At 42.1% G+C, this 55,918-nt stretch overlaps 5 protein-coding genes across 6 annotated transcripts; 1 reads left to right on the top strand and 4 right to left on the bottom strand.

The window, feature by feature from the left end:
- Positions 1 to 1,088: 1,088 nt before the first annotated feature.
- LOC127779796 (alpha-galactosidase 3-like) lies at positions 1,089 to 5,946 on the top strand. The gene is made up of 15 exons (XM_052306697.1): positions 1,089 to 1,394; positions 1,548 to 1,606; positions 1,976 to 2,032; positions 2,123 to 2,157; positions 2,388 to 2,491; positions 2,591 to 2,663; positions 2,761 to 2,819; positions 2,922 to 2,987; positions 3,081 to 3,164; positions 3,261 to 3,325; positions 3,418 to 3,500; positions 3,791 to 3,881; positions 4,346 to 4,404; positions 5,002 to 5,142; positions 5,484 to 5,946. The coding sequence occupies exons 1-15, from the start codon at positions 1,195 to 1,197 to the stop codon at positions 5,589 to 5,591; spliced, it is 1,284 nt and encodes a 427-aa protein (XP_052162657.1). The 5' UTR covers positions 1,089 to 1,194; the 3' UTR covers positions 5,592 to 5,946.
- Positions 5,947 to 6,689: 743 nt separating this feature from the next.
- On the bottom strand, positions 6,690 to 13,041 carry LOC127779795 (uncharacterized). The gene is made up of 11 exons (XM_052306696.1): positions 12,882 to 13,041; positions 12,498 to 12,794; positions 11,247 to 11,432; positions 10,913 to 11,005; positions 10,605 to 10,787; positions 10,331 to 10,433; positions 10,070 to 10,243; positions 8,817 to 9,850; positions 8,529 to 8,711; positions 7,469 to 8,163; positions 6,690 to 7,357 (listed from the first exon to the last, which is right to left on the bottom strand). The coding sequence occupies exons 2-11, from the start codon at positions 12,756 to 12,758 to the stop codon at positions 7,264 to 7,266; spliced, it is 3,006 nt and encodes a 1,001-aa protein (XP_052162656.1). The 5' UTR covers positions 12,759 to 12,794; positions 12,882 to 13,041; the 3' UTR covers positions 6,690 to 7,263.
- Positions 13,042 to 16,187: 3,146 nt separating this feature from the next.
- LOC127778422 (transcription factor RF2b-like) lies at positions 16,188 to 20,688 on the bottom strand. Its single transcript, XM_052305021.1, has 4 exons — positions 20,021 to 20,688; positions 18,465 to 18,597; positions 17,693 to 17,777; positions 16,188 to 17,163 (listed from the first exon to the last, which is right to left on the bottom strand). The coding sequence occupies exons 1-4, from the start codon at positions 20,554 to 20,556 to the stop codon at positions 16,775 to 16,777; spliced, it is 1,143 nt and encodes a 380-aa protein (XP_052160981.1). The 5' UTR covers positions 20,557 to 20,688; the 3' UTR covers positions 16,188 to 16,774.
- Positions 20,689 to 23,128: 2,440 nt separating this feature from the next.
- LOC127779424 (B3 domain-containing protein Os07g0679700) lies at positions 23,129 to 29,632 on the bottom strand. Of its 2 annotated transcripts, XM_052306196.1 has the most exons (13): positions 29,231 to 29,632; positions 28,320 to 28,401; positions 28,127 to 28,228; positions 27,342 to 28,060; positions 27,070 to 27,166; positions 26,310 to 26,484; positions 25,757 to 25,833; positions 25,565 to 25,645; positions 25,235 to 25,450; positions 25,058 to 25,107; positions 24,704 to 24,817; positions 24,529 to 24,596; positions 23,129 to 24,204 (listed from the first exon to the last, which is right to left on the bottom strand). In XM_052306196.1, the coding sequence occupies exons 1-13, from the start codon at positions 29,386 to 29,388 to the stop codon at positions 23,408 to 23,410; spliced, it is 2,736 nt and encodes a 911-aa protein (XP_052162156.1). In that variant the 5' UTR covers positions 29,389 to 29,632; the 3' UTR covers positions 23,129 to 23,407. The 2 variants fall into 2 exon arrangements, with proteins under 2 accessions (XP_052162156.1, XP_052162155.1); XM_052306195.1 differs by having other exon boundaries at positions 25,235 to 25,645.
- Positions 29,633 to 38,496: 8,864 nt separating this feature from the next.
- Positions 38,497 to 48,779, bottom strand: LOC127779630 (vacuolar-sorting receptor 1-like). The gene is made up of 12 exons (XM_052306457.1): positions 48,268 to 48,779; positions 46,368 to 47,054; positions 46,192 to 46,280; positions 46,010 to 46,079; positions 45,845 to 45,928; positions 45,668 to 45,744; positions 40,383 to 40,464; positions 40,112 to 40,194; positions 39,971 to 40,037; positions 39,660 to 39,791; positions 39,103 to 39,209; positions 38,497 to 38,980 (listed from the first exon to the last, which is right to left on the bottom strand). Exons 1-12 carry the CDS (start codon positions 48,563 to 48,565, stop codon positions 38,876 to 38,878), a joined length of 1,881 nt encoding a protein of 626 aa, XP_052162417.1. The 5' UTR covers positions 48,566 to 48,779; the 3' UTR covers positions 38,497 to 38,875.
- Positions 48,780 to 55,918: the final 7,139 nt, after the last annotated feature.

The following is a 55,918-nucleotide window of genomic DNA, read 5'->3' on the forward strand; positions in this document are numbered from 1 at the left end:
TCGTAATTTACACGCAATCTGTGAAATTAGTTATTTTTTAGACTATATTAATACTTCATGCAAGTGTTCAAACGTTCGATGTGACAGGGTGAAAAATTTTGAGGTGGGATCTAAACAGGGCGTTAAGTGCAATGCAAACCTCAAGGTCTTTTATCTACTAAGCAAAAAAATGAAAATCCAAACCAAATGCAGCCCAACTGGGGACTTTTATCTAAACTACACCCACGTAGGTGCATTAGGCCCATTAGCAAAGTTCAGTCCCAACCTTAGTACCCGAAAACAAAGAAGAGTTTTTAACGTACAGGGCATAAACTTAAGAATATTCCCCGAAATATGGTCGATGCACAAAGGTAGACTACTGTGCACCCACGAGTGTAGTTGGTTGGTTCATGGTTGGGCTGCCTGGCACGTCACGCCCCAATGCGTCCCCGGATGCTGCGACTGCGATGCCCGTCGCTTTCAGTTCGCGTGCCCGCTTCACGTATCCTTCCGTAATCGTAATCCGCCCACCTGATCGCTGATAGCGCGATTAGCAATAGATTTTACGATTGCAACTGCGACTGATCTCTGACCTGAAACGCTACGGTCGCGCAAGTCACGCGACGTGTGTGTTGCTTACACATCGACCAAACAAATAAAATCACTGCTTAGATTGCATTCGACAGCGGTAGATTTCTCTTATTTTTTTCTCTCGTACGTAAGTTTCTCGAAATGCTATGCGCTTTCTAAAAGTTTTTGTTACAGAACAATTACTTAAAAAGTAAATATTAAACTATTTTAAAGTTTAATTAATCAATGCGCTAATAACTTATCTTGTTATAGCTGACGACGACATTCTGATGTGTCGTGTTGGCAACATCCATGTCGACACCAATAGGAGGGTTCTCTGGACTCTGCTGCCACGTGTACTTATAAAATTGTCCCCTCGAGAAACTATTATTTTTCCTCGTCAAAACACATAATCTTGTGACTGGATAAAGCAGCATTATGGTACGGTCAATGGCAGGTGGGTCCCAGAAGAGTGCAGAGGACACTGACATGTGGGCCCCACAATTTCGCCGCATATAAACGGCAGCCGTAACGAGCTCGGAAATCGCCTGCACAGCTGTTTCAACGACGGCTGCTCGGAATTCGGAGGGAGGGAGGAAGGAATCGGAGTGTTCGGTAAGCTTCGCGAAGCGGCCGCTGCCATTGATGGAGGCGCCGCGCCTCCGCCTCCGCCTCCCGTTCCTCCTACTGGTGGCCCTCGTCGTCTCGCCGCCGGCGGTCGCCGCGGCGGCGAGCCGAATGCGGATCGAGCCCCTCCCCACCGCCGCGCTGCGCCGCCTCTACGACACCTCCAACTACGGCAAGCTGCAGCTCAACAACGGCCTCGCCCTCACCCCGCAGATGGGGTAAGTTCAATCAATCGGCCCAATGCTTTGCCTCTTCGCTTCGTTCCCCTTCCGCTGCTGCTTTGTCCAGCGCCTGTTGCGTGCGCGTGTAATTCATCGTCGTTCACTGCGTTGAGTGCGTGATTTATTAGTGCCTGTGGTTCTGTGGCGCAGATGGAACAGCTGGAATTTCTTCGCCTGCAACATCAACGAGACGGTCATCCGCGACACAGGTTCAGCCGCGGGATCCCCTTAATTTTCATGGTTAAATCTGCAATTCTGCACCGCAGTTTTTTTTTTCCTCCCCTGATATGGTGGAAGTCCTTGTCTGAACTGGAAACTGGAGGATACATATTTCCTTAATTAGTGTTGTATCTTCCACACTTCCACTGCTCAGAGTGCAATGATAGAATAGAACACTGTTGAGGTTGGATATTGGAATGGAATTGTTACTACCCACTGTTCAAGTGACATGTTCTCATGTCGTGTTTGGTTATAACAATTGACAAGTTCCTAATGCGTTTTCGGTTGTTCAGACTTAAGAGTAGAGTTTGGTTAGCGATATACTTCTAATGAAAGTTTTCTTCTATCTGATGAAACAGCTGACGCACTAGTCTCGACGGGGCTGGCTGATTTGGGCTACAACTATGTAAATATCGGTACATTACTTGGCTCAAGAGTTATATATTACTGGCTGAAGCAAGTATGTTGTTATCCTCTAATTTACTTGCTGTTCATTGCCTTTTCAGATGATTGTTGGTCCAATGTAAAAAGAGGAAAAAAGGTAACGCATTTCATTTGCTAATTTAGGCTGTGATTTCTCCAATTACTTTGTTCCTAAATATGTCAATGCTTTGGTCTTTTGATAATTTTAACGAGCTTGGACAGGACGTCACTCAGAACAGTCTTCTTTGGTTGTACTGATACAAATACAAATGCATTACTGACCATATAAATACATGCATTACAAGTTTACCTCTTTAGTTTTTAATACATTGTTTCCTGTGCATGTAGGATCAATTGCTACCTGACCCAAAAACTTTCCCTTCTGGCATCAAAGATCTTGCGGACTATGTGCATGGGAAAGGTCTAAAGCTTGGTATCTACTCTGATGCTGGGTGAGTAAGCAGCCCCTCTATAGATGGTTTTTGTTGTTAATACACCATGAAGAATAATATTCCAAATAACTAAAAATTATAACAAGCTAAAGCTTTCAGGATTTTTACATGTCAAGTTCGACCTGGATCGCTCCATCATGAAAAGGCCGATGCTGCAATATTTGCTTCATGGGTATGAGCTAGAAGCAATAAATTATTGATTTGAAATACTACACAGTATGAACATGTTAAGATTTAAGAGCATATTCTATGGAAATTGATTTCTCCAGGGTGTTGATTACCTGAAGTATGACAACTGCTACAATTTGGGAATAAAGCCCAAGGACAGGTAAACTAAATGTCTTCTCATTGTGTAAGCCTCTTTCATGAGTACAGTTATGTGAACTGAATATAACGCATTAAAATTCGTTTCATGGTGTCATATTCTTAGGTATCCTCCAATGCGTGATGCTTTAAATTCAACTGGACGCCAAATATTCTACTCTCTATGTGAATGGTATGCACCTTTATCATACGAGAGAAGCTAGGGGTTGTATATCATGTTGGTTTAGATGTATATGATGTGCTATTATACTATTTTTTCTCTTAGGGGCCAGGATGATCCAGCCTTATGGGCTGGCAAAGTTGGTAACAGTTGGCGCACAACAGATGACATACAGGATACATGGAAAAGGTGATTCATGTATTTCGGGTTAAGTGTTTGGGGTTGGGTGAAACCTATCTATGCATTGATGTGAAGCTGACTTGTGATCTTCTGTTTGAAAACAAGCATGACTGATATTGCTGATAAGAATAACAAGTGGGCATCATATGCTGGACCCGGTGGATGGAATGGTAACTGTGTAGCAAAGAGCACAAGTTTTCCACCAGTTTTCATACTGCAAGAGAACACTCGTACTATCATTCAACTGACTTTTTTTTATCAGACCCGGATATGCTGGAAGTCGGGAATGGTGGCATGACCTTTGCAGAGTATCGTGCACATTTTAGCATCTGGGCACTTATGAAGGCAAGTACTCATTGGGTGCATTCTGTAATCACTAGGATGGCACCTATATTCCAGTATGTTGCATTTGGTCTTCATGACTCCAACTTATTTGTGCTGTTACTGGATCAAGTAGTGAAAAGGGTTTCTGAAAAGAAAAAAAGGAGTTAGTTTCTTTTCAAGTGTTTTTCCTTGTCCTTATATTTTATGCTACTTGACGTTAGGGGAATTTCAGTACCGTTCTGTGGATAGAAGTGTAGCGCAAATGATGTGATTTAAAATTATTTGGCTCCTTCTGCATTATTATATTTCAGGCCCCTCTCTTAATTGGTTGCGATGTCAGAAACATGACTAAAGAAACAATGGAAATATTGAGCAACAAAGAAGTAATTCAAGTAAATCAAGGTATTACACTGAATCTTTTTTGTTTGCGCTCTCTATTATGTTGACATGTGTAAACTTCAAGATAGTTTTCTATTAAACCATTCTATTATTTCTACAATGTCATTGTTCTCAAAGATCATGAATGGCATTAAAACTTTGAAAGCGAATTTGATTTCAGCAGCAAAACTTTCATCATGCACTAAGACAATTAGCATCATAGTTGCTCTTTGGAATTCAGTTTTCTGCATATCATGTATATTTTTTGAACAAGATGCTTGAACCAATGGACCTGAGAGCTCGCAAGTTTCCCTTGCTTTGTTCCACCTGAGGACAGGAAAAAACTGTACAGAACTAATTACGCTACATATTGTAAATATCTGTTTTAGAGTAGATTATTTTATTCGAACAAAATTTTTTTTTCTCCTTGTATATGCTGTTGTAATAATTAATTAACACGTTAAACTGCACTCATTCGTTTTCTGCAGATCCTCTTGGAGTTCAAGGAAGAAGAATTTTAGGTCAAGGGAAAAATGGATGCCAAGAGGTGATATACATGTCCATTAGTAATTATAGTATGCAAATATAATTATTACTGTGTGGTCTGTCCTGATGGTTTACTTCCACAGTCCTTTTTTTCTTTTCCAAAATTGCAAGACACTAACTATAACAGTTTTGTGCATGAGCAATTTACACACACAATAGTATAGCAACTGTTTTAATTTGATATTGAACAGAGCATGTTTCTGTAACATATTTGATATTTCCCCAACTTGCCTAACTCTAGAGTCCATCGAAATTTCATAGGGACGGTAGCAGCCACCCCACTAGCTGGTGATGGGTTTTCCTATGACATCCCTTTGAGAATCCTGTTCAGACAGGGCCTTGTATGCTAGTTAGAAGCTACTTGGGGTAGATAATAGACTTGTAGTGTTCGGGCATTGTTCAGTTGGAACTGCAGTTCTGCCATCTTAATCATATACTCATTTGGGCCGTCGGAGCATGAATAACGCATGCAACCACACTAACAGCTTGAGCTTTTAGAATAGATTAGCTGCTGTGTGGAATTAAACTATTACAAATGCATGTTTGTGAAGTTCTTCACATCAGGGCATTCCTTTTCACTGATATATCATGTTTGCAGGTGTGGGCTGGCCCCCTCTCTGGTAACCGTCTGGCTGTTGTTTTATGGAACCGCTGTGAGGAGTCTGCCAATATTATAGTAAAATTGCCATCTGTAGGCCTTGATGGTTCATCTCCCTATTCTGTTAGAGATCTGTGGAAGGTAAGTTAAATAATTTCCAGTTTAAGTGGTTCAATTTACCTCTGTTTCCCGTTGAAACAAGAGAGGAGTGGAGAAAACAAAGGGGTTAAAATGGTGTTGCTTATCATATTAAACTATTTGGGGGAGAGAGAGGAGAAAAATGGTCACCACATATATCCTTTTCATCCAACCACCAAAACGTGTAGCAAATTAACATCATAGAATAAGCATGAGCATAGTGTAGTATCTACTGACGCAACAAAGACAGATCAAAGTTTATCAATATTCCATTGTCAAAACCTTATCTTGTCAGCATTTTGTTTATTATATGTTAACTGCATTCTGAATCTGCATTTTTGCAGCATGAAACTCTATCAGAGAACGTTGTTGGAACTTTTGGGGCGCAAGTTGACGTGCATGACTGCAAAATGTATATTTTCACTCCCGCCGTCACCGTTGCATCAAGTTGATCATGAAGAGCATCATGCCTGATGCTTTCCTGGAAGCACCCAGTATCTACTCAAATTAGACCTGATGAATCGTCCACCATTTTGGTCGAGGCAACAGGTCTACTGAAATTTGCTTTGTGGAGAATGCAGTTTTCCCGTTTCTATGGGGAAGTTCGTGCAAGCAAACCACGTAAGGTTTTTCTTGCAAGCTTGTGGTGTAAATTTATTGGTGGCTTGACGCCGTTTGCTGTACAGGATGCAAATAAATAATTTATTCTGTCCATCCAGCGGCTGTGAAAATGAGATGGTACATAAACTAAAAAAAATGTTTTTTAAACTTAGTTTCAATAAATAAACAAATAACATATCTTGTTCACCTCACTCGTAGTGGCTATGAAAATGAGAGTGTGTAGAAAATGTACGGAAGCTAAGGCCCTGTTTAGTTTCCATGCAAAAAAAACTTTTCACCTTGTCATATCAAATGTTTAAACACATGCATGAAGTATTAAATATAGAAAAAAAAACACTAATTACACAGATTGTGTGTAAATTGCGAGACAAATATTTTAAGCCTAATTACGTCATGATTGGATAATGTAGTGCTACAGTAAACATTTGCTAATGACGAATTAATTAGGCTTAATAAATTCGTCTCGCAGTTTACAAACGAAATCTATAATTTGTTTTTGTCATTAGACTACGTTTAATACTTTAAATATGTGTCCGTATATCTGATGTGACATATCAAAACTTTTCATCCCTGAAAAAGAGGACCTAAATGTGTCCGGCTGATTTTGTTTTATCTTAAGGGAATTGTATTCTGCTGGCTTTTTTTTTTTAATAATGCATTAAACCGGCCTCTGCAGAACTTCGCCATTCTGTGCACTGCTTCTTTTTCTCTGTTTTTCTTCTCTGATTTGGGAAATGAAGAAGCAGGCTTTTGTTGTGTTCAAAGCTGGACTGTTAGGTGACAAACTTCAGCATCTGAGAGACTCCACTGGAAAGAAATCTCAAGACGCATTGAAGAATTCACTGCAGGATGTAATGCAAGATGGATAATTTACTTCCACCACATTCTGCCTCTTGTCTAGGGATCAGCCTCATGCGGATGGAGTAGAAGTGAGGCACTTATAATCGCTGTGCCATATTGACTTGTATACAACTATCGGTTCACTAGTCAGTACACTGTACAAAGTAAAAGGTATCAGAGAAAATTATACTCCCTCCTCTTTTCTTTTTTCTTTTTATTTTTTTTTACTTTGGTAAGTTCAAACATCAAACATTTGGGGAAGGAGGTAGTACTTCAACAAATACCATGCAAAGGGTAAATATATCACGATGAAGCACAAAGAAACAATAGGTGCACCTAAACACTGTACTCCATCATTTTTCTTCTCTTAATCTTAAAAAGTTAAAACGACGGATCTACAAAGGTGGTAGTTCTTTTTTTGTGAGCATTTTCGTATTATTTTATTTTTTTAACATTTTTTTTGGGTTATAAAAGCTAAAAAGATGAGCTAGTTATTTTACAATTAAGGCTCCTATCAGGAGTTAACACTCAACAGACCTAATGATTGTATCACTAAGGATTATTGGAGTTTCAGACAGCTGAAAGCATGCTATTACGATTGGAATAGCATCCAAGCTTTGTACGATATCAGACTTCTCCTGAAGCAAGCTAGTAAAGCATCCTTCATCTTCCAACTCTATGATTAAATCCATTGCGAGCACCAGCCTTGAGAGGAGGGAAGTCAGCTTCATCTCTCAGTTGGTAGAGCCCTTCTGGCCTACAGATTTATTCACGACATGATGCAATTTAATTAGAAAAAAAATGCAACAGCACGACTGTATCATGAAATGCAAAAAGAACACGAGATCGCAATGTAAGAATCACGTACTTGCTTCCTGTTTCAGCAGGCGAAGAGCTCACAGTCACAGGCGTTGAAACAGCGGCTACTGCAGGCCACTTTCTAGCAGGCAGAGGTGGGAATTCTTCGCAAAACTTTTCGCAGAGAAAACTAGTACCTAAGATAGGTTCGAAAGATCCAAACTCAAGACCTTCGACTAGTGTTGTTTTGATTGGAGAAGAAGCCTCAGTTGCAGGTGAGGATGGCTGAGATGAATTGGATTCTTGGAGACCATTGCCAACACAATGAGGAAGCTCCACACTAGATGATGATGATGCCGTCATTTCCCTGTTTTGCACTTCTGATGGATGGAGTGTCCGTAGTTCCCTTGATTCATTGTTTGGTCTGACAAGGTCTTCATCATTACCAGGTTTTTGGCTGTCAACCATGTTCATGTTTGTGCAAATATTCCATTCCTGGCTTGCTGGTGCTCTCTCCTGAGCAAAACTTCCTTCAGCTGTAACTGTACTTTTGCTTGAGTGATCCTGTTTCTTTGATGGTGTATGACTTGTATTTTCAAATGTAATACCGCCATTGCTTGAACTTGAACATCCCATTTCAGGCGAACTGCGCCGGCGAATGTAGCCAATTGGGTTAGTTTTAATCTTGAACGGCCGATCTGGTAACATTTCTCTCTGGCTTCTTCCATTATAATAGAATATGCGTTCCTTGTAAGTATGATAATTCTGTAACAAGTGAATAGCTAATTACATGGATTTATTAAGAATGCACCAATACATGATTTATAATTTATACTACTATGGAGGTTCCGTGTGTAGCCTAAACAAAAGCTCATTTCCAGCTTTCCATGCCAATATTGAAGCATAAGGAACAATAAAATAATTAGTTGATCTACACAACACAAAAACTTTTCAAAGTTTAAAAACATGGAGCATGCACAAGAAATAATACCTCCATTCCAAAATATAAGCATTTCTGCACGTTTTCCAAAATGTATCTAGACATCCCTCCATCCAGAACTCCAGATAAAATGCATAGAAACGCTTATATTTGGAACAGAGGGAGTAGATTATGTCCCAAGAGTCCTCACCATTCTGGGAATGTATGTGCCAGTTCCACCCTTCCCACGGTTTGTTTTTTGACTTGATGTCGCACGATTATTTGTTGTGGTATAAGACCAACAATATTTATAGTCAACTGAATTAACTGCAGGAAATGAAAGCTGTGCGAATGCATTGGATAATACATCTGTTCCAGAAAGCAATGATACATTCTGTGCATATGGACAAACAAGAATCGAGTCAATTTATTGAAAGCGAAACTAATTCGAAACAGTGGACAACAAAAAGTTAATGAACAAAGCTGCAAAGGTTCTTACATTGAGAGTATGCATGCCAGCTCCATGCGTCCCAACAATATCCACTGTGTTATGGAGCGGAGAAACTGGAGATTTCTCAGAATCAGCGACAGGAGATGGAGGCAACGCCAATCTGTTATTTGTTCCAGAGGGCAATGCCACATTCTGCTGACAAACCGCATTCACTTGGACCTCAGTGCGTGATACTGATTTCTGAGAAATTTCTCTTGTGCTATGCGAACAGTAAACTCGAGATAGGTTCCCTCTCTGGGTATAAGCAGATGAAACTAACAATGGCCTTAGAGCCCTTCCATCAGTATTTGAGAAGCTGCTCTGGGTTGGAATATTGAAGGAGTCATTGTTTACTGCGCCAGAAAAACTTGCTTCCTGAATCAACCAATCAAACATGGACTCCAGGTGGTACTGAACTTTTCGAAGGCATTCTAAGTGCAAATCCAGATCTCCTGATAGATCCAACAAATTTGATGGTGAAAAATGAGAAAGTGGCAGTTTTTCTTCATGGAGATCGCTCCTATTTGTCTCAGCTGGGCAAGAATTGGAAACATCCAAAGTATTTATACGAGTAGAGGGAGTCAATATTTGTGACTGGTTGTTCGCATAAATATGTTGCTCCATAGATGATCTACCGAGGGGTAAATATTCCTCTCTTGCACAGTCGTAGTGTCGTTTCATGTTGTTGCCCTTCTCTTGGGAAAATGGTGAGTGGCTACTGAAACTGTCTCCTGAGACCTTGTTGTAAAAACAACTATCTGAAGTCCTCTGCAGATCAGGACTTCTATTTTCATCTTCACTCATATCAGATTCTTTTACGTCTGATGAATCTTCCCAAAGTGCATATTCACTTTCAGGATCAAGTGACGGTTCGAATGAACCATTATTGCCAACGTCTGATCTTTTTCCTCTTCCATGGCTCTTCAAGGTGTTCACAAAAAATCCAAAGATTTCAGTAGGAATAAGGTCAGTAGGTAACATGAGAATTTGACTCAGGTTTTGTGCACCAAATGAGAAAGCACCTCGTATGCGGTAAAAGCTTCCTGCAGAAAATAAACATAGATGTACAAAACCTATGAGAACCATCCTTCAAAGAGATCTCATGTATGTATGTAGTTAGCAACATATGCCTATTTCACAAGCACAGTACCTGTTCTACATGAGTAAGCACACATACAGGAACGTGGTGGTGGAATATAGAAAGGAAAACAACGCACAGAATAAAGAAAGATAAAATGATGTAGCCTCCAGGTTATTCTGACCTTTGCTGACGCTTCTGCCAAGATTATTACTGGACTTTATTGGGTCAATTATGTTTAGATACTTCGGGCGAAAATTCATGTTAGATCCATCAGAATCCTTTTTAAGTACAATAAGTCTATCACACGAGCCATTAGGGCCAAACAGTAATTCATCATGTATCCCTGAAGGTTCAACTGTCACAGGGATTATAATAATTAGACCAGTAAGTACATGCTTGGCGATCACTTGACAAAGCAAAAGAATACCTGAGTATGACTCACCAGTTAGGTTGGGCAAGGATGACAAAGGAACAGGACCATTTAAACTTATGCAATACTTATCCCAGTCAAACTTGCTAAAATATTCCAAAAACTTATACAAGACCTGTTTGAACAAAGAAGGTACCATGCAAAAATTTTAGTCCCTATGTAAATTCCCTTACTAAACTGCTGAAAAGCCATTGGGTGTTTCATCCAAAAAAAAAAAAGTTTAGTCCACCCATCTCAGAAAGAGGCTGATAAGAATTGTGAAAAATGTTATGCTACCAAGAAGTACCTCTAAGGGACTATGCAGCGATTTGTGAAATATATTGAATATGTAAAGAACAAGAACTTCCAAGGCATAAGTAGATATTAGTCCACGATGAGCTCCCAGTATGTGGCTTTCATGGTAACACCAAGCCTTGATTAGCATAATGCTCCTCTTGAACAGATGGTCGTTCCCAACTTCATGGTCAACCTGAAGAAGGAATATATACTCAACTTTGTTATCAATTTTGCACGCTATATTTGTTGAAATTACTGGGCAGTATTCAAGATGAATACTTCCAAATGGAGCAGATAGTTCAGATTTCCATGTATTACCAGCTCAAGAAGACAGAGTGTGGTCACCCCACCAATTTGGTTGAACGAGATGTCAACAACAATATTGTCAATAACACATTTGATGAGCTTTACCTGGATGCAAAAGCAACAGCAGTATTTTAAAACGGTGTATAAAAATATATCAGTAGCGTATGTAGAGGTAAGAACTACATAGTTAAATCTCTGCCTTCTTAAGAGATCATGCATGATACTAATGTAAAGACATGGAAAAATGTAAAAAACATTGTTACTGCTCCATATGACCATATCATACTATACCCAAACTATCTCTGGAATAAATAACTCAACAGAAGTATGTCATACAAAAATGCACCTCAGCATCGATGAATTGCAAACCCGTGATTGCAACATCAGCACCATCTTCCTGCTCCTCTAACTCAAGTATACCACGAACCTCACTAATGAAAGTGCTGTCCGGAGCTGTGTTCCCAAGTATAGTTATGTCAATATCCCCATCAGGGAGGTAGGTCTTCAAAGGAACAGATCCAAATGCAAAGACCTGAAATCATCAAACAGAAACACCATCTTAGAGAATGCTGAATGCAACATAGTGTAAAGTGCAAGATCACTATGACTGCACCGGCTCAAGAATCAAAATCCTGCTGTATCTACAAGTACAACATGCAGAGAGGATTTCACTACGGCGGCATAAACAAGTATCCATTGCTTGCTTAGCCCAAGCATGTGATGACTGATGAGTCACCAAGAAATGTAACGAGCTCACAGTTGACCAAACCACGCCGCACCCGATTGCATGCATGCAAGCACATTTACGAGCAAGCTAGATAGCCAACCTTTTCCCCTTCAATAGAGCTAGAAATGATACATTTGCTGTCATTAAAATAAATAAATAAAAAGGAAGGGTTTAACCGTTCATGTTTGCTGAAAAGAAGCCTGTATTTACGCTAAGGTGAAAGGTAAAAAGTTATTAGATCATCTAAGCTAGTAAAAAAAGCCACCACCAAAAAGGCCAAAGCATAATATCTTCTCTTATTTTATAAAACAAAAACTGACATGACGACATGATGTCACTCGCTCAGCACAGCAATTTGGAGCCACTCGAGTAATAGAATAGGACTGGTTAGTCAAACAAATGTCATTAGAAAAAGACCTCTCGATGCATGAGCTGATGGGTACGAGAATAAGAACCGATTAACTACCAGTTAGTCCTAATCGCAATCACCGAAACGGAGCAAAGACGAAAGCGACATATGAGCTCATCAGCAAAACTGGACGCGAAGCGATTAATTAAGCGCACACGCGCTCATCAACTCATCTAACACCAAACCCCAAAGACGCCGCCCGCGATTGGGATCGAGAAGAAGAAAAAACGATCCCATCCGAAACGGAAGCGCCCATCAACTCATCATCCCACAAGCGAGTGCTTATTCTTCTTTCTTTTTTTTTTTGTTTGCGGCACGGCACTTGTTTGCGAAAAGGAAAAGGAAAAAAAAAAGTGAATCAGCGGCGGATCATGCGGCGCGGCGGCGGCGGTCGGAGTAGCTCCGCCGCCGCCGACACCGGCCGGAGAAAACGCTCGCGATGAGATTGGGGGGGAACGAACCTCGCAGCCGAGCGCGGTGCCGAAGAGCAGCTTGAGGTAGCCGATGATGCCCTGCCGCGTCCGCTCCGCCTCCTCCGTGGGTTGCACCCGTAACACCACCTCGTCCGCGGCCGCCTCCGCCGCCCGGATCGCCTCCCGCCGGATAAACGCCGGCCGCGGCGCCCTCGTCGCCATCACCGCCGCCAGCGTCATCCTCCCCGAGCCGCCCGACGCCGACCACCACCCGCCACCGTAGTCCCGCCGGCCGCGGTACGCCGCCATCGATCGCTAGCTTACTACTACTACTACTGGTTCAAGCTGCCATGTTTGGGGAATCATCAGATCATCAAACAAGAGCGAAATCAAAGGGGGTTTTGCAAGAGCGAGAGATCAAAATCTTATTACCTATTTGCTTCTTACGATTTCATTTTCGATCGATCCCTTCCGTTTCTCGGTGGAGTTTTGAGTTTTCTCTTGTGGTTTTGTGTCTCAAAACTCAAAAGAGATCTGGATTTGGGGCCCAATGCTCTCTCCTCTTGTCTCGCCTTTATATAGATCAGTAGGGGCTACAGTGTACTTTGATATCTGCCTTTTCTTTTTCTTTTTTTTTTGTCTATGAGTTATATATATATATATATATATATTCTTTATGGCTACTGCCTTTATTGAAGTGGATATGGATGCCAAAACTGGGGGTCATTCGAGGATGTATGGTTGGTATGGATAGATAGGCATTCAGTTTCAAATATAAGAAAATGAATCCTTTAATTCCTGAAGAGTTTTGGTGTGATCACATAAAAAATATTTCAAAACTGTTGTTTGCGGTGTAGATATGTTTCTTGGAATTATTTATTCCAAAACTCCTTTTAATAATATTTGAGAAAACAAACACCTTATCATGTTATTTTTAAAACACTAGCTTTGACTACTCTGACAAAGTTGGTATTGCCGAATAATACCGTTAAATCACATGTGATAGCGGCAAAAAAAAAGGGATAATTAGAGTCAAAGCATGTCTAGCCACATCATCCCTACTTACACTACCAAAACGGATTACTATTCCACGTGCGACAACGCTAAAAAGTATGTGTAAGGTTACAATATGCATGCAACATCAGCCCAAATTGCGCGCCAACAACATGGCACCACCATGTGTATGCAATGGCTCCAATAAGTTTGGATGAGTTTGTCGCATACTCAATCTGCCACATCAGCCCTACTAGTATGCCAACAACATGGAAACACTATGTATGTGGTTGTATCCAAAAAGTTTAAGTAAGGTTATGACATACCCTGCTACATCAGCTCTACTGGTGTACTACGTCAAAAGGTTTGGATAAGATTACGCATGCGCGCCACATTAGCCCTATTGGCGCGTCGGTGCGCAATCAATACAATTTAGGCTTCCTCCTTCTTCCCTTCTCTATCTTCTCTTTCCTTCACCATTCCGCCCAAAGCCGTGCCTTACTAGGGTTAAGAATCACCTAACAAAGCATGGTGTTTGTTAATTAATTCGTACTAGCATTACTAGGGGTTTCCGCCTTGCGAGAGTGACGATGACAAATGGCAAACTATCATTGAAACAAGTTAGTTTTTACGAGTTGAAACTCGATGTATGTTGCACATGCTAGTAATAATGATGTTAAAGATATTAAAATTTTAACACTATAAATGTTGGTTATATCTCGGATTATGTCATTCTAAACTAAAAGAAGAGTCCATGTCAATTATAACGAGCTAATTATTAATTTTGAAATTTAGAGTTGGATTAATGAAATAACGTATACTAAATTGAGAGTCCAAGATTAGTATAGATTTATATTTAATTCTAAATATATTAATTATTTAATTTTTAAAGCAACTAAAGCTAACTAAAGAGTCCAAAGTATTTCTAATTATATGTTTTTTATTTAACATGGATTATTCATATGATTTCATGCCATGATAATATGGACCACGCTACTAATGATAGGTGTTGCTACCTATGTGATTATGATGGAAAAAGAGTGAAGTCATGAAACAATTTTCTAAATCATATTGGTGTAACAAAGGTTGTGAAAGTAGAGTGGGTGAAAGCAATGCCAAAGAAAGGGTATACTCCTAGTTATCTAGATTCAATGTTAGCAATAGTGGAGACCATAGGCCCCTAGGTCAATCTCAGAGTCTCACACATTGTCGAGAAGCTATAGTTGTTAAGCATGACACTGGGAAAAAAACTGAGTCCTAGGGGAGGACCTCCTAGGAGGTATTTGCAGTAGAGGAAACTTCTCGCTGCAGAATCGAGAAAAAAACTCGAAGGCTCCCTCTACACTGCTTCGGATGCGCCTGCAGGTGTGTAACACTGAAAGCAACATGGTGGTAAGGGGTCTTTCTTTTAATCTAGCCCCGAAAATATCTATCCCACAAGAAGTAGTCAAACTCTTAACATTGGAATGCTAGTAAGGCATTGTGATCACTAGGCTAAACATTGTATAGGACTGCTAATAACTCTACTAGGGTTCTAAAAGTGGAATGTAAACATTTGCACAAGAATTATATATTGTGTGGATATTTTTAACAAGGCACAATAAAATAGGTACTCTGTCCGATCACAAAAGCATGCTGTTTTGGGTATGGCTACAGTTCTCAAAATACAACATTGACAAAAAATATATATATGGAAGAACAAAAAACTTGTGGAAGACAAATATATGAGAAATGTTAAAATGCTGAAAAATATGTGATCTTGCAAGCCAAAATGAGTTCAACACATTTGTGCCAACTTAAGTGTAATTTCAGTAAGTTTTTTTTTCGGGGAAAAGAAGCCTTTTTCAGACTATTTATCTTTAATAGAAGCTTGAAGAAAAGTATAAGACGTATAGGTCAAGACATTTATGTTGCACACCAAACGTTTGGAAATCTCAACTCTAAATTTAGAAGTCAGAAATCCATTCAGTATATTCCACTAGATAATGTGACCAAATCTGGTGAGTGTTAACTCCACAAAGATTTTGCGACTACCTTATCTTCTCCCCTAATTGATTGTGTGTAAAGTGTATATTTTTTTAGACTATGAAAGAGGCAGCAGTACTGATATTTATATATTTTTTATTTGCGGATCCAAACATAAAACTGCACTCACTACAAGAAAATCTACTTTAGTTTTTTTTTGAATGGACAAAAAATCTACTCTATCGGTTAAAAAAAACATAGGAATGTATATGTGACATATCCTAGTACAAGAATCTAAACAAGAGTCTATTCAAATTCGTTGTAGTAAGATATATTTTATTGTACTAAGATATGTTATATCCAGTGCTAGATTTGTTTTTTATGGGACGGGCACGAGTATCGTCCCATGAAAAAACAAATCCTAGCTCCGATCTAATTACTTGGTTACTAGAAGTCTCATGACATCTTAGTAAAAATTTACATATATCGTTACCGCGTCAGCGATCAACCTGGTCAAAAAGAGGTTCGAACATACTATGGTTCATTCAAAAAGATCATACACCACTGCCAAGTTTAAAGATCGGTCATATATTTCTCTTTGCAAAATATGAAACTGGACAGCAAAAGACTAATACAGGGTAGAAAAGACTATAGGATAATCTGAACTTCGAAGATACTAAAAGATAAGTAATGATGTGGTTTCTTATTGTAGCTTCTCTATAGCAAATAACTATACTACAATAAAGAACCAGAGAGAGAGAGAGTACTTTGCATGCATAGCTCGCATTGCCAGTACGTTCTAATCACATTCAGCTATAATGTATTTAAGTTTAAACCATGTTGGTTTTTAAAAAGTGTATAAGCCACTATTAAGCCATAATGTACTTCCAATTTAGACCATGTTTGGTTTTCAGAAAGTGTATAAGCCACTTTTAAAGATAAAAATAGTTGAAACAACACGCCATTTTCTCAACAGCTGATACTGTTCCACACTTTCATAGTACGGGCCCATTAAGAATTAGCATAGTAACACAAAAATGTACATATTTTCAAAGACAACAAGTCTACAACATAACTAAAAGAATACATAAAAGTCACTGGAAACCCACTCAGTGCCCCTCACCCCCTAAATCAAACAACACACAACACACAAGAAATAAACCCGATGTCTCCAAACGAGCATATCTAAGTCTCTACATGATCAGCCACACGATGATCAACAAACAAACAATGTAACTAAAATTGAAAGAATTGAATTGAAAAAAAAAAACTAGTGGGAGAGAGGGAAGCAGTTCAGGAAGGCATGTCAGACTATGAACAAAGAAAACTAAACGGACGGAGCAATTTGTTGACATGTAGGTCTATAATTAGAATGTGCTGTTGCTTTCACCTGCAGATATTGAACTACCCTCAGACTTCACCACTACCTCTGCCTCATTTTTCACAGCCACTGGTCCTTTGCCAATGTCCAGCCCTTCGAGCCGCCCAAGCGAGTCTTGCTGCATCATATCAGAGAGGGAATTTGGGTGGGATAGCATCTGGTGGCTAGGGACACTTGGATGAGGTTGTTGGAATTGATGTGGCAGCTGCTGAACGCCTGCATGGTGCTGAACTGCGTGTTGGTCAGATAGCTGGAAGAAGGAAGGGCTGTACGGGACCTGCTGCATTCCTGTATTATACGCATCATTTGACTTTGCCATCTCACCCGTAGCAATCTTAAGCCTCTCCACTTCCTGCTTCAGTGCATCGTTGAGAGCTGCGAAACAATATGGTATTTCTATTAGCAGGAAAAACAACACGTATCCTAATCTATGCTGTGTTTCAGATGTTCACAAGTTGTTCAAAATGTCAATACTAATAGCTTGAGAAATCTCAATATTCCTTACATGACAGAGCTTTATCCTCTAAAATGATGAATCAGTTTTCAGTATAAGTTTATGTTCAGCAATAGAGCATGGCACTTACCAGCAGTGCAAAATTTTAGCTAGTTCCATTGTGAAGTAATGCAGAAAGATTTCTATTGAAGCTAAAAGGTAACTAAGTGTTGGAGCTCTCACAAATGATTAGATTTACCAAAGTAAACAATGGAAAGGATTGAGATCGCATGATAAAACTTGCATTAAAAAACGACGATAACACAATGTCTTACATACAAGAAATAGCAAATGTTGATAAGATATCTTCTAAAAGTATGCAGCCAGCCTACAGCAACGAGCTACCTTTCAACACAAGTTTATTGGAAATAACGAAAATCAAGAGTTGAGATGTACGGGTAGAGTGCTCACCATCACGCAGCTGAGCCTGTTGCTCCATGGCTTGCAATCTAATCTTGAGCTCAGCATTTTCTGCAGAAAGTCCGGTTGTGTCTCTCTGCCCAGAAAAACAAAACGTCTTAAAAGGATATTCACAGCTTTTAATACAAAAATATGGGCATGATCACAAACTTTGAATACTGGTCAACAGTGAACAGAGTAAAAAAAAAATACAGTGTTACTAGAACCTAATAGTCCTGGTCAATAGAGAGCATACATTTTCATTGTTAGGTACCACCATTCAGCTCAACAAATTATTGGCTAACCATATAGAATATATTTGGATGAGAATTCGACCTTTCCACAACATGTGCTATAGCCAATATGAGCATAAAGCTAGTCACATAATCCTATCATGTGTTATACTCCCTCCGTTTCACAATGTAAGTCATTCTAGCATTTCCCACATTCATATTGATGGTAATGAATCTAGATGGATATATGTCTAGATCCATTAACATCAATATGAATATGGGAAATGCTAGAATGACTTACATTGTGAAACGGAGGAAGTAGTTATCATGGCATATGCATCAGTTCAAATAAATTGTTCTACTAATGGATGATCCACTTAATTGTAAAGAAGTTGCAGTTTGGTTAGCACATGTACTAGTAAGTGGCACAACTGCCTGTTCAATACAGTTCAAAAGGCACATTTACTATGCACATTATTGTTTTTGCACTGATGAACTAAACATAGTAGTAGTACTGCAACCCATGAGACAAACAAATGGATAAAAGGTACCTGAAATAGTGTCAGTTGTGCTGACAGTGTGGTAGCCTCAGTTTGAAGAGTTTGAACTTTCCGCTCTAACTCTGTTATATATCGAGCCTTCCTTTCCTTTGATCGGGCTGCAGACTGTCTGTTTGCTAGAATTCTGCACCAAAGCAAGCTCAGAAATTTTACATTTACTCATGAGCTGCAGAAAGCTGATACAATGCACTTGCTAAAAATGATTTAGTTAACATTATAAAGTTCAAATGGTTAATTAAATCGAGGAGAGCTGTCTTTGAATATAATGATTATTACTACATAAGTTGTAGAGCTATGCACAGAAGTTTGCTCTTATAGTACCAGTTGCATATATGACCGTACACCATGAACCTGTGCGTTAACAGTCTTGATTGTAGTACAGCATTTTGATTAAAAGACCACTACATGGTGATTCTCTAATGGAAAAAAATATCTCTGTTATTTTCAAATAGAAAAACATATTTAAGAAAGTGGACCATGCTAAGTTCACTGCATATATGGCCCTTAGGTATGAAATAAAGAAGGCCTTGAGAAAAGGGGGAAAGAGTATCAGAAGAGTGCATGCTTAAGAAACACAAAAGCAAAGTGCTTCCCACTACTGCCCCGTTCGCCTTGCGCTCACAGCTTATTTAAAGACTAAACAAAGTGATGCAGTTTTTTGTTCTAAGACAAACCACAAAATAGAACAGTGTTGACATTGCAACCATGTTGTCATTGAATAAGTAAAATTATTATATGCAGTTTCATCACATATAGAAGCATATTTTGTTATAAAATACTGTTGAAGAGAGAAGAGAATGTGGGGCCAAATGAGGAAAGGTTTTACTAAGTGACATGAATTAAACCCTATATAATGAATATACGCAGTTAAATACTGTATAACTTCCCCGCAAAAAAAAATATTGTATAACTTGGTTGCAGCACAATAGTTTGATAAAAGAAACAGTTTTGGGTAGAGAATTTATAGCTAATAAGTGTTGCATAGTAAATATAAAATTATTGCACATAACGAACATATGTCGTTCGCTCCAAGGCCTTCTTATTTTGGAACAAAACAACATGGATTGGCTTTTTGGTCCAAGAAAGCAACTTGCCAAACAAGAAATTGGCATTTCAACCACCTGTATGAGTGCTTACGTTCCAAAAAGAAGCCCGCGTAAGCGAGGAAGGCGAGACCTTCAGGACATCCAATTCAGTTGGTCAGGTTGCTGCAGTCCTATCGTACAAGCTGCCTTTCACTATCCATAGAGATTCCAGACCACTAGCACCATATATTGGGCCTCAATAGACTATGAAATGATTTGTTTCTGTTAACATTTATTTTTCTACCACCTTTCTTTGCTTGCAAAATCTAATGCTATATCTAGACAATAAAGTCTCACTAATTCAAGAGTAAACACAATAAATGTATATATATATATATATATATATATATATATATATATATATATTTCGTTGGTTGGTCATCAAAAGCAAGAGGTACCAATAATCCTACCAACCAGCAAATCAAGTCTAAGATAGCATGAGAATCCGAAGGGTGTCGTCACCTTTTGGCGCGCTTGGGGTCGATGGCGGCGAGCTCGGCCAGCTGCTCGGAGGACATGGCCTTCTTAGCCTCCATAACCTCGGAGAACACGCCTCCTGCTCCGTCTTGCTGCTTCCCAAGGCCAGGGCCGGGGCCACCCGCACCGGCCCCGAAGGCGAAGCCGTCGAAGGAGGCGCTGTGGCGGTGCTTGGTGGGGCGGGGAGGGGAGGAGGTCTCGGCGGCGCGGTCGCGGTCGGCGCCGGCGATCTTCTCCATGTCCATGAAGGTGGAGAAGAGGTCGTCCTCGGAGCCGATCTCGTCGAAGCCCCCGCCGTCCGCGCCGCCCCCGAGGCCCAGGTCGTCCGGGAAGCGGAAGGCCACCTCAGATCTGGCGCGCCGGTGGTGCGGCGGAGGCGGCGGCGGCGGCGGCGTGGGCCCGGCGCCGCCGCCGCCGCCGCCGCAGCTAGGGATGGGCGGGAGCGGGCAGGGGAGGTTGAGGTTGGGGTTGGGGCTCCGCCCCGGGGAGGGCTGATCGCCGGGCTTGGGCGGCATCGCCATTGCTTCCTTCTACCTGTGAGAAGAGAACCACACACACCACACCACAGTGGTTGAAGAGAAGAGGAGGAGAGTGAGGGGGGTGGCGTGGCGTGTGTGCGAGTGTGCGCGTGTGGGGCTTGCTTGCTCGCCTCGGTCGCCTTGGTTTTGAGACGCCACGCCAGTGCGGGATCTGGTATTCCTTCCTTGGTTGCTTGCTTCCGGCTATGGTGGTGAAGCATGTGATGTGGAATGTGACTGCCATGCAACATGCATTGGGCTGGCTGGTTGGCTTCTCGGTGCAGGCTTGTTTTTTTGACGGAATAAGTTCATCTGAGGTCCCTTAACTTGTCAACGAATCTGATTTTCGTCCCTCAATCGAAAAACCAGACACAATGGGTCCCTCAACTACTAAAACCGGTGTAGATAGGATCCCTCGGCTGTTTTGAGAGCGGTTTTAGCTGACGTGACGTTTACGTGGCTATTTTGACTCGGTCTTCATCTGACGTGGCATTGACGTGGCGTCTACGTGGCTATTTTGACTCGGTCTTCATCTGACATGGCATTGACGTGGCGCTCACGTGGCAATTCGATCCGGAAAAACAATTAAAACTATGGGACCCACATGTCAGTTTCTCATACAAATTAATAAAAAATTGTGGGGCCAACGTGGGCCCCACATGTCATCATCACCCATCCTCTTCTTCCTCCTCTCTGCGCCATCTCCTGCCGTCTTCATCTCTCTCCCCCATCTCTCTCTATCGCCGGCGGAGATAAGGCGCGGCCTCTTCCATGGGCGGCGGCGGGCGAGCTCCCGTTTCCCCACCTGCTTCCCCGCCGCCGCCGCCGAATACGACGACGCCGATGGCGACGGGTTTGAGGATGCCACCGGTGCAGCGATTGGGTGTCAGCTGCGCGGGAGCAGGGCGGCGGCGGCGCGCGGGGCCCCAGGGCGCAAGCGGCCGTGACTGGCGGCGGAGGCACGCGGGAGCAGGGCGTCGGCAGCGCGCGGGGCCACAGGGCGCAAGCGGCGGCGGCGTCGAGGAGGGCGTCGGCGCGCGGGGCCATAGGGTGGAAGCGGCGCCGTGGAGGAGGGCATCGTCGGCGTTGGGCCTTCTCCGTGGCGGCGAGGATCTCCTCCGTCTTCGCCGCGCGCCTTGTCTTGAGCCCAGGGGCAAATGGCTCGGTATGGCGAGGTGTGGCCCTCTGCCCCTACCCCCTACCCCCTTCTCGTACTCCTCCGGACAGAGCATGGCGGCAGGCAGAAGTAGCAAGTCAGCAGGTTGGAGCAGCCAAGGGGCGCCGGTCGCCGGTCGCCGGGGTCCTGGGAGCAGCTGCGGGGTGCGGTCTGTAGCACAGTAGCAGCCGCCAAGCGGCAACCGTCAAGGCGGCAAGGGCAGGTGGAGGCGCAGAGGGGCGCCGCCGCCGGGATCCAGTCCCGGGTGCAGAGCTGCGGCATCCGTGCCACAACGTACAAGGAGGAGCGCGGCGCGGTCACTGCATTCCAGAGCAGGATGATGCCGCCGCCGTGGCCGACGAGGGAGAGGCGGAGTTCGGGGATGTCGACGACGTGTGCGGCGTATCCGCCGACCAGCCGCTCGTGGATGACATGTGGGGCCCACGTGGGGCCCACTATTTTTTATTATTTTGTGTGGAACTGACATGTGGGTCCCATAGGGTTTTATTATTTTCTGGATCGAATTGCCACGTAAGCGCCATGTCAGATGAAGACCGAGTCAAAATAGCCACGTAAGCGCCACGTCAGCCAAAACCACCGAGGGACCTCATGAGGGAACCATCATTGTGTCTGGTTTTTTTGGTTGAGGGACGAAAATCGGATTCGTTGACAAGTTAAGGGACCTAAGATGAACTTATTCCTTTTGTGACCGATTTTGGGCTGATGTTGTGTGGGCTTTTTGGTAGCCTCTAAGCCGTTTCATGACTTCATTCACCTCATCTCCAAGATCATCTTCGGCCCGGCATTCACCTTTCTCAACTTATCATTTCTCGTTTTTAGTAAACTAGTTTCCCAAGTTTTCCCAAATTGCTAAACGGTGGTATGTTTTTTAAAAAAATTATAGAAAAATTATTTTGAAATGTCATATTTATGTATTTTTAAGTTTATTTAAGCTAATGCTTAATTAATCGTGCACGAATAGACCGTTCCGTTTTACATATAGGAGACAGAGTTCTCAACCTTCACCTCTGAACATAGCTTTTTTCAAAACCTTTAGATTTTCCAAACCATCTAAATTCTTGTCTATATTTTAGGAATATGTAGTTATGCAATTCTAGAAAAATAAACGATAAGTTAGAAGTTGGGACTTGGGAAGCCTAGTTTATCTAAATTCTTATCAGTCGTTTGTCAGAGTGAGCAGCTGATTCTACGAATATGAAGTTATACATTTTTTTTAAAAAAAATGAACGGTAAGTCAGAAAGCGGAAACCCAGCTTTTCTAAATTTACATCAGACGTTTCTCAGAGTTAAGCAGAAGCTCCAATAAACAGGACCTAAGTTTCGAGAACTGTAGAGCCATTTGGGTTTTAGAGCTGCAAATCAGGTGAGTTATTACTGGATGTCTTGGCTTTGGATACATACAACAACTAGCTGCCCACCGAGGTATGAGCAAATAAGGTGAGCCTCGTGGTTAAAAATTACAAGGTACAGTCAGTATCATACAGCCTTCTACACGTGTGTTTACACAAGAAAGCAAGTGAAGGACTACAAGAACACAATGAAACCCTATGAGATTCTCAACATCAAAACTCACCAGCTGCTGTTCCTGTAAAAAAACGGGGAAGCCGATAAGATGCACACACAACAAATTCAATACCCATCCTGCCATCCACACACTCAACACGGTCAGCCTCAAGCTCAAGCTAAAGCAGCAGCAGAGTCACCGGCAGCCTTGTCCGGCTGGTTATCTCCAGCCTCGTCGACGGCCATGCTCTCCGGCTGCTCTGCCGTCGCCACACGCCCGCCGTCGTTGTTGGACGTCCGCTCTTCCCTCTCCACCAGAGCCGGCTGCGGAACCGTGGCTGCACCTGTACATGTGCTGGAGCTCCCTTGCTCCCCAGCCAAGCTCGTCAGGCCGTTCTGCTTCATGTAGTTCTCCAGTGGCCTGTTGGCCACCTCCAGGAGGCTGACCATGCTCACCCGAGGCTGCCCGCCATGCCGCTCCTCGTCTCGGACGGCAGTAGGGTGGAAGTTCAGGTCTATGTGGCCCTTGTTGATGTCAACCTTGTCGAACATGGTCACATCTCCGTCTCGGGTAGTGTCAACCGTCTGTGGGGATCTTGACAGGCTGCTTCCCTCAGGCTCATCTCTGTTCATCCAAGCGATCTTCTTGCTCGCCTCGGCCTCCTCTCGCTCCGACTGCCGTTGCTTCTTCCTCATCATCAGTGTCTTGAAGCGACGCCTAACGGTCATGCAGACATTGCAGGTGCAAGCTGGGTTGTGCTTCGGGCCCTTCCCGCTAGGTGGCTGGATACACACTATGCAGGTGCAGCCAGGGCGATGCCGGGGGTGCTTTGTGGTTGTCGCAACAGAAGGGGAACCTTGGTTCCCGACATCACCATAGACTGCGGCAGTGGCAAAGGCATCAAGGCTGACCGCATCCATTTCGGGGATGTTCTGCTTAAAACCAAAGCTGTTCCTTCGCCTCCTCATATCTGTGGTAATATTCAAGTTATTGATTTTTCTTTTTTTTTTTACAAGTTTGTCACCAGAAATGATGCAGTATGTGCTACCCAGTCCCTATATACTTGTTATCAATTTCAATTGTGATAAGAGATGCCTATTATACCAGACTATCCATGTTTTATTTGCCCACTATCATGCTATATGCTATATGCAGGTTCTTTTTTCCTAGAATGATGTAACATGTCCTGAAATGCACGAAATTCCTTTTAAATAAAGTCAGAGCCTCCAAATGTCCATTATGGCATGCCCAGAGCATCTTGCTATCAAGGCGTGCATATGAAAAGCATGGATACCTTCGTATTGCTGAAGAACAATGTGCAATTCTTTGGGGGTTAATTCTTCAGGTGCAGAGCAGGAACAGCTGCAAATATGTTGGAAATAATTTTAGTTAGCTAATCATGATGTACAATGAACAGTTCTATCAAATGACAAAAGTGTGGCTAGAATGTTTTTCCACAAACAGCATACCTTTTTGAGTCGATTGTGTTGTCAGCACATGTCCACTTGGATGCAACAATAACATTAAGTGGTAACCGGCGCCATTTTGAGCAATCATCACATTGAATCCATTGATCTTGTTCCCTAAAAAATACACAGTAAGGTATTGGCAAAAATTAGTCACTGGCACAGAGAATATTTGTATGGTGTCTATGCAGAGGGCAAACCCTTTAAAATGATATCAATACCATACAGCTCCAAGGCAATATCTATTGAAATCTAAACAATCGCTTAATATTTTTGTTGTTTTATTTCCACCACTTATGGTTTTCCTCATGATGAAAACTAGAGTACTAAACGGTATCTTCTGAATAAGGTTCTTACCCAGTAGAACGGATGGTAAAAATTGATCTCTTTGCAAACACAGGGGGTTCCTGCATATGTATAATATAGTTAGATTAAATTCAATCATTCCAAGGCCTCTCCTGAGGGCTGAGAAAAAAGAAGTCAGAATTTCATGTTTCCCACAAACGTGAATAATGAAATGGCCAGCAAACTTACATCATACTCTTCAATTTCGTAGTCCTCAATCATCACGACAGTAGGTTTTGCAGTTGGAGCAGGACGCAACAGCTCCTGAACCTCATCCCAGTAAAGCTTTAGTTCCCAGGCTTCTTCAGCATCCATTGAAAGCCTCCTGCTTTTGGAACCAATATTGCGGCCTCTCTTTAAAAACTGCAAAGACCCCTCATCTGGCCTGCTGCCGAATTTATCTGTCTTAAGCCAACTAACATCCCCGTCAGCTGAGTTCACATGATGATCGTATATAGAGCTTGTATGGAGATCTGCAGCCCCCTTTATTGACTGAAGAAATCCTGAATAACCACTTACTATTGCTAAATTCTCATTTGTACTAGAAAATAATGTATCCCCAAGAATGGAACCGTTGGCAATAGCTGAAATCTGTGAGTCCTGTACAGAAGTAACATAAAAACATTGATAAAGGAAGGGAAAAAGGAAAGTGAAACAAGCATTTGCAGGAAAATAAATTAGTAGGAAGAATGTTAGGAAAATCTAACTTACTGGCAAACTGACAGTGTTTGTGGCCTTCCGGAAGCCCATAACAAGTTTCCCTCCAGGTTCTATCCGACTAAAAGTCACTGAAAAGAAAACAAGAATCACCATTAAGTATGAAAACCTTCCCAGTGAGATCACATTTAATATGGAACAATTCTACTTAGCATGTTTAAATATATTACCACACAAAATTCCTATAACAAGTAAGATATGACCATGAAATATTAATCAGGCATTGAATTTTGACCTAGACGTGACAATTAAATGACTATGGGAGGACCCTATTTGTCCCTGTCAATTCCATGTGTAGGTCAATTTGTTCTTTCAAATTCTGTACACTCAATTTAGACATTTGTGAATACTTAAGGAGATTCCCCTATCAACTGGCAACTTTACTGCCATGAGTGCTTTCCCAAATAGTTTTGAAGTACTTTTGAACTATGTTAGATCCTTTGAAGGTATGCAATAGGAAAATCATTGCTTATATGTAATCAGGCATCAGTAATAAAATTGTAAAAAAAGAACAGGTGATATCATGTCCAAGGATTTGAGATTTAACCTGTATCACCAGCCTGTAATTGTAATGATTGTATGCATGGTGTAACCCCCTCCAAGACGTACATTCTGCTGTTGTTATTTGGCCAGAATCTGAACTGAAAATGCCATTCTTTGCCTTTTGCGTCTTGAATTGTCAAAGGACGACCTTCTGGCTGAGAAATTGGAGGGAAATATGCCTACAAAATGTATCTCGGCAACTCAGGATGACAGCAAACATGAAAAGAAATATGTTAAAATAGTTATGCTGAGAAGCAATTGTCCCCACTCCCAGTAGCTAGCAACCATTTTGCAAAGAATGTAAAGTAGCAGTGCTCTATTGCAAAATACTGTAACCATGAAAATATTTAAATAAATTATTTATATAAGATTATTGAGCATGTTGGGAACCAAAGAATGTCAAGTAGCATAACAATACTAACAAGTGTAACAATGGCCTAGGTCTCTGTTGATCAGGTATTCTATGTCAGTGTTTACGTGAAGTAGTAAAATTAGGTTCCACATCGGCTGTATTTCTTTCTAGTCCTAACTCTTGTGCATATACTACTATATAATATAGTCACATAGATCTTGTCAAAGCATAATAAAGGTTATTGTTTTTTGTAACATGTGGATGGGAGGGTGTTCCTGATCCTCATTTGTATCAAAGGATCTTTAAATAATAGGGAATATGATACAAAAACGATAAATCAGTAATGAGGTAACAACACTAAAATTTTATTAACAGGAGGCAGAACCACAAAAGGTTGTGAACAAAAAAATACCTCCGCACAGGCTTTTGGTAGAACAAGGCGCCCTATGCGGCCTGCATCACTGGCGCTTAGAACCTTCTCAAACAGGGGGACAATGGTGGAATTTGAACTTGAAGAGAAATATAGTTAAGGAAAACCAAAATAGCATCCAGATCAGAAATAGGTATGCACAATATGAAATAATTCGCCCTGATTGATCAGTTACAGAGATTGTATTATACGCAAAGTATGTTAGCTACTTATGCATAATATCACCAAGAAGTTGATAAATATAATAAGGATACTCTCCAGAAATTTGCTGTAGCTCTTGGTCTGTTATTCTAGGCCAATATCGAGGAAGTAATTGATTGCGGCCCCTACCTTCTGCAGGTGGCCTTGCAACACGAAGATGCGGAAGCATATCTTTCGTTGGATCAAAAACAGCACCTTCACCAACCCTTGGCGGTCTGGTCAGAAAATGACGAGCCCTTTGTGCATGCTGAAATGGAGATAATGCAGTGGTAAGCTCTCTTCCTTCAGGAAATCCTGTTGTTGGTGATAGCATAGGTCTTTCCACAGTTGAAGTAGCCTCCAACTTGTTTCCATTACTAGCAATTCCCAAGCTCATGTTGAGGCATGCCTCAGAAAGTGATTCACTTGTCGTGCTTTCTGTAGTTGGGTCTTTATTTTCATCTCTTCGAGACTCCAATGCACTTTGAGATCTAGTTAGGAAAGGTATCCTTCCCATGTCCCCGATACTAAGGGTAGGTAGTTCCCATTTAATCTGCCTCGCACCATTCTCTAGTTCTTTTTGCCTCAAAATATTACTGCTTTGCCCAGCTTCTACGTTTTTCACCATGAATGGAAGGTTGTTCTTAGCGATAATAGTAAGATCATCGTTTCTGGCATCGACCATAAGGGAGGATGTCTCCAGTGGTCTACCAGACAATAAATCATCGCTTTTGCCAAAAAGTCTCTGGTTATTTTGGGATGAAAAAAGCTTGGGGACGACTGGACTTGGAACCTACAAAAAAAAGGAACAATCAGATAATTTGGAAAAGAAATACAAATATGCAACAAACAAACTTACAGATTGAACTGCTGAATTTTTAATGCAAGTGACACATTGAACTCCACCGCTATCAAGTAGATCAAAGGAGTTCTTCGAAGCAATACATCCACAATGGAGACGCTGGAATAGTGAAGTTCTTTAGAGTTACTGTTGCAGAACAATCTAGCACCAAAAATGTGCATACATTTCACAGCATAGGTCACCATCTCACCTTCCCACAAAATGAGCAGTCCCTCCAGCCAGATTCTTTTTGGTGAAATATATCACAAAACACAAGCTGCTCATATGCCAACCTACATAAAGCATAAATGGCATAATCAAAATAGATAGATCAAGGAAATTGGACTTCAAATTGGTATAGGGGATTAAAGTAACCTCCTTTTCAGAAGAAAACACTCTTTAACCTTATGTTGTTCAACTAAGCATATGTTTTTCTCCATCACCAAAAATCAATTGTAAGAAAAATCAGGTTGCATAACTACACCAATTTCACAATACATCTATTTTTTACCAAGCAGCAATTTTGACAACTCATAGAGCTTTGGCAAACAAATTCCCCCCTTTTTACACCAAAGCGCAGGAAACGTCATCCGGGACAGCAATCCAGTTACAAGTCACCACAAATATAATTTTAATTGTGAGAAGCTCATGTGCAGCAAGTAACTGAACGATCATCGAAATCCCAGTTGAGCATGATGTCCACTCAATTAACTGCTAGCTAATCGCACAACGAGCCATCAAGTCAACCTTCCAAAGTTTCACCGGATTTTCCACTTTCCAAAAATTCTACACGCGCAACACTGTTGCTTCTACCCCGGCACAGTTTCCTCATAAATCAACTAATTTGGGCGCCAATACGAGATCACCACAAATGGTAATGGTAAAAATCACATCAAACAAGCAATAAACACAAGTTGTAGCCGTTGGAAAAACAAATAAATTTAGGGAGAAAAAGAGGGGAAATCATCGAGACGATATACAGGAAACAACCAAAAAAAAAAGAGCACAGCAGCTAATTCATGCAGCCAGCCATTTCAGCCGCGGCGCGTGGACCACCATGGGCGCGCACAGCAAGCTAGCGCGGAGGAGGAGGAACCGAGAGAGGAAGAGGCGGAGGCGTACCCGCACTTGTCGCAGAGCACGGCGAAGCCACCGGATCGCAGCGGCCAGCCCTTCCTCCACTCCCCTCCCGCCGGGGACGGGGCCGGGGCCCCGCACGCGGCGTTCATGCACCTCTTCGCCGCCACCAACGCCGCCGCCGCCGCAGCCATCCCCGCCATGGCCACTCCGATCAATAGAAGAAGAAAAAGAAAAGCTCACCGCATCACCCCACCCACACAGCTCGAGCCTAGTAGAGAGCAGTAAAGATCGAGGCTAGAGGATGATGCGGTGGGTAGGGGAAGCGTAGTTTTCCGGTGGATGTGGAGATGGCACCAAACCAAAACGATCGATCGCTGGCGACTCGGGTGCGGATGCGGGGAAGAAAAGGAAAACCAACCAGATGGGGGGAGCAAGAAGAGGAGACTGAAGAATTACTCCTGCTGCTGATGCTGCGGCAGCCAAGGCGCAGTAAATACTTCAGTAAGGTATTCGGTTCACCCTGTGCTGTACTACTGTAGTAGTACAAACTACGGAGGAGGGGACGATGTGACTGAAATTTTCATGATTTTCCACATAAATATTACACTCCATAGCAGCAAGTTTAATAGTATAGCTAACTAAAAGTTCTAAATCATCTTAATTTAATAGATAATTTATCACTAAATATATACTGCTATACTATTAATATTTAGTCACATTGTTATACACACATTACGTTTTAAAATTCGTCTCTCTCCTTTTATCTACTCGATATGTATTTATAACTAGCTCTATTATACCTGCTATAAGGTAAAGATTGGGAGCAAAGTGAGGAAGCTTTTCTCTCTCTTTTTTGTTTCATAAAAAAAAGGAGATATTTAAGGATTGCACAGTTGCACGCACGCACGACATGCTCTGCTGGTTTAATTAATTTTTCTCTCTTGGGCCGGGTCCTATGCTGCGGTGGCAGGGGAGAGACGGGGGGGTGTGGTGTTGTGTTCGCGTTGCGCGTCTCCACGACTTTGCACGCAGGTCAGGTGTCTGCAGTGCAGGTGCAGTACTTGGCTGTCGATCTGCCCTCTCTGGTCTCTGGATGGGGGTGAACTCAGTCTGTGTCCGCAAATGCCAATCCACCATCCCAGTTGTTACAGCGACACCTGCGTTACTGTATAAACAACGGGATCCTCTCTGTCTCTGCGTCCTGGTTCAAGTCACCGCTATACAGTTTCAATGCAGAAAATTTGCGAGAGGATACACATGCTGAACAGAGTTGAATTTTTCACTGGAATTTGTAGTACTGCTAGTATATTCTCTGGGATGAAAACAGAGGAAATGATTCGCTGCCGCTGCGTCGTCTGCATGCATGTCGAACGGGGGCAGCAGCAGCAAAAAAATCGATCGATCGCTGCACGAGCACGAGCCGAATTGAATGCACAAGGAATGCCACTACCACGACCACGACCAATCCCCACTACTAGTACTAGAACTACTACTAGGAGAGGCACTGTTGCAGTCCAGCCTTGAATACCGTCGCCAACCCAGGCGGCCACCGCGCGCGCTGCATGTCCGGCGGCCAAATCTCCCATGAAACGTCGCCGTCGGTTCAGGTGGGAGCCCGCGCCGAGCCACACGTTACTCTGCTCTGCTCCACCCGGCGCGGCACACGCACGCACAACCACGCGCGCGGCGCACCTCACCTCGTAGCACGCACGCACGCACGCGAGCCCAAGCGCACGGTGTGTCGCGGTCGAGGCGGGGTGGTGGCGGAGGCGCCCGCGACGTGGACGCCGCAACCGCCCTCGTTTCTTTCCTCCTCCACTCCCACGTCGCGGCTTTCGCTGACGTGCGCGCGACCACGACCGGGAGAGAGCTCCCGTGCCGGCCCCGCGAGTCTCCATGCCATACGTGCCGCTGCCGTCATCAGCCCGATCGATAACATGTGGGTCCCGCGGGGGCGTGGGTGCGGGGTGGGGCCCACGGGTCAATGTCCCGGGACCGGTAAAGCCCAGGTAGAGTCCTACTCGAATCCCCCGTGAGCGTGAGAGAGGGAGAGAAAGAAACGACGCGAGCCCGAGGTTACGTGCACCCGGCAACGGTGGCCGTCACGACTATGACAGCTCGGGTTGTTGGGGCCCACGTGGAAGCGAGTGGACGGTGTTGGTGGGACGAGTGGAAACGAGGGGGGAGAAGGAATGATGAGGTAGTTGAATGAATGGAATGAGGGGAATAATATACTCCTACTCCGTATTCCGCTCAATGGGAGTGAGGAGGCAGGTTGATTGATTGGTCGCCTCGCCTCGCCCGTTGGGTTTGTGCTTGGTTCGAGCGGTTTGGTATTTTTGGTTGGGGTAAAAATGGTGGGCTGGTAGCCGTCGGCCGCGCAGACGGTCACGGGAACGGCACATGGAGATTAGAATGTGACGTAATATAAGTACCATGAATCTGGACAAACTTCTGTTTAAATTTGTTATATTGTATTACATCTCATTCCAATCCTAAATTAGGTTTTACCGTTTTACAGGACGGAGAGAGTACTTAATTGTCTCCTACTCCCTCCATCTCAAATCAACATATTACATAATGTGATATTCTAGTACTACGAATTTAGATATATATCTGTCTAAATTTGTTGTACTAAAATATATCACGTTCAGTTCTAGATTCGTTTTTTTTCGCGCGACGGATGGAATAACTCTGTACTATTGATCCATTTTAGTCTGGATATACTAGTTGTTCAGGAAAGCTATCTAGCGCGTGCGCGCCGCCGGCGCATGTTTCGGTGAGTTAACCTAACTAACTAGTTAGTTAAGGATAATGGCATAATTAAGAGAAGATTATCTTTTTGTTGGGATATTTTTACTAATAGATTGAAAGCTTTCAGATTAGATTTGAAAACTTTTGATTTAAGATTTAAAATTTGAAGTCAAATTTTAAAATCTTTCAACTCAAACTTTGAAATTTTTCTCTTAAAATTTAAATTTGCAAGACAAATTTTGAAAATTTTGAACTCAAGGTTTAAAAAATTTTAAGTCAAGATTTAAAAATTTTTAAGTCAAGCTTTAAATTCAAAACATTTGAAAACACGTGTGTTGAAGATTAAAAAAAATAATCAGAAAAAGTGTAAAAGGTGAAGAAAAAATTTCATGAAAAAAAAAAGAAAAAGATCGCGTGGGGGAGGGGCTGGCGCGCCAATTAACCAAACCCCCTAGTTGTTAGTGTATGTCATGTCGAAAAGTCTCAAAACTTACGCTTAAGCACAGAAAAATATTGCCAACTCATCGTGTGACATGGTTAGCTGCCCTTCGTGTAATTTATTTTCCTTATGTATGCACGTCTAGATTGTTTTTTATAAAACACGTAAAAATATTTAATGCTTTAAAGTTTTTGTTTATTATAATGATGTAGCTATCGGCCTATCTCTGTTTGACGTATAAGTTATTTGACGTGTAGGAAAATAAGTTTTTGTAATTTATTTTCCTTATGTATGCTCGTTCACCTCCAGAAAAAAACATGTTATCATAAGAAAATACAAGCTTATAATACATCGTACATTCATGCGACAACGCCCTTGCTATAACTCACAAGTCCCTTGTACACAGTTGGAGGTGGTGTGGTGGATTTATATAAATTCCCCATCAATCACCAACGCAAGAGAGAGAAAAAAAAGAATCCACATCAATCGGTGCTGCTTAAAAGTGATGGTTAAACAAATCTTGACATACTCGTATACTACAGGCCACAAAGTAAATGAATGAATGGATAAAAATGGCTCAGAATACGATTGCCTGTCACGATTGCAATCTTAGAATACTATATTGTGCACTATTGACCAGTGAAACAAATGTATTTTTTCGGTATGAATATGAGATCTTTCGATGGTTAAATTAAAAGCAAATTCAGCACAACTTAAATGCCTTTCTAGAAAAATATTGCGCAAAAATGATAAATTAGTGCAAAAGCCTGCAGGCGTTGATTTTATCTCGGACGGATGCGCTGGTTGTTCAGTTTTCATACGAAGTTATTGCTCCTCTCCCTTATCATCTCGCATGCAAGGCTTCGCCTTATTCTCCACAGCAAAGGCAGGGCAGTGAATAATTTTCTAGTAGCATGTCATTTTACTCCTCCTTGGTACTGCTGTCAAGAACAAATACATCGATCAAATCTGAATGGGGTAGTATATTTAATTAGTAAAACAAATTGCATTGTGTTATTTTTGTGAGGATTTTGCACGGTATACTGTAACCGCAATTTAAGGTATTATCACTTGCTAATACATCTACTATAAGGTGACTTGCTTTTTTCTTAAAAGAAACAACTAAAAATTGCAAGAAAGCACGGAGACATTGGGGAGCCGTTAAGCTTCAGCGATAGGATTTCTTTTACTGCTTCTCAAATTGTTCCACCAACGGCTTGGAGGAGTAGGCAGTTTTTTTTTTTTTTCGAACAAAGAGTGGTTGGAAAATCTACATCGGGTTGTGTTCTGGGTTTTGCTTTTGCCAAGACAAAATTCCGGAATCCACCACTGCCTTTGCGTGAGTTGTGACCGTGCGTAAAAAGCGTAGTAAAAAACATCAAGAGACAAAAGCAAATGGAGTGTCATGGTGGTGTCTAGTCCGAAGACCACGGGGTAATCTCTTGTCCCCGCAAAAGAAGAGGGTAAAAGGAAAGCTGCAGCAAAGCTACTCCATGACCGTTGCGCTAGTCGCTGCTCCTGCGCCGAAATGGATCGCTCACCACGCTGCGCGGCGTATGGCTGCAAATTATAGTAGTAGTAAGCAGCCAAATAGAAAAAACATAGCAGTAAGATTTTGAAAGAAATATAAATATAAATCAGAGGGTTACAAACACACAAAAAAAACATATGATAGTTTAATTAGACTACAGGAAAAACATAGAAATCAGATGATAAATATACACTTAAAGTAATTTTTTCAAGACATTAGGACCTGTTGCTAAATTTTCTCTAAAATTTCTTTAGGAATTTTATATTCCATATAAACTTTAGAGGATAAGATAAAATTCAATCCTTTGCTTTAAAGTCTTCGTAGAAAATTTTTTTTATAGAATTAAAGTCTTCCAAAATTTTTACATTTTCCCTATAAATTAAAAGGGTCGTAAACCTTCAGCCAATCTTATGTAATGTAACCATCACATGTAACATGATTCTCAATGTTCAGATTATGATTTAACCAAGCCATTTCATGTTCATCTCGATCGATCGGCCAAAACTGCTCTTTTTGTTTAGCTTTGGAACTAATCATTGTCTCCTACACCTCCTTGTGGCCCACGGCCACTAGAGGGGAGCACTATTAGGGCAAGTGTTTATGGTAGATATGTCTACCACATCTAAATTTATCCACATCACACTCATAAATTAAGAAGCAACCTATACAATATGTCTTCTCTAGTATACAAATACCAATGTCTCTTATACTCTCACACCTCTCTTGAAATTTGTGTGGAGGTTGCCTCTTCATTTAGGGGTGGTTCACCATCTCTCTCCTCACTTCTCTCCTTCACCTTATCACTTAATCTAATGTGGTATATTTATGGGTAATATATGGAGCATTATAGTACTTGCCCTTACAAGCCTGTATCTCCATGATGCTCCAATCCGGTACTCTAGATAGTAGCGGTATTATTATCTTTCTTTGCCCATAATACTACTAGAACATGCACACATCATGATGATGGATCACGCCATCATGGGACGACCATTTATTTTCGATGGCGTCCAACTAAACAACGCTCGTTCGTGCAGTACGAATTAGAGCAGGTACAATAGCAGGCTATAAGCTACTTGTAAATATATTTTAAGAGATTAACAAGATGAGATAAAAATAGCGGACTACAGATTTTTAGCTAGCTGTAGCACGGACTTCAAGACGCAGTGTGTGTATGACAGGTGGGACTAAATATTAATAGTGTAGTATGTAACTATTATATGGATGAACTATTAAATTGGCTATAGATGAATTAGAGCCAGTAGTTAGCTATACTATAAAACTTGCTCTTAGTAGTTAGTAGTAAGAGGAGGCAATGAGAGCAGGGTTGGGCAGGCCTGTCTACGTGATGACCTTTTTAATTCATTGATAGAACATACAGAGACTGTAATTGCCTCTCCCTTTTGCTCATGATATCTGCATCCAACGCACCCCATAACCGTGTAGCTGGGTTTAACCGCTGCATCTTGAGATAAGAAAATCCTCAGCCACACTCCAAAATAATTTTGCATGCTCGCACTCGACTAATGCATGAAACTCTGATTCATTGCCATTGTTACAGACTTACAGATAGGACAATTACTTTTTATTTCATATGGCTTATGTGGAGTTTAGAAAAGAAAAACAAAGATAGATTATGTGTCTCAAAAACATGTGACTTTCAATTCAACTTATACAAAGTTGTAACAAAATAAACTATGAATGTGTATATTAGTTTTAGTTTAATTTATATTTGATATTGCATATTTATACACTGGTATATTTTGTATTAATTTATCTTGTTATTTTTATAATTATTGAGATGACATGAGAAGACGAGAGGACGTTCTCTCCACGAATAAAAACGCTTTACCTGTTTATGAAGATGCTGCATGTGGATTGTGGACCATGCGGGGTTGCCCTAATTGAGAGCATCTCTGTTCCTAATTGTTGCGGTTATTCGGAGCTGGTCCTTCGTCTTGAACACAGTCGCCAACTCGCCATGATTCAACGGGAAAAAAAATGGGGCCGAGAGGTCTCAGAGCTGCCTGCGACGATTCACCACTTTCAGGGAGCATCCAGCTCTCCTGTAGCAGCGAAAACACACACAGGCAATTCTTTCTACTGACAGTATGTACTCTAGGCCTACCGTTCAATTCGTATACTACTACGAGTACGTTGAAGCTACTCCCACAGTCACACAGTCACACTCTCACTACCCTCATACTGTACTACAGTATGAACTTGTACTCCCTCCGTTTCAAAACGTTTGACACCGTTGACTTTTTAAGTACATGTTTGACCGTTCGTCTTATTAAAAAAATTTATGAAATATGTAAAACTATATGTGCACATGAAAGTATATTTAACAATGAATCAAATGATATGAAAAGAATAAATAATTACTTAAATTTTTTTTGAATAAGACGAATGGTCAAACATATACTAAAAAATCAATGGTGTCAAACATTTTAAAACGGAGGGAGTATATAAGAGCTGACACCGGTGGGAACGGAGGAAGCTTGACACTTCACTACCGGTTCTCTCGAACTATAGGATCCTCGCTAAACCCTCCTTAAAACATACTCCTTCCGTTTCGAAATGTTTAACGCCATTGATTTTTTAGCACATGTTTAACCGTTTGTCTTATTCAAAAAAATTTAAGTAATTATTAATCCTTTTCCTATCATTTGATTCATTGTTAAATATATTTTTATGTAGGCATATAATTTTACATATTTTACAAAAGTTTTTAAATAAGACGAACGATTAAACATGTGCTAAAAAGTCAACGGTGTCAAACATTTCGAAATGGAGGGAGTATATACTATATCTATGAAAAAAAGGTTGAAGCTTTGGCCTGGTTTAGTTGGCAAAATTCTTTGCTCTTGCGTGTCACATCAGATATACGGATATATATTTGAAATATTAAACGTAGTCTAATAACAAAATAAATTATAAATTCCGTTAGGAAATTTTGAGACGAATTTATTAAGCCTAATTAATATGTCATTAGCAAATGTTTATTATAGCACCACATTGTCAAATCATGACACAATTAGACTTAAAAGATTCGTCTCGATATTTACACGTAAATTGTGTAAATGATTTTTTTTCCATATTTAATCCTCCATACATGTGTCCAAACATTTGACGTGATGGGTGAAGTTTTTGTTTTGGGAACTAAACATCCCCTTTATCTCTATATTCAGCCATATACTACTATTTATTGCTAGATTTGCCTCTAACAGGTGATTATATTCACAACTAATTAAACATTTTGTACGTGGTAAATGCTTAAACATTTATATACATATAGTACTTCTTCCGTCCTAAAATAACGAATTTTGACAGATCTTCAGATTCGTTATTCTAAGATGAGATTTAGTCCATCTTTCTTGCTATCACTATATTTTGGAACGAAGTTATCATATTGTGGTCCTTGCTGTATGTACTGGCAAGGTTTACCGCACGATTATCGTGGTTATCACGTGTGATAACTTTCTTAAATTTTAACATTACGATATATCTCGCTGTAACCGTATGGTTTTTACAATAACCACATAATTATCGTAATAATCGTTAAACTATGGGATGATGGTAACCACCCAAAAATAGTTTGGGGAGCCCTGTGTGCAGGTCACTTGGTCAGAGCAATAATAATTACTCCAACTCTGGATGGAAACAAGAGGTTACAGTATAGATCATCGTCGCACAGTTAAGGCTGGACCCATCAACCATATGCATGCACCATATATAGCTGCAGCACTCAACGCGATTATTCCAAATGGACCCTTGTTTCGGACCGTTGCCGATGGTAGCGAACCGCCATTTTGCGCTGGCTCTGAGGGCCTGACGACGTCAGAGTTAGGGCTTCCCTGGGTGCGTTTGGGCCTTCAATTACCGTACACGATACCATTAAGCCCAATATTGTTTGGCCCATCAACTGCTCAGCCCAGAGCCCCAAAGAAAGCCACCAACTAGACGAAGAAGGAACACCAGCACTCTTTACCATTTCTAAAAATAAGCATTTCTAGAATTCAAAATTGTACTACTACGATATATATAAGTATTTCTAAGGTATTGATTCCAATACATGAAAATTTGTACATTTTCAACCAATGAAATGCTTGGGAAAGTAATCTAAACGATTCAAAGTTTAAAATTTGACCACTGAAATGACTTTAGAAGATCTTTTTTCTATGCATTAGTTTTTACTAAAAGACCAATCTAGAAATTCCTTTATTTTGGAAAAGGAGAGAAGTACACAACCAATTAGGTGGCCTGATCGATGAACTCAGAAAGCCTGTCGTGGATACTATTCACTTTTAAACTTTGTTCGCTCGTCTTTTTTACAAAATATTTACAAAGACTAAAAAGGATTCCACATTATTTAAACATATTATGTCCTAATATAAACATGAAACTTTAACTCAATTTAGTCTAACAATTTTGTAGTGCAATGTTAAAGGCAAAATAGTCGGTTATTTGAAAATGAGAAATGGATGGAGTACAATCCCCAGCAAGAAGGAACATACATATGCTTACAAAGCCTCATCAACAGAAGTGAACATTGCTATGCTCGTGGAATCCTCAACTCAAATCTTGTTTAGGTGTAGAATGCTCTTCCGGTCTCTTTATTAAGGACTATTGTCTGAACAACAGTATTTACAAGCTTTTAACATATAGGAGTATCTCGCTGAAAAACAAAAAAACATGTAGGAGTAGAGTAAGAACAAGACCAGAAGCTCATAATTATGACTAGAGGCCAATGAGGTGTTAATTCTGGGGAGATCCTAATCTGTCCTGCAAGTTTCAGCAAAGAGAAAAAGAGGATATGCAAAAATCTTGTCGTTTCAGAAACATAAGCTATACTGAATTTTTTTTTATCTTCTGGGCACAAAGGGTAGCTCCAAGCCTACCACTCTGTCAAGATGGCGACCACCGATACTGCTGCCAGCTCCCAGTTAAGCTTGCTGCAATTTCAGATATCAGCATGCTCCACAGGACGATGTTGATTCGGTGTTTCTTGATTCTCCAGGGGCATGTACTGAGCCATGATCGCACGAATCTCTGAATCCATGTAACTCTGGTTTGGCATGATGGTAACACAAAGTATGAGTTAGCCGTAGATTATTGCAAACATAAGAAGAGCTAGAAAATTACGTGATCATTCGCAGATGGATTAGAATAGAAGGATGAGTTGTTTACCCGTAGCCGATATTTGTATACGGCATATGCTCCAATTCCAGCCAAAGCGAGGCCAAAGAAAATAACCCAAAGGAAGCCCCAGCCCACTGACGAAGAAGCAACTTTGCCTGCACAGTGATTGCGAAAGGCGTCACATAAAACGTTCTAAAGCGAATGAAATTATGTGTGCATCAAAGTTCCACTCCTGTTTTGCATCAAATCAACATAACATAACATACAACATTTTTGAATGAGGCATGAAAGAATTGTGATATCTTTCAAAAGGAATTTGGTTGTGATAGTCCGTTATCAAACATGACAATGATCCAGATCATGGCGCAGTCAAGCAGACTTGCATTGCATATTTTCAAGCCGCCAGCAGATGGACTATTGCAAAAGCAAAACTAGGAACATCTGAAATTTCTACAGAAGTTTCAAGGCTGAGTAACAAGGGATGATACAAGTGTATGTTGGGATAACAATCTCAGAACATGATCACAAGGTCCAGAATGCCGATAAGTAGAAAATTGAACAATATAAGACTATAAGGGAACAAAAAAAAAGGTTAGGGGACTCACTGATGCAAGTGTCATGCTCTCTCATGTATAACATATTACTTCCACCACAGCTGCACTCATAGCTTCCCCATGTATTCTCACAAGAGCAGTCCTTGCACTGGCAGAAAAGCTTGTCTTTGCATTCATCAATATCTGAAAACGCCAACCAGAGATATGTTAAGTAATCACCTAACAGTTTCAAACTATTCAGGGTTTGCCAGTACTAGTTTGTATGGGTTTTACAAGATGGTTGGCTCAAGCAGAAATATCAATCTTTCTATATACTAGTATTTTTTTTAAAAGGAAAATTTTGCCACATGGAGTAATATTACCTTCACAACTTTTTATACCATCACCCTTGAAACCTGGTGGGCATTTGCAGCCTTTAGATTCTTCATTCTGTAGAGTTCCATGATTAGTTCTGACCTCATAGAACAGCCGCAAACTAGAAGACCTCTGGAAGAGATTCTTACTGAGCAGGCAGAAACCGTCTTCCCATTTTCAGTTTCCTTCCAGCAGCCTCCGTTGTTGATTTGGCACCTACCGACACCAGAAGCTGCCAAAGGGCCAGCCGTAAACCAAACAATGTAATACTAATAGTTGAAATAATAAAACAATTAGGATGTGTTATGCATAGCACAGTCTATAGCAAGGAAACAGTATTGTTTCAAACAAATGAAAAAATGATTCCAAAGAAATAAATGCTGCCAACCCATCTTGACGAAATAAAATGCAAATGTGTACCTTCACAGTGAGTGTACCCGTCACCAACGAACTTCACACCACGGGCAATAGGGCATTCACAAACTCGCCCACGGAAGGTGTCCTACAATATGTAACACAGCAAATAAGAATGTGCACCTCAAACTGAATACAGGTGAATGTCGTAACCAGTATCAGATTATCAATAGGTAGTACTGGAAAGGCAGTACTACCTATTTTATAACCTCCGTTTCAGGTTATAAAATGTTTTGACTTTGGTCAATGTCAAACTGCTTTAATTTTGACCAAGTTTATAAAAAAAAGTAGTAACATTTTCTATTAGGAATGTATAGCCATATATGTATAGGATTCTTTTGTATCCTTAGTTTCCTTGTATACTCCTCTAATTGAGGACCCTGTATATTGGAAAGGCTATAATATATGGTCACCCCCCCTCTTTGGGGAGTGTGGTGTTCCCTCCTACTCTCTACATGGTATCAGATTTCTGGTTCTACTCCTTCCTTCCGCACCCCTGATCTCCCCTCTGTGTTGCGCCTTGCGCCGGCGACGTCCCTTGCTGGTCGCCGCCCTCCTCGTCGCCATGTCGACGTCTTCTGCCACCTCTGCTGCGACCGACAACTCCACAGCATCGGCCTCCACCAACTCCGTCGCGACCGTCTTCGTCAACCCGTACGCGACCATCTCCGTCAAGACTCATGTCCCGATCTCCCTCGAGCTTCGCAACCCCAACTTCAACAAGTGGAAGACCTTCTTCCGCTTGATGTGCGGCAAGTTCGGCCTCCTCGACCACCTCAACTCCGCACCTCCTGCAGCCCCCGACACCTCATGGGAGCAAGCCGACTTCTGCATCCGCAGCTGGCTGTTCGGCTCGGTCGCCGACGACGTCCTCGACCTCGCCATGGAACCGGATCAAACGGCTCACGCCCTCTGGCTCGCCATCGCCGACCTCTTTCAAGTGAACAAGGAACCACGTGCAATCTTTCTTCATCATGAGTTCCACTCCATGATCCAAGGCGATCTCTCCATCACTGCCTACTGCCAGCGCATGAAGACGGCAGCCGATGCCCTACGCGACGTCGGGCACCCCGTCACGGAGTCGCAGCTGGTTCTCAACCTTCTGCGCGGCGTCAACTCCAACTTCACCAGTACGGCGGACAACATCGCAAGTGCTCCTGTCCTCCCGTCTTTCGCTTCTGCGCGGAACACCCTTGTTCTCAAGGAACTCCGTCTGGCCAACGACGCCAAAGTTCAGACGGAGACCGCCCTCGTCGCGGCAAGCAGCGCTGCTACCTCTTGCCCCTCGGGCTCCTGCTCCTCCACTGGAGGTGGCAGCAAGGGTGGAAACAAGAAGAAGAATGGCGGCCGCAACTACAACCGCAATGGCGGCGGTAACAACAGCGGCAGCGGCGGTGGAAATCGTCAAGGCGGCGGCGGCGGCACCTTCTCCTTTGCTGTCCCGCGCCCCCCAACTGGACCATGGGTCTATGTCTCCCAATGGGCCGGCCAGCAGCAGCAGCAGCAGTGGCGCGCCCCCGGCATCCTCGGGCCTTTTCCTCAAGCCCACACCGCCTTTGCCGGCCCGTACTCGTCGCCGACCACCTCTGCAGCGCAACCGGCCTGGGATCAGGCTGGACTGGTGGCTGCCCTCAACCAGATGACGGTCCACAGCCCCAATTCTTGGGTCCTCGACACCAGCGCGACCTCGCACATGTCATCCACCGATGGTATACTCGTTACCCGCTTACCCAATTCTCACACCTATATTACTGTCGGCAATGGTCACACTATTCCGGTTTTATGTTGTGGCTCTTCCTTTCTACCTATAGGCACCACCAAATTTGATCTCAAACATGTCCTTGTTGCTCCTTCCTTAGTTCGCAATCTTCTTTCCGTTCGCCAATTCACTCGTGACAACCATTGTTCTATTGAATTTGATGAGTTTGGTTTTTCTGTCAAGGACCTCCGGACCCGGCGCGTGATTCTTCGCTGCAATAGTCATGGCGATCTCTACACCCTACTAGCAGCCGCACCACCCATCGCCGCCCACTGCTTCCACGCCACCTCCACCACCATTTGGCATCGCCGCCTTGGCCATCCCGGATCTGCAGCCGTCCTCGCTCTACAACGCCTCTCCGCCATACCCTCGTCAAAGGCAGATAGTTCCCTTTGTCATGCATGTCAATTAGGCAAACATACCCGTCTTCCCTTTACTAGATCAAGCTCCAGTACTTCCTCTCCTTTTGAATTAGTTCATTGCGATGTATGGACATCTCCTGTTTTGAGTACCTCTGGCTACAAATTTTATTTGGTTATTCTCGATGACTTCAGTCATTTTTGTTGGACATTCCCTCTTCGTCATAAGTCTGATGTTCACCAGCACATTGTGGATTTTGTTGCATATACACACACACACAGTTTGGTCACCATTTGAAATGCATACGGGCAGACAATGGTGCTGAGTTCGTCAACCGCAGCATCACCTCCTTCCTTGCTAGCCGCGGCTGCCTGCTCCACCTTTCCTGCCCATACACATCCCCGCAAAATGGCAAAGCTGAGCGTGTACTTCGCACCATTAACAACTCAGTCCGCACCCTTTTCCTGCAAGCCTCCATGCCTCCTGCCTATTGGGCCGAAGGTTTAGCCACAGCCACATATCTCCTAAACCGACGTCCTTCCTCATCCATACAGAACTCCATCCCATTCCAGCTCCTCCACAATAAAATCCCGGACTACTCCCTATTGCGTGTGTTTGGATGTCTTTGCTACCCTAACCTTAGTGCCACCGCCAGCCACAAACTCACCCCTCGCTCTGCCGCATGCGTTTTCTTAGGCTATCCCACCTCACACAAAGGTTACCGCTGCTTCGACCTGTCCACTCGCCGCATCATCATTTCTCGCCATGTTGTCTTCGATGAGACTTGTTTTCCGTTTGCTCGTCACCCGGTCGATGTCTCTTCGTTTGATTTTCTGCTACAGGAAGTGACTACTCCCACCGTGGTCGCTCCACCCGTCACGGGTGTCGAGCAACCGCGGCCCTCCCTGCCCCGCACCACGCATGACCCGGTGCGGTCGTCTTTGGTGGCTGCTCCCTCGGCTGAGGTCGAGCAGCCGCTTCTTCCCTACACGGTGGTGGTCCCGGCTGCTGGGTTGGCTCGGCCGGCTGCTGGGGACCCAGTGCCCACGACTCGGACGGCCGCTGGGCCTCTTCTTCCAACTACGGCATAACTGGTCGAGCCCTTCCCGCACGTCTACCGGCGACGACAGGCCACGCCACCACCGCGCCTCGACGCTGCACCGGCACCTCCCCCAGTCGTGCCGCCCCCACCAAGCCGCATGGTCACGCGCTCCCAGACCGGCTCCCTCAGGCCTATCGACCGCCTCATCCTGGCGGCTTCCCACTCCGCTATCTCCCCGGTTCTGACCAACTACCGCAGCGCGCTTGCCGATCCCAACTGGCGTGCTGCCATGGCGGATGAGTACAAGGCCTTGATCGACAACGGCACTTGGCGCTTGGTGCCCCGCCCCCCGGGTGCTAACATCATCACGGACAAGTGGATCTTCAAGCACAAGTTTCACTCCGACGGCTCTCTCGCTCGGTACAAGGCTTGTTGGGTGGTTCGCGGCTACTCCGAACAACACGGCATCGACTACGACGAGACCTTCAGCCCTATCGTCAAGCCGTCCACGATCCGAGTCGTCCTCAGCATCGCGACGTCACGATCATGGCCCATCCACCAGCTCAATGTCAAGAACGCCTTCCTTCATGGCACGTTGGACGAGACGGTGTACTGCCAGCAGCCCTCCGGCTTTGTCGACCCGGCCGCGCCCGACGCCGTTTGTCTTCTTCAGCGTTCTCTCTATGGCTTAAAGCAAGCCCCTCGCACATGGTACCAGCGGTTCGCCACCTACATCCGTCAGCTCGGATTTGTCGCCTCGACCTCCGACACGTCCCTCTTTGTTTACAAGGATCGAGACCGCATCGCCTACCTCCTGCTCTACATCAACGACATCATCCTCACTGCCTCCTCCACGGATCTACTTCGCCTCATCAACACTCGGCTGCACTCCGAGTTTGCCATGACGGACCTCGGCGACTTGCACTTCCTCGGCATCTCCGTCCGGCGCTCCTCAGACGGCCTCTTCCTGTCCCAGCGACAGTACGCCGTTGATCTTCTTCAGCGAGCCGGCATGTCTGAATGCCACCCCACCGCCACCCCAGTTGACGCTCGGGCCAAGCTCTCCGCCTCCGATGGCGCCCCCGTCAAGGATCCAACCGAGTACAGGAGCCTTGCAGGAGCTCTACAGTACCTCACTCTCACTCGGCCGGAGCTCGCCTATGCTGTCCAGCAAGTCTGCCTCTTCATGCATGATCCACGGGAGCCCCACCTTGCCTTGGTCAAGCGCATTCTGCGCTACGTCAAAGGCTCTCTCTCCGCCGGACTCCACATCGGCACCGGGCCTGTCAAGTCTCTGACGGCTTACTCTGATGCTAACTGGGCCGGCTGTCCTGACTCACGACGCTCCACCTCCGGCTACTGCGTCTTCCTCGGCGACAATATGATCTCTTGGTCTTCCAAGCGTCAGACGACTGTCTCCCGGTCTAGTGCGGAGGCTGAGTACCGCGCTGTTGCCCACGCCGTCGCCGAATGCTGCTGGCTTCGCCAGCTTCTCCAGGAGCTTCATGCCCCCATCGCCTCTGCGACCGTTGTTTACTGTGACAACGTCAGCGCTGTCTACATGACGGCCAATCCAGTGCATCACCGTCGCACGAAGCACATCGAGATCGACATTCACTTCGTTCGGGAGAAGGTGGCTCTCGGACAGGTCCGTGTGCTCCATGTACCGTCGTCCCATCAGTTCGTCGATATCATGACCAAGGGGCTGCCTGTGCAGTTGTTCACTGATTTCAGGTCCAGTCTTTGCGTTCGTGATCCTCCCGTTGCGACTGCAGGCGGGTATTAGGAATGTATAGCCATATATGTATAGGATTCTTTTGTATCCTTAGTTTCCTTGTATACTCCTCTAATTGAGGATCCTGTATATTGGAAAGGCTATAATATATGGTCACCCCCCCTCTTTGGGGAGTGTGGTGTTCCCTCCTATTCTCTCTACATTTTCAACCCAAAACAAATTTATTATCAAAATATATTAAATTATTGATTTGATGACACTAATTTAGTATTATAAATATTACTATATTTGTCTATAAACTTAGTCAAACTTGAAACAGTTTGACTTTGTCCAAAGTTAAAACGTCTTATAACCTAAAACGGATGGAGTAGCATTTTTCCAATAAAATTTTATACCTTGCACGCAGTAAAATTATTAGTCTTGTCCTGCCAGCACCCTCCATTGCTCTCCAAACATTCATTTGTTTGGATCTCTATAAACGAGAGAGCAAGGTAATAAAAGGAGAGAAAAATCAGTACAGCATCGATCAAAATCAGTAAATTTCATAAAATGAAACATAAAAATTTACAAACCTTGACTCAAACAAACATCAGGTTCAGTTGTCTCCTCAAATCCTGAGCATACTGCTTTTAACACAGCACTTTTCTCCAGCTTACCTAAAGAGAGACTATTATATGACATAACAGGCTACAGCATCGAGCTAAAGAAAAATTGCGCAATAGATACTACTAGTGCACCTCTGTACTGCTTGTTGTTAACGACAAGGGTCGGCAATATAGTGACATCTCCTCGAGAGCCTTGACCAATCTGAAAGGACAAAATCCACAAAGATCAACCTACCACAGAACTATTGAATAATTTATGAATGAACAGACTCTACATAACAAAAACATTATGATTAGTAATCAATAGTCTTTACTTGAGCATCTTGTTCCGCTTTAAGCACGGGATTTTCTTCATCAGCTTCAGGGTCTCCCACACACTTGTTGATCCTCTCAAGGTCCAATCCTGTGAAATGACATATCAAATGGTTCAAATCAACCATTTGGTTCAAACAATAAAGCAATTATGCTGAACAAAGTTAACTACACCAACCAAGTGACTTGATAACACCATTAGCGCATTCACGTGTGTATTTCTTCTCCTTCATTGGGCACCTAATTGAAAAATCGTGTACATAATCCCACCACACCCATGGTTTGTGAGTTTCATTGCCAACCTTGAACAAGCAAATCTGAATCAGGTTCTGAAGCACAACATCTTTTCCATCATATCCAATGTTGAAATCCTGCTCTGGATCTGGAGCGCAGTATCTCCCATGATTGATACACTGAGATCTGCACTGCTTGCTCAGGACAAAAGCTTCCGGACAATACCATGTAATGTAGTGAGGGGTGAACTGAGTGTAACCCCTTTTCTCAAGAACCTGTGCTGTTCCTCTGAAGTTCCTCACAAAATTCATTTGCATGTCACATTTGGCACCACATTCATCGTTGCTGTTTGTCCAGAATTCATACTCTACACGCTCATCAGGATGAGGGAGAGATTCCCTCCAATCCAGAAGGACATTGACCATATCACCGTTTTCCAGTGCTTTCTTAAGGTCGTCCCCAAACTTCTTCGTTACAAGTGCTGAAGGAACAGTAATTTTCTCTATGTAATCTGTGCCACTAGACTCTGGAGAGTCCATTGTTATCAAAGGCTCCAATCTATCATCGGCAACAAGAACAGCTGCAGCTCCAGCGGTTTGAGCATTCCATCCCTTTGTTGTGAAGTAGCAGTCTGCACATCATAAAGAATTAAAGATCCCCACTTTGAACAATAAAATCTGCTTTAACAGTTACATTACGCCTAAGAAACAGGAGAAAAGAAGTTACAGCCAAACATACAAATGGCATGACTACATTATTTTTATGGAACACAAAGATACTGATATTTCTTCTTCCATAAAATGTAATTACCAACAAATAATGCAGAGTTGAGAACTTTCACCTCCTGTTTAACCTAATATTCAGAATGAAATCCACTAGGCTGGTTCACATATTTATACTGATGGCCATATATACAGTTCTATGTATAGTGTCCATTTCTAGCTCTAAATCGCCTTCTATGTGCAGCTTTTCTACCAATAAAACTGTAGCCAAAGCAGTGACATAAGTTGTAGAGCAAGACCTTTGAAATTGCAAAGAAAGAAAATAAATCCTTTTTGAAATAGCAGTAGCCGCAAAAGCTAAATAATTTGGACAGTCAAAGCACATGATTTTATTCCCTGACTCACTCAAAAAGCACAACAACTAAACGTAAGCGTGCACAATCTTTCTCTAAACAAGATTTGACCATGGAACCCAGCTACTTACCCAAAATTCCAACAAACCATGTACCGAGCTTACAAGCAGATAGAGAACTGCACTATATGCCAACTACCAAATCAGGTACCCTACTAATTAGGACAAAATTGCATATGAAATGACAAATAGCGTGTATCGAATTATCCTAGTTAAGGAAAAATCCATGATAAACCATTAGACAATAAAAAAGAACTCAAGCAGCTTGTAATGACAGTGCACCCCTCTGCCAAACTTATTCACTGACAGAATATGGCTACAGAGTACAAAATGAATCGTTTTCCTTAAATGGACTGCAGAGTACATAGACTTCCAAGTTCCAAATCATTATGTTTGGGTTAGGAGTTAAGAGTAGAACAATTCAAGAACATGTTGTTATTAACATTAGGTGCAAACTTTCAGTCAAAAGAAAAAAAAACATTAGGTGCAAACTGCTAGTTAGGACAAAATGAGAAAAAAAAATGCGAGTAACATTATTAAATTTCTCATATCCTAGAACTAGAAGTGACTGTTAGCTAGGACCACATTCAATAAATAAAATAAATTAAAAGATGCGATATTTAAAATCACTCACGAGAGGGAAAATAAATCTCCCCCAATAATAAATAAAAACTGAAACGGGTTCGAATAAATCAAGAAAGGGGGAGGACCTCCGCGATCGACGAGGAGGAAGACGGGGAGGCCGCCGGGCTTGGGCTTGAAGGAGAGGTCGAAGTCGTCGAAGGACCTGCAGGCCTTCTTGTTGGCCTTGGGGTAGACGACGACCCCGTGCATGGTGCCCCCGTACTGCGGCATCCCGAAGTTGCCGATGGCGCACTCGTAGACGCCCCGGAGCCCCGCCGGCGACGTCACCCGCAGGCTGTTCTTCTCCACCACGAACCTCCCCGCCGCCTCCCCCGCCATGGACGCCACCACCACGAGCAGCACGGCCCACCCCATCATCGTCATCTTCTCCCAATTAATCCTCGGCAAAAGAGGATCGGGGATCAAAGAAAAGATGGGTTCTTGGATCGAGCTAACGATCGATCGATCAGAAATCGCGGTTTGGGTGGCGTGGTGGCTTGGTAGGGAGAAAAGGCGAGGCGAGGCTTTCGCGGGAGCAGGAGTGCAATAAAGGAAGCCTCCCCTACGAAGGATTTGACCGGGAGCTATCGGTATCGCTATTGCTAATTTGCTAGGATTGCTAAAGCTAGCGGAGTGAGATGAGATCCGGAGACAGAGATGTCCTCTCTCTCCGTTTCAAAATATCACGCCATTGACTTTTTAAAAAATATTTAACTGTTAGTCTTATTTAAAAAAATTAAATAATTATTAATTCTATTCCAATCAGTATTGTTAAATATACTTTTATGTATATATATAGTTTTATATATTTTAAAAAAAATTTAAATAAGATGAATGATCAAATTTGTTTAAAAAAGTTAACGGCATCAAACATTTAGGGAAGGAGGGAGTATGTACGTGGCGAGTGCTCGTGGGCATTGGGGTTGGAAGTTGGAACGCTTCCAATGCAGATGTGTCACTGTACATGTTCTATTCTCTTCTTGCTCGTCTCGTCTTTTCTTTGCTTTTGCGTCTCGTGTTCGTGAACGTGAGTATCGATATCGTGAGGGCTCGGCGACCGGGCGCCTTTATGCTAGAAAATTGACGCGCCTTATGGCGCGATAAGTATCTAACCCGTATACATTTATACAAATAAAAAAATAAAAAATATATTTTTATAACATATATATTTGTATTGCTAAGATGGCTCGAAAAAAGTTATCATTTTCGCTCTAGATGGTAGAAATTCCCACATTAGTCACTAAGAAATAAAAAAAGATTTGGACCATTAGATTCAAAACGGTGTACATACAAAATACAATTGTAGCTATAGAAACAAAAAACTAGCAGTTGTATATGAGATCCAATCATATTTTAAAAATCTTTTGATTAGAAAATACAATTTTATTTTAAAAATAGAATTTATATTGAATATAGTTCTACTTTTAAAATTTAGCATCATGCAATTTACAGAACAATCCGCTAGTTTTTAATAAAACATGAAGTAAATCATATTATTATGGAATCCTTCAAATTCCACTATTTTTCATCCAAACTGTTTAAGGCTCCTTTGTTTGTGTAAAATTATAATTGAATTGTCTACTGAACTAAATTATATAATACATGATTTTTTGAACACTTGGAAAAAAAATATATCTCAAATGTGATACAAATCACGAATCTATCGTTAGCGCCCATATTTCTAACCACATTATTTATATTTTAGACCGGGCCATATATTTTGTTGCCTTTTCCTTTTTATGGCCATACCGGTGAACTCTGTCAACCAAATCTGCATCCAACCAGCCTGCAAGTAGTAATACACTCACTTATGTTTCTTCTAGAAATCACCAGGGTCCTCTCAAAAATAAAAATGAATTGATCCACTGGACTTTTCTGGATTTTTTTTCTCACCAAATAGATACGTGTCAAATAATTAGAGGGGAACTAATCAGCTGACAATAAAGATTATATAGAGAGGGATGGGAAGGATCACCTCTCTATGTTTCTCAAAGAGAGGTAAATTTCTAGAAATTATACTAGATTGACACGTGGCAATTTTTGGAGATGGTTAGCTAATTTTTTCAGGCTGCCACGTGGCCCAATAATATGCCACGATCAGCACCCTGCAATCGATATGTAAGATATCATGAATCTGAAAAAGCTGTCTGTCCAAATTCATACTTTATTTTAATTTTTATGTAGGATTGTGGATTTATGTGCAACGCTTACGTCCATTTAATTAAAAAAATTATTAATATTTTTATACAGTTATTAGATGAATAATATTTTATATATAGTTTATTTTTCTAATTTTTTTATGATTTTAATAAATAAGACGGATAATCAAACTTTAGAAATAAAATCTACCGCTGCACTTCAAATGAGACTGGATAGTTACGGAATTATAGATTCGGGGATAGCCTAGATGAGTCAATGGCTCGCCGTGTAGTACGAGGATAAACCTTTTTAGATGGTCAACGGCAGGTGACAGCGACAGCACGATCGCCATCCGACGGTAAGTGTCAGGCAATCCAGGTGCCCAATTCTCAGCCTTGTAGGAGTACAAATCAAATCCAAGGTGCCAATTTTTTCAGCCTCTTTTCAACCACTAACCGGAGACTAATTTGCGTCAATAAATGAAGACAGTAACAGATAAAACGACGCCAAGACGATAAAACAGTAAATGGTTCGATACTCAGGAGCTAGATATGATATATATCCATCGATGGATCAATTCATATGAAGGCAGTCAGCACGCATACGGCAGTCTGAAAGCATGCATCTACGACAAACAATCATCAGGACCACGAATTTATATAACACTGCTAAACCAAGAAAAAGGTTTCGCTGAGATGAGAAAAAACCAAGAAAAAGGTTTCGCTGAGATGAGAAATAATTCAATATAATCATCATTCCCCTCCTGGGGTTTACATGCAAGAGAAACCTACATTAAAATCAAACAAGGGAACATGACTGTCTTTTATATTATTTGCAGGGTCATCCAAGTTCTCTTCACTCAGAAATCATCCCGGAATCGTAAATGTATCAAAAGTTGCAGCCTTCCATATGCCTGGCAGACTTATGCCTCTGGTTCGGGTTTCTCAAAGAAAGTTTTCTTAATCCAGTCAAATGGCTGCACAAGAAATCAAAAGAATATTCAGAACCGGAAAGATCATCACATTTAAGAATTTAATTGTTCACAACAAAAAGGTAGAAGACAACACATTAACTGCAAAACTATAACTTCAACACAGATCAAAGTTAAGAGCGGAAATCCCAGATTATGTATCTTGTAACCAGTTGTGTAACTCAAGTTACATGTTAACAGGTAGAGTAAACCCATACATAACAGATCACATAGGTATAAACGAATATTCTATTCGCATGTTTCAACAATGCAGCAAAGGCCTCCCAGATTCTAATCACAAGAGGCTAAAGGAAAGTAAGGAACAAAGTTTTATTCGCTACAAGGAGCAAAGTGCAGGTTTCAGCCCAACGGAATTCCACGTCTTAGGCTTAAAAAACTAGGAACATATTCCATGAACCATAATGAACAAGTTATATCATGTGCTGAAGCTCTCTCAGATAAAGAAATAAAGCACCCAGACAGAAAACTGTGTTGGAACCCAAGACAGTGCTAACAGGCCATGTAGGGTACATTTAGCTACACAAGTTAGTCACACAGCAAGGAATCAAATCTCAGTAAAAGTAATCAGGAATAGTGTAGTACATAAGTCGGTCAATTAAAATTCAATAACCGGTTTGCACAGAGGTCTTGAAAGAGCAATTGCTGGGGAAAGCTCATCCAAAAACATAGACTCTTGCCTTGCCCAAGGGCCATATCACAAAGTACAGGTAAAAATAAATTGACTGATCCAAAATGGCGAATTTGTTTGGCTGTATCTAGGGGCTCCTATGGTGAGTTTATGGGCATATATTGGTTATGTTGAACTGTCAAAGATTTTATCAGATATTCCTCCTAGGAGAGAACAGGAAATTATACATCTTCACTACAAAAAAGCCCATCAGGGTAAAGCAAATCAAGGTAGTGAGCAGAAAACTAGCAGGATCTTGTGAAAGCAAAATTATATTACACAACTACGATAACTAAAAGTTTATTATGTTATCCATCAAATGTTGCAAAATTCAAATAATGGGATGTATACTTGCATTAGTTACCGAATTGTACAATGTACCGAGTCTAACTGTCAATCAAAGTTTGTGTTTTTGCTAAACTTTCTTCTAATATATGCCTATTAATCATCAGGCAAAATATTTAATGGTATGAATATCATCACAAAGTTATATAAGGCATGGTAGACACAGCCAAACAGCAATTCCTGTAGATAAAGTTGTGGCCTTAGTCTCCACAGAATCATTTCTTCTTCCCCCATCAATTTCTCTATCAGATCAAGCGGCAAATTTGACTGCAACCTACAAACCATATACGTAATCCGTGTAACGCGCAGAAATCATAAGGTAGCAAATCGAACAGAGGAGCCCTACGACCGATCCAACACGCCACGCAGATCTAGGGACCGACAACATGCCAAACAAACATGACAGATCCTACCTACAAAAACCAAACCCTAACGTCGATGGGGCAAAACATATCTACGGATCAAGACATCCCTACAAGCTGGGAGGGGTATAAAAAGGCGTCGTGGATCGAACCCCCTGACCTGGACGAGGTAGATGGCGGCGGTGCCGGCGAAGACGCCCCAGGTGGCGGCGGCGGCGATGTCGGTGGACTGGGGGCGGCGCCGTGGAGAGATGAAGCGGAAGAGGCCGGAGCTCGACGCCGGGAGAGCCATCGCCGCCGCAAATCTCGTCGCGTCGACTCGAGCTAGGGCAAGGTAAGGAGGAGGAATGCGAGAGGAAGGAGACGACAAGGGTTGCGGAATTTTGTTGCTTGTTCTCATCCTTCTTCCGCGTGCATATGGGCCTAAGTGGGCCGACGGGCTGAAGAGCTCGTGGTAGATGGGCCGGATACACTATGGGCCTGAAACAGTACGGGCCTAAAGGCCTTAGGTGGTGGGTTCATCTGGCCTTATTGAGGGACAGAATAACTCTTGTCATTTATTCAGGCAAATTTTGTTCAGTTTTTCTCTGAAAAAGTAACTGTAGGTAAATTATTTTTTTTTTGAGAATTACACGGTACAACGCAGACACTCACAACGCACGCACACTCACCCCTATAAACGCATGCACTCAAATCCTACCCCTATGAGCATCTTCGAAGACTAGGCCGGCAAATCCATCTTGGAGATTGATGAAGTCACTACAGGCGCTTCGCTGTCGACGGGTACATCGCCTACCACTGAAAGCACAAATTAAAGCTGTTAAATCCTGGAAAGACCTAAGGTTCTACTGAGGCTCTTATAACCACTAGACTACAGGCTCTTTCGCAACTGTAGGTAAATTATTGTGTCCAATTGGATTATAAAAAGTAGGAAAAGTTGCTGCACTCTCAGATAAACATAATCAAATTAATACAGGTTCTAATTGAGCACCAACTTGCTATATGAAAACTGAACTTCTTCGCTCGCCGTCTTAAAATGTGTTGCCTTTTGGAATTGAGTATATATATCACGACAATACAGTATGAATTAGCTTTACAACAATTCTCCTTACAAGTTGTAGTGAGTCTTGACGATGAAGCTGAATCGAGACAAAAACACCCAATAGTGAAAGGAGTTGAATGAAACGTACATGCACGCATGCATTCAGATTCAGTTGGCGACCAAAGACAAATTCAGTAGTAAACTCTCGTAGTGTCGATACCTATCAAGCCCAGAATTATTGAGCCATACTTTGAGCTCGTGCCACAGAAATGTTTAATCTGATCGAGCTGATCTTAACTTTTTTGCATTGTTTTTGTGGACGGATCAGAGTTGGTGAAGTGAAAAAAGGGAAGAAAATTCAGCAGCACACAGTCACTAGCTGAGTGTACTTGCGTGGCAGGTGGTTTTTATCGGCAAGTAAAATCCCTCGACCTAAAAAGCATGCTCTTAGTTGAGAATAAACAAGTAGACAGCACATCGTTCTAACTCGCATATCCATAGTTCCAAACCGGCAGATTCACTGAAAGGAACCTAAGATATACAACTAACTAACGATTCCATTATATGTGTTGCTTAATTTAATTGTAAAGGTCATGGGAGTGATCATTAGAACAGGCTTTCGACGTAAGAAATACACTTGAATCGTATTATTTATATTTACGAGGAAAAGCAGAAGGATCCAAAGTTCAGAACAGTAATGCACTATCTAGGGAATGTTCGGAATGCTTTCAGAATCTGTGTTAGCCAAAGCTTTATGATCTTTAGATCGACTTTCATTAGCCTTGAGTGTGTTGATAACCATGCATGTCCTTTTACTGATCACTAGCTAGCTAGCACATGCCAAGGAAAAAAAGCACCAAGGCTTTAATTTTACACATGTAAAGTCATGGATAGAAAACTGGAAATGGATACAAAAAATATTCTAAACTATTTGTGAAAGAGATCGAGATCGATCGATCGATCGATCGACTTCAGACCACGACTTGGTCACGAAGTTTTCACTGCTTTCGCTCGCTAGCTACATTAATGGTTATCGATAACTTGGAGAGAATTATTGGATTTGTTGACTTAATTGAGACAAAAACATGGACGAGTTTTGTATATGATCTATCTAACCGAAAGAATAGTTCGTCGTTGGGGTCCATACAAGCACGTGCTACCTTGCTTCCGCTGTTGAAATGATCAAAGTGTGTGTATTATATGTGTAGCTAGAGCCATGCGACCTAATGATCGACAATGTCAACTTCAACCTATTAATGTAGGCACTATACAACAAACAAGAGACTCAACTTGACTCTCTAGATATATTTATATGAGGGTCGACTTATGTTCTTACGCGCTGCAAGTTGAGAATTAAATTTCCTCTATGTTTTCCAATTAATCGTTCGTGCAAATAATCCATATATATGCACGGTCTAGAACTGTAGATCAAGTCATCGCAAGTGAAAAACAAAAGACCAATCAATATCTATTCCATTATCTAAATATCAACTGCTTCCTGAGTTCCAATAACTAGTTACTGAGCTAATATATACCTTCGTATCAGAATATCTCCCTCCGTCCGTAACAGAATCTAAAAATCACACTAGATGTGTCCCATCTAACCAAAACTTATTATATTTTGAGATGGAGGAGTAATTTTTAGCTATTTATCTGAATTATTTTAGGATGAATGGAGTAATTAACTTGATCTAATACTTTTATTAAAATTAACTTATGTTGATAATTCTAAAACTACAATTACACGTACGTACAGGAGACCATACACTGTATGCATCTTGACCATACATTGGATGCAGGTAGACACATGTAACAAGAGGCTGAATGAATGCCACGTACGTGATGGATATATGCAGTAATTAATTAATGCAGTCTTCCGCAGGATCTTAATTTGTTTCCGATGTGAAGTGTTTTGTCTCCTTGCATGTGTCGATTGATTGAGCCATTTTTCAAGTACATGACAGTACCTATAAACGCATGCACTAGCTAGCTACTCCCTCCGTTTGTATTTCATAAGTCATTTTGATTTTTTATAGTTAATTTTATTTAAATTTAATTAAGTTTATAAAAAAATATAGTAGCATTTTCAACTCAAAACAAACATGCTATCAAAATATGTTAAATGTTAGATTTAATGAAACTAATTTAGCTTTTTAGATGCTACTAAGTTTTTATAAACTTAATCAAACTA

Source organism: Oryza glaberrima, chromosome 7 (genome assembly GCF_000147395.1).
Source record: "Oryza glaberrima chromosome 7, OglaRS2, whole genome shotgun sequence".
In the NCBI taxonomy this organism is placed as follows: Eukaryota; Viridiplantae; Streptophyta; class Magnoliopsida; order Poales; family Poaceae; genus Oryza; species Oryza glaberrima.

Bases quoted from the DNA above. Each gene is read 5' to 3' on its own strand.
- LOC127779796 (XM_052306697.1), top strand. From the start codon at position 1,195: ATGGAGGCGCCGCGCCTCCGCCTCCGCCTCCCGTTCCTCCTACTGGTG. The intron at 2,033-2,122 runs GTACATTACTTG...TTGCCTTTTCAG, and splicing joins CTACAACTATGTAAATATCG to ATGATTGTTGGTCCAATGTA. The intron at 2,664-2,760 runs GTATGAGCTAGA...TGATTTCTCCAG, and splicing joins CTGCAATATTTGCTTCATGG to GGTGTTGATTACCTGAAGTA.
- LOC127779795 (XM_052306696.1), bottom strand. From the start codon at position 12,758: ATGGCGGCGTACCGCGGCCGGCGGGACTACGGTGGCGGGTGGTGGTCG. The intron at 10,244-10,330 runs GTGAGTCATACT...TCCCTGTGACAG, and splicing joins ATCCTTGCCCAACCTAACTG to TTGAACCTTCAGGGATACAT. The intron at 8,164-8,528 runs GTGAGGACTCTT...CACTTGTTACAG, and splicing joins GCACATACATTCCCAGAATG to AATTATCATACTTACAAGGA.
- LOC127778422 (XM_052305021.1), bottom strand. From the start codon at position 20,556: ATGGCGATGCCGCCCAAGCCCGGCGATCAGCCCTCCCCGGGGCGGAGC. The intron at 18,598-20,020 runs GTGACGACACCC...GCTTTGGTGCAG, and splicing joins GACCCCAAGCGCGCCAAAAG to AATTCTAGCAAACAGACAGT. The intron at 17,164-17,692 runs GTGAGCACTCTA...ATTGTTTCGCAG, and splicing joins ACAGGCTCAGCTGCGTGATG to CTCTCAACGATGCACTGAAG.
- LOC127779424 (XM_052306195.1), bottom strand. From the start codon at position 29,388: ATGGCGGGGATGGCTGCGGCGGCGGCGGCGTTGGTGGCGGCGAAGAGG. The intron at 28,229-28,319 runs GTGAGATGGTGA...TCACTATTCCAG, and splicing joins ACTGCTCATTTTGTGGGAAG to CGTCTCCATTGTGGATGTAT. The intron at 26,485-27,069 runs GTATTTTTTTGT...TACATTTTGTAG, and splicing joins TACCAAAAGCCTGTGCGGAG to GCATATTTCCCTCCAATTTC.
- LOC127779630 (XM_052306457.1), bottom strand. From the start codon at position 48,565: ATGACGATGATGGGGTGGGCCGTGCTGCTCGTGGTGGTGGCGTCCATG. The intron at 46,281-46,367 runs GTTGGTGTAGTT...GTCATTTCACAG, and splicing joins TGGTGTTATCAAGTCACTTG to GATTGGACCTTGAGAGGATC. The intron at 39,210-39,659 runs GTGAGTCCCCTA...ATCACTGTGCAG, and splicing joins AGAGCATGACACTTGCATCA to GCAAAGTTGCTTCTTCGTCA.